The following is a 72,089-nucleotide window of genomic DNA, read 5'->3' on the forward strand; positions in this document are numbered from 1 at the left end:
TGGAGAATTGCCTGAGCATTTGTATCTCTGATAGGAGAGCTGGAGTCACCTGGGTAAGGTCAAGGTGAGTGTTGGAGTCTCTGGAATGTAGATACCTACTTGCTTTTGCCTATGATGCTTGGCAAGGAAGACATTGGGGTTTACTGCTTGAAAACAGCAGCACTTTGATCCTTCCACACTCTATGTTCTATGTTGTGGCTCCAGGCTGGGGCACAGGCTGTGTTCTTGGAGGATGAGTAAGAGACCAAAAAGGATTCTCAAGAAGTTCACACCCTTGCAGCGCTCCTGCTTTACAAAGTCTCTCTGACCTTTCCTGCAGTATGGGAATACCGACTCAGTATTCCCTGTCTCAGTCTCCTTTGACTGAGGCATTCTGGGGTACACATATGCCCTCTGTTTGTTTATAAAGATGAACAGTATCTTAGTATCACATCACCTCACCATTGCCATGGTTGGAGACTTAAAAAGCACAGGCATCAGACCTTTTTCTCTCAAGGGCAGAACCCTATAGTGTCATAGGCAAAGCTGTTTTCTGCTTGCCCATTTCTTTCCTTCTCAACTTTGGCATAATTATGTTAATACAGTAATGTAATTAAACCGTCCTCATGGAAAATGGGCAGATGCCTCATACGGAGATAAAAAGGAAGGCCTCCCTTCTTCTACCTCCCTCAACCGCAGTAGCAAAATAATTGTAGTAGGAAGCTGGCAGCAGGTCTTAGCATTCACGTAACTGAACCAGAACCGGCAAGGCTGGTGACAGGGACCCTTTGGTAACGTGCTGACTTCACAAGCTTGGGGACTAGAGTTTAATCCCCATTACACATGTAAACAGGCAATGTAGTGTCATATGTTAGTAATTCCAGTACTGGGGAGACAAGGATGGGAATTCCTGGGGTTTCCTGGCCAGCCACCCTATGCTAATCGGTGAGCCTCAGGTTCGAGTGAGGGACCCAGACTCACCATTGTTGTCCTCATCATCATAATTAATAATCATCATCATCATCATCATAATCATAATAATCATAATCATAATTTGAAAGGTTCCTGAGGAAAGATACCCAAGTATCCTCTGGTATTCATACACACACACACACACACACACATACACACACACCCCACACACATCACACGCACACACCACACAAACACACACCACACACACACATTCAAACACACACCACACACACACACTCACACACATACACACACACACACACACATACACACACACATGCTCACACGCATACACACACGTGTGCACACACACATGCACGCACGCACACCACATACACACACATACACATTCACACACATACACACACACTCACACACACAAATACACACATGCTCACACACACACACACATACACATACATACACATGCACACACACACTCACTCACTCACACACACACTCACACACACACACACACACACACACGCACAAAAATTCTCTAAAGAAATCTACTGCTAGCTTCCCACTGCAGTATTTGTGTAACACTGGAGGGAAATAAATGTATCTGTCACTTTAACTAGGCGCCAGCCACTCATTGAGCTAAAAGCAGCTATCTATATCTTAACCTTTGAAAGTTTTCTTAGCCGTTGACTCATGTTTAATTCTCTCAGTTGATGGCAACCTGACTTTTAGCCACACAAACAACACACCTCGATATGTAAACAAAATTGGTCTCTCTCATTTTTTTATAGGTGAAGGATATATTTAACAAGATCTATAAATTTCCACGGGCATAACCGCTAAGCTCCACATTTGGGCTGCTTGAAAATCTAATAGCCCTGGAGTGATTTCTCAGGGAGGGCTGTAAAGCCAGGCAGAATTATTTGGGCAGAGCAGACACAGTTTGCAGGGTGATTTAAGCACAATTATGGCTCATAACTGTCAACAAATAACACAGCACCTTACTCCCTTAGCCAGGAAATTTGAATTTCAGGTGTTGAAGTTCACTAGGGAGCCACTCCATCTGCTAGCCTTGCAGAGGTGTAGACAGGCATGTCAGTGCTTCGTCCCTGTGTACTAGAATTTCTGAGTAGGTGCTTCCCACATTTAACTGGGTAGCATGGAAGGCCTGGAAGCTCCACAACCTGGTGGGGGTGGGGGTAGAGGGCATAATTTTGATTGCCTCTGGTCATTCACAGCATCTTTCCCAGCTTGGTGGGAGGGGCTTCGCCCCCCACCCCACCCCACCCAACTCCATCTCATGTGAGTGAACAAGCAATGTGCTTGCTGTGCAAATGAAGAGGCCAAAGTTTCCTTCCCAGCTCTGCAGCTTATCAACTCCGTCCACAGTGGTGTTCTGTAGCCAAAGCCTGGCATATGTGCAGCTCTTGGCAGATGACCCAAACCTTAACCTCCTCTTAGAACTTCCTGATGACATACGGCCACAGGATAAGCCAGACCCAGCCATATCCTATGCATTAGTAGGAGATGAAATCTAATTTTTAAATTATGAATTCACCTTAACTGTGAAGATTGTAGGCAGGATGATGGAAAATGTAGCATTGCCTTTGTACAGGCTCAGTACAATTGATTCCGCAAACGAACTGCGCCTGTGTACAAGCTGTGGGCAGCTGTAGTGAATTCAACACTCCCATACTTACCCTCCAGGAGCTCCCACAGGACTGGGGGAGAAGAAGGAGGGAATTCTAAAGCATTATTACCTATATTAAGGATTTTGCAGACTGATTAAAACTTAGTGACTATGGGAAGCTGGAATGTTGCAGATCAAGAGCCAAGATGACCATAGTCTATCTTTAGTCTCCTAAATAGCTATTTATTACCTACCTAACCACCTGACCTGACATCCTTTGGAACGTGTTAACTTGGGAGACTGTTAGCTTCAACTAACCCAGATCTCAGACTGTTAACAGCTTGCAGCTGAAAACAATAGCAGAGATTTCCCTGCTCTGCTGGATATCTACTCAATGTCCTGACCAACACATTTGTCTAGTGCCTTGATTTCTAATTTCAGTTTGTCCCATGACTGTAAAATTTGCGTAACAGCTTCCCCCGGGGAACCTGTCACTTGGGGCAACCTGAATATGCATTCCCTGTCACGGTTACTCATATTTGTCTCAGAATAAACTCTCTTATTCCCTTTGAACAAGAGTTGTGTTATGTGTCAAAAGCAAATGGAATGAAGTTATAAAGTTAGAGTATCAGACCCAAGGGCCACGCAGTCAGGCGTATCAGGCATACAGAGACAGGGGAGAGAACTTCCAGAGAAACCTCCAGAAGCCAGGTCCCAAAGCCTGTGTGGGTGTTGTCAATGAATTCGGTGTGTGGGAAATATTCCAGATAGAGCAAAGTGTGGGCTGGGAGGTCAATGTCATTCAAGCCACAACTACAAAGGGCATTGGAAAGTCAAGAACACAGGACATGGCCTTCGAGTAATGAGAATTAAGGGCTGTGGAGATTCAGTGACAGATGCCAGGGCGGACCTACTGCCATTATTCTGCAAAATGGAGGTAGTAACACACTGACCTCTTTATCTGTGTTCCTGTGTCCTTGAGGGAATGCAGTTTCTAGACACCATCAGACAAGGTTCTTTGGGCAGTAGATGGCAGTTAAGACAGACCCACAACTGGTCAAAATGCAAAGAGTAAGTGTGAGTGGGGCACTCAGTCCCAAATGGGACATCTGTATCACACCCAGCCTCCAAGGCTCTGGGACCATCTCAGAAGAGACGACAGAGAGATGGTGAGAGCCAGAGGCCCAGGAGGACTGTGGAAAACAGTGTCTTCCAGACATGACAGGACCACTGTACTCATGAACTCACAATAGTTGTGGTCACTTGCACAAGATCAAGCCAATACACATTCCAGCATGGAGTGGGAAGGGGTTCATGAGCCCCCACCCCTAACTGAGGAGCTTATGCTCAGTTGATGCCTTCTGGGGGAGGCAGAGTCAGTTTTCTTTAAGGGTGAGGTTCCCTGAATGATGACCCCAAATCCAGAAGGGTATGAGCAGCACAAATTGAAGCCTGTGGGTTATTAAGGTTTAAAAATGGTGTGTGTGTGTGTGTGTGTGTGTGTGTGTGTGTGTGTGTGTGTGTGTGTGTGTTTTAAGAGAACACAAAGCTGGGGTGGGTAGGGTTAGGGAGGGAAATGGGGTAGATCTAGGAAGAATCAGGGGGAGGAGTTGATGGTAAATATGGTATATGTTCACACATCATAAGACATTCTCAAAGAATTAATAAAAATACTCTTTAAAAATTGAGTGAGTGATTAAGTCTGGATTTCTAAACCATTCTACACTTGGAGCTCATTTCCAAAATACGTGAATTCCCTTCCATTGGCAAAACATGGCCAACGTGAATGGATACATTGCTGTCTTTCTCATTGTAAGAATACTGTAATATTGTTTTTAATATGCCAATCCATACTATCCAATTTTATGTGACTACAACACATACAAAATGATAATGACAATAACAAACACACATGAATGGAGTGCATACTCCTGCATACTCCAGGAACCATCTAAGCTTTGAAAATCCACCTAACTTAACCCCTTTGAAATAGTTCTTACACCACCCCAAAAAGGTGTAAGTCAGTCTCTCCCCAGCCTGTAGGAAGGGAATGGTAGTCTCAAAATTACAGTCTTTGAAACTGTTTTTAATATATGATATATGTTTTAATATATATATTTTTAATATATGTTTTAATGATATAATATATGTTTTAATATATGATCCTTTGTGCTATAGTTCCGCCTCTGAAGAATGTCTTTCTAGACCACCCTACTGTGGAATAACCCTTTTGTACATAATGAAGATGTGTTGATATCATATTTAATAAAAAGTGATTAGCTGATGGCTATGTAATGATAAGTCTTTACTCCAAGCTGCCTGAGTCCTACCGCCATGTGGGCGCTTTCCACCAGCCACCTGAGTTCTGCCTGCAGAGAGTTAGGGCCCCAAAATAATACATAGAGACTTATATTAGGTACAGTGCTGCTGACTAATTGACTAGGATTTCTCATCTGCTAGCTCAGTCTTAATTATCATAAATCTATATATTTTATAAGACTTATCTTATCGAGGACACCTTCTGCTGGCGTCCTCTTCCAGGGATCTCATGGCGGCTCCAGGGCAGAGAGCAGGAGGAAGAGGAAGAAGATAATTTCCTATTTGTCCCTGCTTATATTCTGAGTCTGCCTGCTATGTCACTTCCTGCCTGGATCTCTACTACATTTCCCAGAATCCTCCTTGACTCCTAGTCCAGCCTAACTTGCTTCTTCATTGGCCAACAGTACTTTATTAAAAAACCAATAAGATAAACATATACACAGAAGGACCTCCCTAGTCATGGCTAGACAGAATTTTGGGGGCAGAGAGAATGCTGGGGAGAAGGGTAGAGTCAGAGAGGACACCATGAGATGCAGAGTGAGTAAGATGGGGAATAGGTACATGAGGTAAATGAGCTTTAGGGCAGCACATAGATGAATAGAAATGGGCTAACTGAAGTTATAAAAGCTAGCTTAAAACAAGCTTAACCTATCAGCTGAGCATTTATAATGAATATTAAGTCTCTGTGTGGTTATTCATGGAGCAGCTGGCAGAACAGAGCTGATCAGCAGTCTAAACAAACTAGAAAACTCTGCCTACACCACCCTTCCTTTGCAGTCCCTCTGCCACCTTCAGACAGAAAAAGTGAATGATGGCATCAGAAATATTCCTCAAAATTAGTTGGGGAACATTTTCACCAGCGTTATTAAGTTTTCTAAAACTTTGTCTTCACCAGCCAGGCCATTATAGACCAAGTTTGGTTGTGGACACCGAGAATCAATTTGTGTGAACAAAACAAGTGGACATTAAGTTAGTCAGTCTCTGGTCAAATGGGTCGATGTCATATTTTGGAAATTTCTAGTAAAACACTTAGAAGCAGTGACACTGGAATGCCTTCATCTTAATGAGACTAGAAAAGAGTGGACCAGAGTTGGATGGGAGAGTGTGAAGAATGGGGCATAACCATAATTTTTCAATGCCTTTAGGCTGGGCTGGGCCCTAGACAACTGGACCATGGATATATCTGGCCTGTAAAACAATATCACAAGCAGAAATGGAATTGTATCCTAGTTAAACAACCAGATTTGCTTCTTCAATGCCTACTACCTCCATTGAGTAGATTTTACCACTGCATCTTCTCATTTGGAGAATGACCCGTCTTACCAAGGTTATTCGTCATGGAGATAACACTGAACAATCATTAACTGCATGCTTTTTTCAGGCTGACATTTCTAAGCCCATGCAGAAAGCCCACAACTTTCGGTTTAAGAATATTTCAGCCTGACTCCCTGAGCATGTAACTGTTGACACACTAAATGACAGGGCTGAGTCACTCTTTAGCCTGGAACCAAGGCTGTATTCTTAGTTGGTGTTGCTCTTCAAGGCCTGGGTGTCCATAAAAAGAATATGCCTCTTCCTGAACTCCTGAGAGCATCTCTATCCTGTCCCTCTGGCATCTGGACAACTGCTAAATCGAGACAACTGAAAATGGTGTGTACTGGCATCAGAAGCCCAGGAGGCTAAAGAAAGCAGAGAACCTCCCTGATAATCCTTGGACTGAATGTCTTACTCATGGGGCAGACTTGAGCTGGGGGAGAAAAAGGAAGCTGGCCCATCTGCTGCAGTCAGCAATCCCAGTCTTCAATGGTCCTTCTTTTGTTGGTGGCTTGGATCCTAGGCAGACAGTCTCTATTTCTCCCCTCCTCATCTTGTGTTGGAGCCCAGGTGGCAAAGACATTGCTAACATTTAAGCACATCTGGTGCAAAGAGAGAAGCACAGAGGAAAATGGGGAAATTTCAAGCCAGATTTCAGGATGGAGTTCATAAAAGTGGACCCCATGGGTGGGGTTGTGTTCCTAGGCCTCACTGGGAGGAGGCACCAGAGAGGGGTGTAAGAGGAAAGGGTCATATTGTCAGCCTTTCCAGAGTGAAACCTCTCCATCCCCAGGTCAGTCTGTAGGTGGTGGGTGAGCCAGGCGGGCGCTCAGTCATCTCTCCTCACTTAGAAGAGTCTGTCTGATGAGGCTTTAACTACATGGGTACATATGCTCATGTTTATTAGGCCTAAGAGTTAGGGCTAGGGATGTAACTCATTGGTAGAGCATGTGTCTGACATTCAGGAGGTTCCAGGTTCCATTTCCCAGCAAAGAAAAATGAATGAATGAATGAATGAATGAATGAATGAATGAATGAATGAAATCAGGTAAATAAACATGGCCCGAGCTTCTGTTCATTTGTAAAAATTCATGACTTCCCACCTTCCTTCTAACTGGTTTTGCCACTGCCTGGAGGCTGGGACCATCTTTTTTCTTACCATCCTTCGAGTGCAAAAAAAAAAAAAAAAAAAAAAAAAAGCCCTGTTCCTTTTCTGAGAAGCACTTTACATTTCTATGGCACAGGAAAAGGGATGTTCCTTCAGGATGCCTTTCTAGATGATCACTCTCATTGTTTAACAAGCTTTTCATTGTTTGTGATTTTCATTTCCCTCTATAGTTCAGGGCACTTTGGAAAAATAATTCTATTCAGCACTTTTTCACTCATAATTCAAGCAAAGAGAGTCACGAGGCATAATAAGGATAATTAGCGCGACTGAAAATAATAAGCCTGGCATCGCAGCGGCCCCTCCGTGCGCACAGTATCCATTTATCGTTTTTTTTGTGTACTCTCTGTCAAGGCTAATTACTACTCCTGTAATTAGTAACCTGTTGAAAGGACAAAAGAAAATGCAGTGCTGTCCTTAAATAAATAGTGCTATTTCTTCCCGTATCATCTCAATAAAATCCATCTGGAGCAGAGTCCATCCTCACAGTCACACAGTGAGCTGCTGTGGTTGGTCCTCGGGAACACAAGCTCTCAGAAGAACGATGTTCGGCGTGCTCGCACAGGAGGGAGAAGCTCTCTAACAAAGATAGCTGGGAGAGAGATGATCTCATGTTTAATAAGGCTCAGCGTTCATACGGCACTCCTCCTTTTCATTAATTTGTTAACCTTGGCGCAGTGTGGGAGCAGGCGCTGTGGAATGGCCATATGTTCCCCCTGCTAATGTGTTTTAATCCAGACCAGCAGACATCGTCTTCTTCTCAGAGGAGAGATCTGCTGATTACACACAGCCAGAGTGCAGAAAATAAATATAGTTCCCTTTCTTTGCTACCGGTGACGGGATGCATGCTGGGAAGGATTTCAAACAGGTTCCCTTTGTCACTGTTTCTTCACCTACCTGTGGCCGCTGTGGAGTTTTCTTGCTCTTGGCCTCAGCTGTACCTGATCATTTGGGCCACAAGAACAAGGTGGCAGATTCTGGGTTTTCCTGATCATAAAACTGCTGCCGTAACATCCCTCTAATCTGAATTCTGCTACCTCAACAATAACTGGCTTGCAGGGAGGGAGGATGGTTCATACCAGACATAGATGGCCGGCAGTGGTTCTTGGAAGATGGAATCCAGGGTCTACCACCGAGGTACATCCCTTCCCTGTCTTATTTTGAAACAAAGTCTGGTGGAATACCCAGGCTGGCCTCAAACTAGCATCTTTCTGCCTCAGAGTGACAAATAGTTGGAATTATGTGTGTTGGCCACTAGGCCCAGTGATTTCAGCTTTGTTGGCAGCAGAGGTACAGGCCATAGACACAGTTCCATTCTGCAATCTATAGCAGCCAGAGAAGCTCTTTTATGAGACCTTTGTTGTGATGGTTTGAGTTAAAAATGTCCCCTGTAGTCTCCAACATTTGAACACTCGGTCCTCAGTTACTGGAACTGTTTGGGGAGGTCTGGAAGGCACAGTCTTGCTGGACGTAATATGTCACTGGGGCCAGGAGTTCAGATGTACTTCTACTGCAAACAAAGTATTGTTTGTGAGTTTCCCAGGAAATCACAGGTTTTTAGCCATATATTCTTAGGCTTAAGCATCCATTGCTGTCTTAACATTCTTTTTGTTTGTTTGTTTTCAAGACAGGGTTTCTCTGTGTAACCTTGATTGTCCTGGAACCCACTCTGTAGACCAGGCAGGCCTCACAAAGATCTCTGCCTCTTGAGTGCTGGGATTAAAGGTCTGCACCACTACCTCCTGGTTTAACATTCTTATTTGAATCTCTTTGAGACAAAACAAAACAAAACAAAAGAATATTGTCTCCAGCAAGGCAAATGCCACTGCAAATGTTCTTAATCAGCCTGGAATTCTTGCTGAGAGGCTTCACCTAGGCTCAAGTCCTCTTGATGTCCCATTTCACTTTGACTAGGATGGTTAATCCTTTTATGAAGAGAGGGAAAACAACAACAACAACAACAACAACAACAACAACAACAACAACAACAACAAATCGCTGAGTCACTGTTAGGAATCTGTAGAGAACAAGGAAGGTCCGAATGTTGATTATCAGAAAAGGACTGAAATTGGGTCCTAATCCAGATGCTACGATGGATTATTTCTGTAAAGTAGTCTTTTCTGTCAACAAAGGCTAGCCCACCAAGGGCCAGTTTCTACAAACCCCCCTCACCTTGTGACACTCTGTCTCTTGGCTCTTTGGCCAACCCCTGCATGTCAGGATCCCCGAGACTGGACTCTGTTACACTCTTTCCCCATCACACTGATTATGAATTGGCTAATTGCATCATATTGTGAGGTCAAGGTTCCACCAATGGGGTAAGACATAGTCACTATCCAGTATTAGGATAAAAGTAAATGAACTTACAGCCCTAGTGTGCTTGCTAGGTCAGTTTGGGTCATTTCACAGCCAATTTGCAAAAGTAAAAATTGTCTTGGTGAGATAGCTTCACTTTGTTTATGTATCTTTGTGTGACACCAGTGACGTTCTTTCTCCAACAGTATCACAGAAAGAATGGTACTGTGGCAGGGGTAGCCCTAGTTTGCAAGAAAACATAATTTCCATGACAGTGTCACCGGGGTTATAGACTCGGAAAGAAGCTAGACTTGGGATCTTATTTACTGGGATCCAGTTCGAATTTTGTCTTTGATTTTAGATTCTCACAGGGTGGGTCTGGAGAGATGGCTTAGCAGTTAGGAGTGTTTGTTTTTTCGGCCGAGGACCTGGGTTCAGTTCCCAGCACCCACATGAGGGCCCACAAGCATTCAGTTTCCAGGAGATTCCAGTGCCGCCTTCTGACCTTTACGGGCACTGTATGCTCACAGTATTCATACATATATGCAGGGAAAATGCACATAAAGTAGATAAATCTGAAATTTAAAAGAAAAATAGTTACCTCTAATATCCTTGTGGGAAAGGCCGTAAATCATTTGCTGAGACTGAATACTAGGCACTAGCATTAATTATTAACTAGAAATGTTCAGAGACAGAAAAAGAAAGTGATGAGTTGCTGGACATCAACACTCTATGAGAACTAATAGAAAAGACGGTTTGGCTCAAAATAATATCTTTCAATAGATATGTGGTCATTATGTGGAAGGGGAATTAACTTCTAGATGGAAACAATGGGAGGCATTTGGGTTAGAGAGGGAAAAGTGAGAGGACTTAGCTCTCAGCACTGTCACTGCGATTCCGAGGTGTAATGAGCTCCTTGGAAGACAACTGACCCCCCCCCCACACACACACACTCTGCTGCATAAACTATAAAGGGAATTTAAACACTGGAAGGGTGATTGGCTACTATGACTTGTGTGGGATCTACTTCACAATAGCACAGAATTTTTCCATTGACACAGTCTTCTCATTCTTGCCTTGAATCCTTCCTGACCATCCGAAACCCAGGCTCCAGCTGAAGCTCAAAGGAACTCTTGGGGAAGGGGCTGGGCAAACTGTACACAGATGTGATCTAGGGCTCTGGGGAGGAACCCAAAAGGGAAGTAGATACTATATTTTTGTTTTTGTTTTTGTTTTAAAAATCTTGCGAGTTTCTAAAATTATCTGGAAAAGATTTTGTTGAAAGCGGAAGTGGAGGGACAGCTAGAGCCTTATCAGAGGCACCCTGCAGCTGATCCCGAGTCTTCACACAGAGAGGGCCTCGAGGAGAGCACAGAGGCCTGCCTTATGAGACTATAGGGAGAACACAACACCTTCGTTTTTCAGAAGGGGAACTTGGGGCCCAGAGAGGTGTCCCACTGCTCCCAAATTCACAAAGCAGGTATAGAGCAGAGGCACATGGATGTCTCATCAACCTTCTGTCTCCCAGGGGCATCAATAAGCCTTGGTGTGTATAAAAACACAGACACATAAACAGTTGTCAAGGAAGCATGTACTCTGTATATGATACAGGCAAACTCTGCACTCCCTTCCCATTGCCCTGATTCCCATAATCCTTGAGCTGTTAAGTATTTTGAACCCTATGGGCTTTCCCTTTGACTCATCTGTATACTTCCTATTCACCATGAGTTTGAGACAGAATTAATAATAATACCAATTCTTTTCTTTTTCTTGGATTTTTTTCTCAAAACCATGCTAAACACTCATGAGTATTATTAAGGTCTACCTATCAGAGGGATGAAGAGACTCATAAGGAGAGTTTCACGTTCATTTACTAAGTTCCAGGCTGTGGTAAATGCCTGGAACTTAGTACAAACAGGATACACACACACACACACACACACACACACACACACACACACACACACACATATATATATATATATATATATATATATATATATTTCACAGACGACTTGGGCTCATGCAGTTATGGAAGCCTTCTTCTTAAACACAAGAATTGAATTGAGCCACTGCTAAGAGGTCATACAGAGAAGAGTATACCTGAGTGGCTTGTGAATCCAGCACACTCAAAATACAGCCATTTAGTTGCAATATGGCATAGCCCAGCAGCCATGAGCTTTGTTTACTGGGCACAGTCAACATTCTTTTGTACTCCTCTGTGGCCCACTATGCTGAAATGGACCCATTTTGTATAAATGAGAATTGGCTATCATTGTAGGTGGCTTTCAGTGGGGAAGTCAAAGCTGGGTGAATCGAAGCAATATAGAAACATGGATGAGACAGGAAATGTTGAGGCAGTTTGTCTGGCAACAGTTGAGTTGTTAGGCACACTACAAGTCAGAAATCAAATGGAGAGAATGAGACTCAAATGGAACCTAGTTTGCTTGAGATTCAGCAATACTGTGACTATGAGAAGAGAGGCATCGAGACCCTTTAGAACAGAGTTCATCTTCCACAGATCATGTATGGACTTCATGGTGGAACAGAGCCTAGGAAGAACTGGGTCTACCAAGTTATAAGCTAGAGATCAGCAAGCCACCCTGGAGAGGAAGCAGAGTTGACCCCTGTAGCTGTGCCTCTTGTTTCCATGAGCTTGATAAACTGCAGCTGAAAATATTTGGGGGTTTGGAGAGATGACTCCATGGGTATCAGTGTGTACTGCTGTTGCTAATCACTTGGGTTTGGTTCTCAGCACCACATGAAAGTGCTCAACCATTCGTAACTCCAGTTTCGGGGATTTATTGCCCTCTTGTGGCCTCTGTGTGATCCTGCACACACATGGCACACAAAAACCCACACAAGTGCACATATACACATATAAATTATATATAAAATATATCAAACAAAACAGGTTAAAATATTTGGAAAAATATGTCTACCATGAATATGTCTGGATAATGGTCCTTTATTATTTTCTAAACAATACAGTACAACCACTATTTACATGGAATTTACATTGGAAAGTAAAGGTGATGAGGGAGGGATAGGCTATGTGAAAATTCTAAACCATTTCCTATGAGAAGCTTTCATTTCCTAAGGATTCAGGGACAATTGTAACAAGATTATAATGAAATCCATGGGCGTGCTGCTGATGTGGTCTCTCCACTGTCAAGAGCACTTCCTGCTCTTGCAAAGACTCTGGGTTTGGTTCGAAATAGCCACATGGTGGGTCCCAACAGTCTATAACTCTAGTTCCAGAGGATCCATCCAGTGCACTCTTCTGGGCTCCAAGAGCACTGAATACATGTGGCAATATGCATACATGTATGCATACATGCAGGCGAGCACTATATACACACAACAGGGAAAATGGCTCTATGTATTGAACACTTGCCTTGAAAGTGAGGACCCGAGTTGGAATCTCCATAAAACTGGGTGTGGTGTACTTCATCCATAATCCTAGTATTCCTGCAACCAGATAGGAGACTTCCCCAAACTCTCAAGCTGCTAGCCTAGAACATAGCACTGAGACCTTGTCTCATAGGAGAGACACCTGAAGTTTTTTTTAACCTCTACACATTTCCTGTGCTATGCAGTACTCACACACATGTGCAGACATGAATATGAGCACACACAACATCACGAGCACGCCTGCGCGCGCGCACGCATACACACACACACACACACACACACACACACACACACACTATGTTTTAACAAGAAATAAGTCCAATCTAGTATTTATATGGAACTTGATTTTAAATAGAATATGAAGGTGGGTTTTAGGATCCACAAATACCAGATAAAGAATTAACAGGTATTTATTTGGGGAGCACTTAAACAATGATAGTAAATAATTACCATGGTCTTCCTGCTCCTGGAGATGTAGTCCCTGCCCTTCAAGATGCTCCAACTGCAACGAGAGAGAGAAAGAGAGAGAGAGAGAGAGAGAGAGAGAGAGAGAGAGAGAGAGCGCACCAGCTGCTCCTCTTCTATATAAGGCATCATGTCCGCACACCTGAAGGCATGCCCTAAGATGTGGCCACCTCCCCAAGTTCACTGGCAAAACAAGATACCACTACGAGTATTGTTTCTCTAGTGAAATTTCAGATGACAGAGCAAGAAAACATGATATATTTTGTTTGAAACTTGGCTCGGGTTGGGAGGGCTTGGTCATAGTGGTCCCAAGACAGGTCATCGGGAGCTCACTTGGAGTGCTGGCCCTTGATCTAATTAACACAAAGGCTTACTGGAATTTCCAGGTCAACGTTCCTAGTGTCTCTAATTGTAGCAATACATCCTCTCAGTGCAGAGAAGCTTGTGATTTTCCATGAACATGCTCATATAAGACCTTTAAAAACCAAGACCTGTGCGTTCTTCATGAAAATGCAAGAGCCCCTGACATTTAGGGTAACAGAAGGAGTTGCTCTGATATTCTTCGCTAAATTTACAAGGTTTGGCTGAAACCCCACGCGTCTGTCCTATCACAGTGAGCATTAGTCAGCCTTTACAGCTTTCTTTAGCTTACTGTACTCTGTGTTAAATGCCATGAACTATGTGACTGGCAGGCAGAGAAAATATCCCGATGCAAGTAACTTTTTACAAATTATTTTATCTTGTATGTATGAGTGTTTTGCCTCATGTATGCCTGTGCACCACATATGTGTCTGGTACACATAGAAGCCACAAGAGGGAGTTGGATTTCCTGAATATGAGTTACATACAAATGATTGTGAGCTGCCATAAGCGTGCTGGGAACTGAATCCAGGTCCTCTGTAAGAGCAGCAAGATGGAAGCAAGCCATCTCTTCAGCTCTTCAAGTATCTTTTTATACTTAATTATTGACTATATGAAGTCTTTTAGGCAAGCCACCCTGAGAGCTGGACATTCAGATATTGTTTGTGTGAGGATAGGGAGACTCAGGGGGAGAGAAGAGGAGAAGACCACCATGGCCATTTGAGTTAGAACAGTCTTTAAAGATGCTATATTGTAATGTTCCCAGGTTATTTTCTCGATAGCTCCGAGAGATGCCAATCTATCATTAGGAGAAAGTTTCTGAGATCAAATAACTTGGAAGACAGCAAGTTAAGCAGAGACAAACTCAGCTTTACTGAGATTTCCCTACACTACTTTGGGATAAGAATCAAGGCCATCAGCTTAATTTACCAAGACCTATTTCTTGTTTTATAGACATGGCATTCCAAGAAGGAAGAGAGTCCGGAGCCTTGAAAGGGTTAAGGTAAGGAAACTACCATAGTTAGGTAGGGAATCCTTTTCCAGTAAGAGCGCACCACAATGCTACAACACCATTCAGAAAATCTGAGAAGAGTGGTTGGTGAGTTCCTCAAGCAATTCTCAGATTGAGGTTGTGCTTTGTTTGTTTAGTTGACTTTTGTTTTTGTTTTTTAAAACAGGGTCTCATGTATTCGACTTTGGTCTCAGAATTGCTATGTAACCAAGGCTGACCTTGAATTTATGAACTGCCTGCCTCTATTTCCTGAATGCTGAGATTACAAATGTAACACACCACGTCAAATTTCCTATGTTGTGGAATCTCAAGTTTAGGGCATTGTGCATGGTGGGCAAGCAGTCTACTAACTAAGCTAGTTCTCTACCCCAGATGTGAGGTTTTGAGGTGCATTTACAAGGAGGCATGGGAATACCAGGAAGGGCCATGACCACACTGGATCAGAATGTGGAACCTACCAGGCCATACTGATCCCCCAGCCACCAGAGAATCTTGACATCTTCCCTCTTCCTATAGTGACGATCCTCCCCCAGGCAGGTTGGTTTTCCAAAAGGAAAACTGTGAGGAACTTCAATTAAAGCCTTACCTCCTGCAATGAACATTTCTGTTGGTTTATCAAATTTCTGGGAAATACAGGACATGGTGTGCATGAATAATACATTTTTGTTTGCTTTAGTATTTGGACTTGGATATTTTCTGAGTGCATTTGTAAAAGCTGTTAGAGGGACTTCACTTTCCATTAATAATTTTAGGAAGCAAAGCTTATAGTAGGATTTGTGACCCACAGATCCCTAACTGTTGCATAAATAATCCAGGAAACTGCAAAGTGGTCTTATGTAAAGTCACTCCACAAATACATGTTTAATTAGCACCTACTAATGTAACAGATGCATTGGAAATAAGTTAGGGTGACATGTACTATTCTGAACAATACAATATCCGCTCAGAGGGGCTAAGGGCATGCAACATAACCTGTTTTTAATTGAGCAACTTGTCACCCAACAAAATAAGAGACAGCTTGTGTTTTACATGTTTCTGTAGTGCATCATTATCCAACAATAAATGCAAAAATAAATTACAAAAAAAGCCTCTCAAATTTCTCAACAAGAAACAAAAATTTAAAGGCACAGTTTTCTTTAGATTTAGCTGTTGGGAGATTTTGTATGAAAAGGAGTGGACCTACACCACACTGGTTATTTCAAAAACAAAACTTTAGTGTCTAAAAAAAATTGATATAAGTATTTGTGTGTGTGTGTGTGTGTGTGTGTGTGTGTGTGTGTGTGTGTGTGTGTGTGTGCTGTCTGCATAAGAGTGTACAGTTGTGTATAAGTCTATGCAAGCATGAGGAATCTGGAAGAGGACTTGTGGTGTCTTCCTCTATCATTCTCTTCTTTCTTGTCTTGAATTAGAAACTCCCTGTTTCCAACAGGTTGGGTGATCTGCAAGGTCTTGGGATCCTACCCTCTCTGCCCTGTCCCCATAACCACACTATCTCTGATATAAGAAGTATCTCTGAAGGAAAGCCCAGATAATTGAAAGTTATGCATCTAAACTTTAGAATTTATTTTAATTTTGTAAAGATACAAAATAGATGCTTGCTTTTAGTCCAGATTGGTTATTGACACACACACACACACACACACACACACACACACACACACACACACACACACACACACAGGATTAGCTGTGAAATTATTGAGAAAAATAGCAAGATGACAGAGTAAGAAAGATTGCCAAGGAAAGTTTCTGTGTCTGAAATGCCCTGGGATCTCGCAGCTCAAATCGAGGGGGTGAGTTATTTATCTTTGGTGCCTCTAATACTGGTGATTAAAGGGATGTCAAGGGCAGTCTTGCAAGGGGAATAAACTTTCAAAGGAATATCTCTGCTTGGGAGATAAATATAGAAAGGTCAAACAGTCCTTCTCTTTGTCTGGAGCCCATTCCAGGCCTTGTATGGCTATAGATTTTGGTGCTTGTCTGACTCCCATGCATTTTATTTCAGGACCAACTGTGTCCCCGCCATGTCACCCAGTAATTTGTCTCTTCCTTTTGCCCTGTATCTCTGTCCTCTCAGTTTGACTGCCCACTTCTATACTGCTTGGGGCACCAACCCAAAGCTTCAGTATGGGCCCTGAGGTCACTCTGTTGATTAAATTCCTATGAATTCAGAATCAATAAGGAATTTGTTCATTTGGAATCAATAAGAAATTTGTTCAATCAATAAGGGATTTATTCAGTAAGGAAGGTGTTCGTTTCTTTCTGCGAGCAAGATTCAGGACATGCAATCCATCAAACCGACCTGTAGCTTTGAAACTCGTTGAATTCTGGCCTGATTGGAGAATATTCTGACTCTCTTCTCCAATTGGATCTAAATCTTTTCTCATGTTGTGTATGTGCTTGTCCACACATGCATACATGCATGTAGGGGCCGGAAGATAGCCTTGTGCATCATTCTTCAGGCAACAACCACTAAGTAGACTAGGCTGGCTGGCTGGTATGCCCCAGGGATCTTTACTTGCTGCTACTTCTCCAGTGCTTCAATTGTAAGCATGCAACAGCATGCCCATCCTTCCTACATGGGTTCTGGGGAATTGAACTCAGGCCCTTGTGCTTGGGAAACAAACACTTTTCTAAAACTGAACTAGCTCCTGGGACCCTCTATGTCTCTGACAGACTCTCTGGAGTAGAGTCGTTGATGTCATATCCTGACATGGAAATCACACACCTACATATCACACAACAGAATATATTTATTTATGCTTCTCTTATAGCTGAAAGTGCCCTATATAGCAAATAGGAATCTGGAGCTTATCTATGACAGCATGCGTGTACTCTAAATTCAAGAGTCCCACCACTTAAAGGAATATAATGATGAATTGTTTTGTAAACTGAAAAATACATTTGAAATGTAAATGTCAGCCTCATAAGTTCTCTGCTTTCAAAGTCCAGATTTGTGTGTGTTTGGTTCTATAAAATATGATATACACATGCATATTTCATAGAGGAAACATCCTAGGACTGGCTTATGACTTTGCTTACGTCTTCAATTCCACAGAATCTTGAGATATGTACTCATTTTCCTTTGCCTTCAGCTTTTTCACTTACTTCAATTGTTTTTCTTCTTACACTCCAAGTCTCGACATAAGTCCTTTCTTTAAGTAGATATGGGGTACCAATCACTACATAAAACAAATGCTGAACGTCATATCTCTGGGATGCCACCTTCACGCTGGTATACTAGTCTAGATGCCAAAGAACCCTGTTTGGTTCCATTAAAACACTTATACCATAAAATGTTTGTACTATTGGAAACATTCACTAGCTGTGTGCCAGCTGGGATTTGTTTGCTGTATAACTCATTAGGAACACTTTCTGTTAAAGGCCAAAGCTATTTTGTGACCCTAAGAAACAGACACAGGAGATGGCAAGATGACTTGCCAGTTAAGAGTACTCATTGCTCTTGCCCAGGACTGGGTTTGGTTCCCAGCCCCTACATGAGGCTCACGACATCTGCAACTCCAGTTCCAGGGCAGCTGATGGGCACCAGATGACACACATACATACGACACATGGTACAAGAAATACATACATGTAAAGCAAAAATAATCTCTTTTTTAAAGATCAGGTATTGTTATACTTGAAGGCTCAATTAGCATGTTCTACTGGAAGAGTGTCTCTGTTGTAAGGTTTGCATTTGAATACGAAAAGAAGGACAATCTAAGCAGACAGTTCTGTAGCCTCCTAGAACATCAGAGGCCGGGAAAACAGCATTGTCAAGCCTTACACATATCAACAGAATAAAATATTTTGAAGATACACTAGTCACATATGGTTATCCCAGAATATCACCATCCACGGATATGGGTGTTATTGTTTTTCTGTTCTGCATGAGAGCTTCACACACTTTCACAGATATGCCAAGTATAGCTTGACTCATGATGCATTCATAATAGATACTGTGAGCTGAACACACGAACTGCCTGCAAAGTAGTGAACCATGTTTTCTTTGCCGTTGACAAAATCAGAAGCGTTTTCTTGCCTTGAAGTGGAAATCAGGACATTTAGCTCGTAGCCTGAGGAGTTTACAGAAATTTGGAACTGGTGTAGTCACGTAAAAAGAAACTTAGCTATGTTTTTATCTCAGTGACCCTTCAGTTAAAAAGCTCAGTCACCCTCAGTATACATATTTCATGGCCTTCAGGGTGCCCATGGCTGGGAAATGGAAGGATGCTTGAGTCTGTTATGTAAAATGGCATAGCATTTGTGTAGATGGAATGTGGAATAGTTAGACTGTCTAATATAATGTAAATGTCATATAATACTATGTAAATAGTCATCATAGTGCATTGTTTGGGAAAACATTATAAAGAAAAGTTTGTAGATTTTTTAGCTCAGACACCATCTTTTCCCTAAATACTTTCCAATCATAGTTGGTTGACTCCACTAATGTGGAACTGCAGATACAGAGGGCTTTTGCAACCATTTTTTTTAACAGTCTCTCCTCCATTGAAATGTGAATGATGAAGGAGAGAAAAGTAATCTAAAAACAAAAAAACGACAAAACCATTTTATAGACTACATGTAATTTAAAACACATATCTATATCTAGCTATTGTCTATCATCTATGCCTCTATCTGTATCCATCCATCAATCTATCATCCATCTTCTCTCTATAACCTATCATCTTTATATCATTTAATTAACAACTCTATCATTTATGTTATTTACAACTGTACCTATAGCTATCTATATCTGCCATCTATCTCTATTATCTATTTCTATTTATCTATCATCTTTTTATCTGTTCACCATCTGTATCTATTGTCCATCATGTTTATCTACATATATATCATCTATCTATCTATCTATCTATCTATCTATCTATCTATCTATCCATCTATCATCCATATATCTATCTCTATCTGTCATAATTCAGAAAACTCGAAAATCTGATTGCCAGTCTCCATTCTGCCATCACTCAGCTGTTGGTCATTGCTTATCTGGACTTCATATGACCTTTGATTTGAGCCTGACCCTCTATCTCATTTATCCCAAAGTTTAGTAGAATGTTCAAGACAGTGTTTCCAAGTAGAGGACCCACTTGTTAGAACTCCAGTTACTTTGAACTTATAATCACTAAATTATAAGAAGACACAGATATAATAGAAGAGCATTTAGAATTCTGAACAAAGTTATTTTGTAAGATCTCTCCTTACTTGGAGATTGTATTTAAACTTTATCCTATTGAGATGGTTGTTTTACTCTTTTTCACTGGGTTGTCTTTAGAAACAATGAGTAGATTGATCCTATTAGGAACGGAGTGTGTCAATGAATCTTACAAACTGATAGAGCTGAGAGGAGGGTAGAAGGACATAGCATTAGGTTTCCAAATGGGGAAGGGAGCAGGGCTAGAAATTGCTCCTCACCATCAAGGTAAATATTAGAATATGGATCTGACAGCAAAACACCCAGGTGTTGGCTATGGCTGGAAAATTCCAAGCAGAAAAGACAAAGAATTGACATAGGTAAAGGTCATCCAAAAGAGTCAGGTTTGTAGATTCAGAGAAGGGAGAGATGACAGGATTTGTGGCCATGGCTTTTGCACTGGGAAAGGAAGATGTGGAGACCCATAATCCTGGCATTTGGCGTGCCACCATATCCAGGAGTTCCACATCTGTAGATTCAATCAACCTCAGATCAAAGATATTTGGAAAAATTACATCTGTATTGAGCAGGTATATTCTCATCATTATTCTCCAACCAATTCGGGATAACAGTTGTTCACACAGCCTTTAACATTAATTAGATATTGGCAGCCATCTAGAGATTAGAGTGTACAGAAGGACATATGTAGGTTATATGCAAATCACTTACTATTCTGTTTTGTAGAATAGACTTGAGTATCTTCGGGTTTTGGTATAGGTAGACACCAGAAGAAACCAAGGGCAGACAGTGCATCCCATTAGGAAGTTAGGAGCTAGAATAAGAGGCAAATCTTGGCTGTGAAAACTGAAACAGACACATAATGAGAGCAAAAGCAAAGTGATGTGAGGTTAGCCATCAGGCTGTTCTCAGGATGGGCTCAAGTCTCTCTGTGGAGACAGTGGTGGTGTTTGGGAGGTGAAGACAGAGTCTGAGGAAAGAGTGAGGGTGTGATGGAGTAAGAAAGGGGGCTGAAGCTGTGTCAGGAGGAGAAACAGGAGACAAGAAACCAGCTGAAGGCAACTGCTAATAAACTGTTCTCTCAGGTATAATAGAGTTTCTCTTCATGGATAGATGACTATCCTAAATATGGCAAGAGGAAACCATTCATCACGTGGGAGCTGGAGCTCTGAAGTTTTTCCCAACACTGGTGTCCTGTGTTTCCATGTACTATATTTCTGCTTCGTTAACACTTGTGCTGATAAAGTAAACTTTGGCCCTACATATACTTTGGCTTTTGAGATCACCTCTTTAACATTTATAGCATCCTTCTGTTGTCATGTATCCTGATTCTCACCCCCCAGGTATGCACCCTAATGGGTCTGAGACAATCATTGTAATTCCATTCATGTACAGCATTCATTAAGATGGGGGCATTGAAGGCATTCATGATCCAGTTAAGCTCATGAGACCAAAGGGAATGCCTCTTGGGATTCCAGATGTTTCCTTGTCTTCAATAGAGAATAGAAGAATAGAAGATAGGCTTCTCTTGCTTTGGGCCTTTAGAGTGCAGATGGAGGGCCCAGGACCACAGTTACTTTTCGCCAGCAGCTTAAGCAAAAAGAACAGGGAAGAGGGTGGAGCCATGGACTCACATGAGACAGACCAGAGACTTGTGATAGTTAATCTCAGTTGTCAACTTGAGATTAAGAATTTACCTGGGAAATGGGTATGTCCATGGGATGTTATCTTGGTTACATTAATTTAGGTGGGTAGACTTGCACACCATCAGTAGTACCGTGCCCTAGGTTGGGTCCTAAACTGCACAAAAGAGGAAAGCTGGACAAGTAGAAGCATGTGTTTCTTGTTCTCTGTTTTGTGATTGTGAATGCAATGTGAGCAACTGCTTTAAGCCCCTGCTGCCTTGACTTCCCCTCCATGAGGAACTGTACCCTTGAACTGCAAGCCAGAATAAGCCCTTTCTCCCTGAAGTCGCTTTTGTCAGTGTATCTTATCACAGCCATGAGAGAAGTAACAAAGGCAGAGACACATGCCATGTGTAGCACCTCACCAGCTGTTCTGCTTTAGTCTAGAAGGTCATCCATGGGTTCATGATTTGCACACTTGTCCCTCAGGTGGTGCACAAACATGGGGGACTATAAAACCTTCATTAGCCGGGTGCTGGTTGGAGGAAGTAGGTCACAGAGATGGCTTTGAAGGTGACATCCTGAACTTGGTCTCAGTCCTGTTCCCTGCTTTTTTGCCTGACACCATATGAGCATTCAGTACCCCATAGAAAAGTACCTCTGGACTTCCATTTATGGGAGCTAATGGCATTCCCTATCCAAGCCACTTGGCATAGGCTCTCTGTCGCTTGAAGTTAAAAGCCTCTTGTCTATACATTTCCTTAATTCTTGCAGAGTGCTGCTCTTGGGGCTTGTATTAGTTACCTGTGTGTAGCTGGGACCAAATAGCTGACTAGACAACTAAAAAGGAAGAATGGGCTTATTTTGGTCTACAGTTTCAGAGGGTTTGGCTTGTCATGGATAGAGGTCATGAGTCTGTCAGAATGTGCAGAAAAGGGAGACATAGAAAGAGATGAGGAAAGCCATGACCCCAAGGACATGCCTCTAGTGACCTACTGCCTTCAAATAGACCCCACCTCCCTGTTTTTCAGCACCTCCCAATAATGGCAATGAGTAATTGTTCATTATATCATAGTCCTCACAGTCTAATTGTCTCTGGAAACACCATCATAGACATCCCCAGAGGTGCTCCACTAATCTCATCATGACTTAGTCACTAGCAAGCCAGAGTACAAGTCACAGACACAATTCTCAATGACACTGAGCCCACTTCTATTTTAAGACAGTATGGAAAAGTGATGGGCCACACTTGGCTTTTAGCCTTGTCTGTGCTATTCATTTTCTACCTATCCCTGGGAAATCTGCATGGCTCCTTTCCAATTACAAACTGCTGTTAGAAATCAAGTGAAATTCAACAAGACTGGAGATAGCACTTATGCGCCAGGCATTGTCCTAGTCACCACTGATGGAACATTAAGGCATGGTTCCTGATGCCTTGAGGCTACTCTGTCCAGAGCAGCTACAATGACTGATGGATGAGCATGGGGACTGAGTATAATGGCTGGTCTGGATGCTGTGTGCATGAGGCCTGACTAAAATTATTAGGGTTTCTTGGTTTGAGTAGAAGAAATGTGAAGGTGATTCACCTGAAGAACTAAACTAATTCAGGTATAGACCTCCCTCATCCCCATCCCCATTCCCAAATTTTAAAGCTCCAAATAGCAAAGTGCAGAATATGTCATTAATTCACCCACCACATGGTTTAGTCACAACAAGGGGACTGCAGTTACTGACTTTCCTTCCCGTATCCCTAAATGGTGCAGAGTGTAGGGAGATCTCTGTGAAATAGAGCATCCAGAGCTCTTAAAGGACCTCTCAGGGTCTATGGGGGTCTCATATCTTAGCCCACAGGAATGTCCATCACTGCGTACTCTGGTTTGATTCAGTGGCTACGTGTGGGCAGCTTCCAGATGCAAGACTACTTGCAATGTTTTCCCTTGAATTCTATGGCTCTTTACTCTGCTGGCCATACCAAAGGTTTCCTGTGAGACAAACTCAGATGTGTTAGAAATAACACAAACCATGGAACACAACTAGACTGAATTCCTTGTGCATTATATGATCGAGGGCATTTTTTTCAGCCTTGGGACCTCAATTTTATACCAATGGTCCTGGTCCTATGTCTACATCCTTGGATTTTGCACCCATGAGTCCAAACACTCATAAAACAATGGTCCATTGTCTATATCCTTGGATTTTACACCCATGAATCTGAACACTCATAGACTAAAAATAACTGAGAAGATTGTTTATATACTGAATATGTATGTATTTTCTTCTCATTTTCATCATTCTCCCCCCAAAGCAGATGACAGCTATTTGTGCTGTATTGGATGTGGCAAGTCTTCTAGAGATGGTTTAAAGAAAACAGGGTGATGGGGGCAGTTGATTAGCAGGCTCTCAGCAATTTATCATGGGGCCTTGGACATCCAGGGATTTTGGTATTTGATGGAGAGGCCCTAGAACTAACACCCATGGAAACCAAGGGATAACTACATAGTATATGTAAATAGTCAGAAAGTGTGCCCAGAACGAAGAAAATGCCCAAGAAATTCTGTCTCTTTTCTTCCTTCCCTTAACCCTTCTTCATACCTGCTCAGTTGGAAATCATTGAGCCCCAACTTGGTCACTGACTGCCATATTTCTCAGAAAAAGTCTCTGATGTGTATTATTGTGGAAAATTGACCTTCTAAATGAGGCCAGGCGTTGGTGGTGCACGCCTTTGATCCCATCACTCGGGAGGCAGAGGCAGGCGGATCTCTGTGAGTTCGGGGCCAGCCTGGTCTCCAGAGCAAGTGCCAGGATAGGCTCTAAAGCTACACAGAGAAACCCTGTCTTGAAAAACCAAAAAAAAAATCCATGAAATGGTTTCTGAAAACTCTATTTGGAAAGTAAACCTGGGGGACAATTTATGGTGTTCCCTCTTTTTCTATATCTGCTGCGTCCTCCTGTTTCTTCACCTTCTTCCACCTTCTCTCCATCCTCCACTTACTCCTCCTCCTTCTTCACCTTCATCTTTTTCATAGTATCTTTCCCCCTAAGGAGTCTGAAAGATTGATAAAAGACATTTCTTAACATCTACTCGTTTCTCCAGAGACATAAATCAAAACTCCAGTTTAATGGTGGGATATCTTGACTTCAGTTACAATTATGCAAGGCATACTAAGTTTATGTCAGAGTTGCATTCAAGGAATGACACGGGATAAAATATGACTATAAAATATTCTTTCAACGTACAAAATCACTAAGAGACTGTAGGATGTTTTAAGGAATTTCTTAACCTTGGAGATTGAAAATAGAGAGCAGCCCTTTTATTCCCTTAATTAAACCAGAAATAGCATAAATAGTGTTCCATACCAATATGGCAAAGCTAATGTTTTCATGTATTGATTTTATTCTAGCATTTGTCAGAATTATATTACATGACCCAGCGTATTATAGTATCCATCTTCTGTTACAAAGCCACAGAAATGGATACTATTGTCAAGGAATTACAAAGCAAATGGTGTTTCAAATGAAGCAGGCTTTCCTGGAACATTGGTATTCTGTCAGGCTTTTTGGAAGTCTTTTCTAGTAATAACATTTTGGACTGGTAATGGCGTTGTTCTGCTCCCTACAATTCTACAACCTGCAGGTGCTTCTGTTTTGCCACATTTAAAGTAAGAACAAAATAGTGAGGTATTGAGTGCTAGAACTTAAGTGTGTGTGTGTGGGGGGGGAGCTGATGTGATCCCACTGAGAAATACAAAGCATTATTTGATGACACAAAGGAACATATTTCCCAGGCAGACACATTATCCCCAGCACCTGTGACTACACAGAGAAAGCCCTTTATGGTGCATTCTAGAGAAGAAATAGCCTGAAACACGGGGCTAAGCGTTGACAGGCTGGCAGATATTAAGATAAAAATACTGGAAGGAAAATCAAATTGAAAGGGAAATGGAAATGATGGATGAAATACTGAATTTATCCTGCCCTTAGCTGTGGAACTATTGGGAGTGTCAGTGTTCTTCAGGGCTGTGACTCCTGGTAGGTTGTCTGTGTTCCAGTGAGTGGCCCCATGCTCACACATACACAAGCAGTGTGGATTGGACTCAGTGGGTTAAAAATAAAGGACATGAAGCTGGCAAGGGATTACGTGGGGGCGGTGGGGGCTTGAGAGGAGTTAGATGATGGAATGGGAGGCAGATATGATCGTATACATGTATGAAATCCTCAAAGAAATAAAAATACATTAAAAAAGTCATTAGATGTGACAGATCTGCCACTGCCCCACCAAGTTGAGATGGAGATTCTTCTTGAGCTGAGACATCCTCGCCTGGAACAATCAAGAGTGTTACAATCAGATGATGTCTTCAGTTAATGCACATTCTCCATAAGGTAGAGTAAAAAATAATGAATTTATCTATAGAAAGACTTATCAGTAGGTTACACATTCTGTAATTGCAAGCACTCAATGGAACATAAAAAAAAAAATCCCTAAATAGTGGGTAGGGATTATCTAAACTGCAAACACGTAGGACCTATACAGAAGCTACTATACAGTAGCTTCCTGTTAGGAAAAGAGACTTCGGTGGGGGATGGAGAAATATCTTCACAGGACTCTGAGCTGACTTCACCTGGAGGAGAACCATGTTGATCTGTTAGTCAACTGTTTAAATGATTTAGTTAACTGTTTAGCATAGGTGCTAGCCAATTAAGACATTAGGCCCTCTAGGCCCCGCCTAGGTGTTCTCTGTCATTCTCTCATCACATGCCCCCTTTTCTCTTTTAACCTCACCTCTCTCCTCTCCTTTTCTGGCTAATATGGAAGAGAAGAAAGCACCAGCCCCATCTTCCTGGCCTCGAACTGCTTCCTTAGTGTCAGCCCTACTAGGTAACCCTAAGGTTAGCATTTGCTAACTGCATCAGGAAGACAGTAGGAATATTGGTTCACTCATAATTTTTTACAATGAAAATGACAATTTTCTAGAGCAACAGAAAAACAAATTCACATTTGGTTTGGGGGAAAAGAAAACCCAAAGCTACAATTATTCTCTGGTTTCTCACACCAAGGAATTTCAGGAGAGAGTTAGTCACTTCTCATCTGGAGTGCAGAGGGTAAAAAGAAGGATAGCATAAATGGATGGGGCTCACTGGAAGCTGGAGACCATTGGGTAAAGATTTACTGTGACACTCTGCCAGTCTTTTCTAATGTGCTGCCATCATCCCTTACCTACCCTTCGGTCTCAAGGAAATAAGCCATAATAACTCTGTGAATTTCTGCTTAACCCCCAATAGCCACAGCCCATGGCACCATCTTAAATACTTTGCTTGCTCTTCTCCAGCATTTTTGACAGCCTTGTATGATCGACCAGGACTGACAAACAGGTGTCTATGAACCTATGTTTCTGCTGTCTCGCCCATGCTCATGGCAGGTGGCCTTCACACTATAATAAGTGCTTGTTGTGAATTTGTAGAAAAACATGCTTCTACCTCAGAGACACAATTGCTCTTTAGGGTAAGTTATTTTCCTGGAGAGCCCAAGATGAGCATGATGTTGTTTGTCTTGACAGTGTTGCTCAGGCATTTGGAAGACACATTGTTTTTGTTCTAATGTAAATATAGAGTCCTCAGTATGATAGAAAAATGCAAGAATTTAAAGATGAAATAAGAAACTTTAGGAAAAAATGAATGCTTGCCTCTGCCTGCTTTAAGCTCTGGCTTCATACCTTGTATTGCCTATAGTTTGGGTCTTAAAAGTCCAACCCAGGGCCATATGCTGAAGGTTTGGTCATCAACTTGGTGGGTTTAGGAGAGGTGAACCATTTTTACGAAGTGAGGTTTAGCAGAAAGAAGCTGGGTTATAGGGTACCTACTTTGAACGGGGTGATGACTCTTCTGGCTTCTCTGCATCTTGTCTATCTTAAATAAATAGATCGCCTCTGCCACATACTCTAGTCATGGAGTACTTACTACCACAGACCCAAAGTATCAGGGACAAGCAATAATGGCCTGAAACTATGAGCCAGAATAAATCTTTATTCTTTTAAGTTAATTGCCTCAGGTATTTGTAGGTGGAATTTTCTGTCTTGCCAGCTAGTTCCCAAATAACCACACAGAGACTTATTATTAATTATAAATGCTCAGCCCATAGTTTAGGCTTGTTAGTAACTAGCACTTACAACTTAAATTAACCCATGTTACTTATCCACATTCTACCACATGGCTTGGTACCATTGTCCTGCCTAACCTCTTCCTGCCTAGCTATCGGCCATTTAGCTCTTTTTTAAACCAATGAGGGCAACATGTTTTCACAGTGTACAAAAAGATTATTCCACAATGGGTACTTTGTCACAGTGACAGAAAGTTAACAGTTGTTCTTTATTCTCTTTAGTCATTAGTGGATAAGTCAGAAGAATTTGAAATAGAGCAACCAAACCAGACCAAACCAAACCAGACCAAACAAACACTCCACTGAAAAGCATTTTTTCTTTTGCCACTACATCCATCTTTCTTAGAGGTGCAACACCTAACTCATCCCCAGATTAGTAGATGGAGAATCACTTCGGAGTTGTGTTTACAACAGCAGCAGACATGGCTGATTTTCTCCCATGAATGGTAGAGAGGGATGTGATGAACTGGGGAAACCTCTCTTCAATAGCTAGGAAGAAAACTCACATCATTAGTCTGACTCAAATCACACCTGACTTCTTTGGGAAGACCCTTGTGGTAGAGCCTGACATTATCCAATTCTGCAGAGTGAAATTAGATAGTCATATTTAAAACTTTATAGACGCCTCCATTACCTGCAGACACTGGAAGGAGGGGTGGTGGGGGGCCATGTATTCCCCTGGTTTATCTGTTCTTTGTTTTGGTTCTTAACTGGGTCATCCTATTGGCAGGGGGCCTTCGATTCAAACTGTGTCTTTTCACAGTTTCTAGTCATTTCCATTGAGGGAGAAACTTCCCTCCTTAATGAAGGCTCCTCACAACCTGTTATCAGGAAGAAATCTTAGTTAGAAATGGGTCATCCTTAGAAAGACTCTGGGGGGGGGGGAGGTGGGTTCAGGGAGTGAAGGAGTCTCTGAAAGGAGGTCACTTTATACTGGTAACAATCAAAAGTCCCAGTGATTTAGGGAGATGGACTGTCTCCAAGAATCCTTCTTTGCTCCCTGACACTATTATCATCATGCCAGTCCCAGCCACCTTGACACAGAGACTTGCAATGTCACCATCGACACCAGAAACATCTAGACATTTGCACACATGCTGAAATAGTTTTTGAAACCAGAAACACCATTGTGTAGAGGGCACCTGTATGAGTTGCTTTTCTTGTTATTGTGGCCGAGTACCCCCAAAAAGCCTGCTCACATTCCCTTAGTTTGAAGAGTCATGTGTGGAGGCAGAAAGAGGTGGAGAAATGTAGCATATCCACATGCTCCGGAAAAAAGAAGGGATGGACATGTGAGGGCCTATGGTGAACTTGGGGGGGCCTGTCTCATAAGCCTTCTCTACTAACCATTTGACGTGTGTGTGTAATGAGTTCAGTGTTTTCCCTAGTTGTATGTCTGCACATCATGTGCATGCAGTACCTGTGCTGGACAGAAGAGGGCATCAGATCTCTTGGAACTAGAGTTACAGATATTTACCCTGTGAGGGCTGAGAACTAAATCCCAGTCCTTTGCAAGAACTACTGAGTCCTCTCTCCACCCTTGACTTAACCTTTTAATGCCATTTATTACAGGCTAGCCATTGCCTTGTTAATTGATTGCCTTTCTTGTAATTATTTCCTTTTTGTTTTGTTAGCTACTTCTACCAGAATGTTAGTTTTGTGAAGAGAGTGATCTGCTGTTTTCCCACTTTTAGTAGGGTAACTAATGTCCTGAAGACAGTGGGAAAAAATGGAATGAATTAAGAGATTAATGAATGAGCAAAAGTCTTAGCAGGTAAGAAAGGAAAGTGGGAGATGTGTTGTGCACCTGTTCATGCAAATGCCCACGTCCATATATGTACAGCAGCATGTGGACATCTGCATATTGTCACGTGCCGGTGTGTGTACAAGTGAAAAAAAAGACTCCCAAACACATGAGTATGAGTACTCAGGTGCATATTCAGTGTGTGTGCGTGCGTGTGTGTGTGTGTGTGTGTGTGTGTGTGTGTGTGTGTGTGTGTATGTGTGTGTGTGCGCATGTATCCAGAGGCCACACATCGACATCAGATGTCTTCCTCAGTTGCCCTCCAGTTATTTACTAAGGCAGGGTTTCTCCCTGAACCCAGAGTTCACAGAGTCTCTAGTCTAGCTAGCCAGCTTACTGTAGCATCTCTGTCTCTGCCTCCCACGTACAGAGTTGAGGGCTGAGATTCCATAGGGATGCCATACCTGTCTGGCTCGTACATGGCTGCTGTAGACCTGAATTCTCATCCTCACATCTACCCAGTTAGAGCTTTATCCACTGAACTACCTTCCTAGCCCAAAGAGGGGAAATTTTTCTCAATGACATGGTGGTAGAGAATACCACAGTGTGTGAACAAAATTGTCAACACTGGCTAGCAATCTTCGAGTGAGGGAGTAGCTGTTAACAGCATTACACAAACAGAGGGATTAAACCTTTGTCTCTCCCAGTCTTCCAAAAATTTCATATTTAGTTTTAGTTCTATAATGTCTATGCATTTTTAAAAAATGATCTCTCTCTGGTGTGTGTGTGTGTGTGTGTGTGTGTGTGTGTGTGTGTGTGTGTGTGTGTGTGTGAATGTGCAGGTGCAGGTGCCTATGAAGGCCAGAAGAGGGCATTGGATCCCACAGAGCAGGAGTTACAGTCAGGCAAGATCTGCTGTGTGTGTGCTGGGAACTGAAAGGTCCTATGTAAGACCAGTGCATTCTCTTAACCCCTGAGTCCTCTCTATCCCTAATTCTCTTGCCTTAAAGGCCTGGAGAGGTTCTTCGCTTTCACAGTGTGCTCTGAGGACCTTCTGTGGCTGTGGCTCTATTTACACTCACACTCCTGTTTCCATTACTTTCTTTTTTTATTGGGCTATACATTTTCCCTCACTTCACTTCCCTCCTCCCTTCTCCCCTCCCACTGTCCCCCTGACCCCATGCTCCCAATTTACTCAGGAGATCTCGTCTTTCCCTCCTTCCTAGGCAGATCCATGGATGTCTATCTTGGGGTCCTCTTTCTTACCTAGGTTCTCTGCGGTTGTGGCGTGTTGTCCTTGGTTTTATGTCTGATACCCACTTATGAGTGAGTACATATTATATTTGTCTTTCTGGATCTGGGTTAGCTCACACAGGATGGCCTTTTCTAGTTATGTTCTTTTGCCTGCAAATTTCAAGATGTTGTTGTCTTTTACTCTTATGACAGCTTGTGCTGGAGAGGGTGTGGAGTAAGGGGGGCACTCCTCCATTGCTGGTGGCTGGTGGGAGTTTCCATGAATTCTATCTTCCAACGTTCCTCATGGGAATTCCCTCACTTCCTCCTTCTCCTTCTCCCATTATCTACGTTTTAGCTGCATCTCCCATGACCTGAACTCCAGGCCTTTCTTTGATCACTCCATCCCCAGTTACCTCTTTTCCCTTGGAATTTCTTTTACATATTTAATGTTGATTAAATAAGTAAGGCACATATGTATAGTCTCTCCTACAGCTTTCTTATTTCCCTGGCAATTCGATCTCACTGACAACTTTTACTTCCCTGAAGGGAGTGTAGAATATGTCTTAGACTTCTGCTCTGACATCAGACATCCATTTAACAAAATGTACCATGTATCCAGCAGCACAGGACAGTGGGTATAGTCTGTTAAGTCCTTCATTTCCCAGCTCTGCTGCCAACAGGGACAGATGTGGCTGATGTAAGGTCGTGTAAGACAGAGTCTTTATTCTCAACACACACACAGCCTGATGGCAGGCACAGGTAATTGCAGAAATAGTTACAGCAGAATGGAGAGCTATTTCCTTCCAATTGAGGTCTAGGAAGTATGTATCCCCACTGTAGAAAGAGTCTAGTGGGCTACACTCCCACTTGTCATCCCTGACAGTTTTAATTCTATGGGTAGAAAGAGAATTGTTGTAGAGTCTAGGTAATGACCCCATTTATATTGCCAAAGCGTGGTTTTAAGGCTTTCATAGGAAACTCAAATTTCACTTAAGTTCTAGGGAACAGGCATTAAGACCCAATGCAATGTCTGTTGATTTATGCTCATATAACACAAACAAACAACAGGCCACTTAGAAGCAGTCATCAATAATCACTACTCAGCCACAATAGCAGCACAATTATACGACAGTATCTGCAAACAGGTGCACAGTCATCCCACTTTTTAAGTGCCCTTCTCTATAGCTCTTGTTCAGAAAGATTGTTTTTGTTGTTGTGCTGTTTTGCTTGCTTGTTATTTTGTTTTAATTTTTGGTCTGGATAAAACTTGCTTTAGACTTACAGAGAACATATTGTGCCATCCAATAAGCAACAGCTTAGTCAACTTGATCAGATTTTAGTTGTTTTAGAAGAGAGTAATGACCAAAGCTCCTTAAACAATGGACCAGAAATGATGTTGTATTGGTTTTTACGTTATAATCAGGTGTTGTGTTTTTGTCAAATGCTTTTGATTTATCTGTTGATGTGCACGTGATTTAAGTTTTCTATTATTTTGAATCATTATCATTGACTTCATTATCATCATTGGTTTGGGGTAATATAACCTGTCATAGTTACTGTTCTATTGCTGCGAAGAGGAACCATGAATAAGGCCCGTTATAAAAAAACAGCATTTAATTCTAGGCTTGGTTCCAGTTTCAGAGGGCTAGTCTATGACCATTATGGTGGGGAGCAAAGCAGCAGACGTGCATGGCACTGAAGCAGTAACTGAGAGATTATATTCATATCTGCAGACAAGAGGCAGAGAGAGAGCTAGTCTTGCCTGGTGTGGGCTTTTGAAACCTCAAAGCTTACCCCCAGTGAAGCATCTCCAACAAGGTCATGCCTCCCAATCCTTCCTAAACAGTCCAACAATTTGGAAGCATGAGCCTAATGGGAGCCATTCTCATTCAAACCACCACATAACTCATCTTGTACTTCTGGTATAAATACTACTGGGTTGTGGTGTATAGATTTTTTTTTTTATATCCTGTTGGATTTGGTTTGCTAGAATTCGGGTGAGGATTATTGAGTCCTGAGTCATTTACATATTATATGCAGTTGGCTTTCCTTGTGCTATCTTTGTCTGGCATTGGTAATTTTATCTCATAGGAAATTGGGAAGTGTTGATTCTCTTTTAGTTTGGGGAATCATACCTAGTGGATTGGTGTCGACTATTATTAAACACTGGGAAAACGAACCCATGAAGATTTCTTGGTGTAGACTTCTTTGGGGATAGATTTTCATTGTGAGTTACCATTTTGCTTGTTGTAAGTACTTTCACAGTCTTTTTCCACTTAAGTTTCAAAAGCCCACACCAGGCAAGTCTAGCTCTCTCTCTGCCTCTTACCTGCAGATATGAATATCAATGGTATCATTTTGGAATTTTTCTATTTGACATAAATTATTAGATTTTACTATATAATTGTTCATAATATTGTTTTATAACATTTTTATTGTTATATTAGTAGTCATGGTTCCTCTTTCATTTCTGATTCTGTTCATTTTGTCTTTTATCCTTCTTCTTTGTCAAGTATCTTTTCTTTTCAAAGACCCAACTCCACTTTTTATTCATACTCACTATAGAATTTCAATTTTCATTATAGTTTTTCTATCAGACTACATCAATTTTTTCCTAATCCCTATTATTTAATGTTTCTGGTCACTTTTGATTTAACTTGTTATTCTCTCCTTTTTGGTCTTAAGGTAGAAAGTTAGGTTGTTGATCTGAGAAAGTATAGAGCTTTTAAGTACAGGATTTTATGGCTGGAAGCTATTAATAGTCTTCATTTCTATTTTGTTTACCTCCAGACATTCTCTAATTTTCTTTTTTTCAGAACTTTTCCTTCTGATAATGACATCTACTTTCATTCTGTGGCAATTGAAGTGACTGACACTGTATTATTTTAACCTTTAAAGTTTACTGAGATTGTTTTGTGGCTGTAAATATAGACTATATCATCCAATATCAATGTGCATTTGAGAAAAACATATATTCTGATGACTAGATCAGAATGTACATTAGAATGTTGATCAAGCCTTTTATTTTCCTTATTGATATGTATAGGGTTCTACCCAATGGTCTGGTATTGAAATGCCCCTTATCATAGCAGAATTGTACACTTCTTTATATATTTCATGTTAGTTTTAATTATCAAGTTGATATACCCTAGAGTCATCTAGAAAGGGAATCTATTATGGAGTTACACAGAGTAGGATGGCTGGTGAGTATGTCTATGGGGATTGTCTTTATTACTAATTTTAATTGATGTGGGAAGACCCAGCCTATTTTGGGTGGCAACATTCCCTAGGCAGGGCTTCCCAGACTATATAAGTATAGACAGGGGGCTGAGCATAAATAAACATGCCTGCATTTATTCTTTCTCTGCTCTTGACTGTGGCTGCCACTAGCTGCTTCAATTCCCTACCTTGATTTTCTCACAAAGATGGACTGTATCTTGGATGTTAAGATGAATAAAAATTTTCTCCCCTAAAGTTGCTACTGTTAGGGTATTTTATCACAGCAACAAAAATGAAACAGGGATAATTTTTCTTAATAATTTCCCTATATTTGGATGGTTCTGTTGCGAAGTACATATGTGTTCATCATCTTACTAATAGATTGGCCCCTTTACTAATGTTTTTCTTTGTGTCTTGTAAGAGGGTTTTTTTTAAACTTCATCTTGTCTCACACTATTATATTTCATCCATTTCTCTTAATAATTAATTATAAATATAGTTATAATTAATTTTTCTTTGAATTTAAATTATGCTTCCAGTAAACTACATGCTGTTAAATTTTGTAGTTTCTATCCTTTGTAACAACCTCTGTTTTTAAGAAGATTATTTAATTAATTTGTATTACATTAATGTCCCCATAAGTCCCTTTATTTTATACTTTTTATAGTTCTCATACTACTTTCCACATCTCTACTCTCTTTAGCTGGGGCCTTTTGTTCTAAGTAAATATTTTGTAATATAACATTTCAATCTCACTAGTAGTTCTTCCACTCTGAGTTCGTTCCTTCTGGTTGCTTCAAGGCTTACTGTTTGAACCTACACTTGCCAAAATCAGCTTGAGATTCATATTAACTTAATCCAACTAGGCTATAAAGATACGATGCCTATATAATTCTATTCCCTTTCCTCACTTTTATGTATTACTATTGTACATGTTGCGTCCATAAATGCTGAAGAGTGAGACACACATTGTTAAAATGATTGCTTTGCATAGTTTTATATCTTTTAAAGAAGTTAAGAAACTAAAAGATAAAAAATTACATAGCTGTAGCCTCTTCAATATTAAACTTCTTATTTATAATTTCTGATTCTTTTCATTTGTTCCTGTGGATTCAAGTTACCATCTGGCATCATTTCCTTAGCCCAATGTAGTTTTGTTCCCACCCACATCTTTTTTTGCTCTTATTGGCAAAGCTAATACATTCCAGTAAGTTGAAGGTCCAACAAAGCATTATATACTGTTATATGCAATTGCTTTTAAATCAGGGGAGAAAAGAAAGGAGACCTTTGCAATTATTGTGTTTGTTTTTACAAATACCCTGTTGCCTTTACTGAGGTTTTTTGTTTATTGGTAAGAACTTGAGTTATTTTCTGGGGTCACCTGTTTTTAACCTGCAGCAATTTCTTTAGTACTTTCACCAAGTGAACACTTAACTGTTCTTACTATTTTGTCCCCTGGAAAGGCTATTTCCATGTTTATTCATTTCAGGATTCCTTTGCTTCCCATTTAATTTTTGGAATGAGAATTTTGCTGGTTATAGAATTTTTTATTCTCTCTCACACACATATTTATGTATATATGCGTGTATTTTGAGACAGAGCCTTCCTGTGCACCTGGATTGGCCTTGAACTCTGAGTTTCCATCCTTGGCTTTCTATCTCTTGGGAATACAGATGTGCACCCCCACACCCATCAACAAACTTTTCTTTAGGACATTTTGGCTCTCTCATGCATCTCACTGGATCATCCATTGATCTCATTGAGGTTTCTTTTTTTTTCTTTTCTTTTTCTTTTTGGTTTTTTTGAGACAGGGTTTCTCTGTGTAGCTTTGGAGCCTATCCTGGCACTCGCTCTGGAGACCAGGCTGGCCTCGACCTCACATAGATCTGCCTGCCATTGCCTCCAGAGTGCTGGGATTAAAGGTGTGCGCCACCAACACCCGGCTTGGGGTTTCTTTATAAAAAAAATTAACCCATTTTGCTCTTGTGGCTTTGGGGAGTCCATCCACAATTGGCTTTCAGCATTTTCAGTGTAACTTGTGTTTGTGGATTGCATGGCATTTGTGCTACTTGGAGCCCATCAATTTCCCTGAGTGTACAGAAAATGGTTTTCAACACATTTGCGAGATGTTGGGTCATTTTTTTCAGGTCCACATTTTTTATTTGACTCTTAATATTTTCCATCTCTTACTAATATTCTACATTCCATGTGATTTTTGCATTTATGTGCTTCTCTAATTTCTTTTACGATGACTATTTGAAGTCTTTTTTAAACCCAACAATTCATTGCTCTTAAAGCATTTTTATGTTGCTCATGTATTTGTCTAATCTATGGTTCACGAGTTACTATTTCTTTCTATGTCTAATGACTTTTTATTGTTGAACTGGATATTTTAGGTAATATATCTTACCAGTGAAGTTGTGATATTGTCTTATTGCTCCCAGATTTTGTTTTTTAATTGTGCCTATTTTTTCTAGTGACAGTCCATCATTCTAGTAATATTTATTTTCCCCCCCTAAAGTAAAAGCTGCTGTGTCTTATTTTGTGGGGTGCAGCCTTGGGTAATCAGAGGTTGCTCTAAGATGGCATTTTTTTAAAAAAACAGAGTAGCATGGCTCTTTTTGGCTATTTCTTTCTTTAATCATAGCTTTGTTAAGCTTTATAGTCATCAGCAGACATCCCAAGCTTACCCATTACTATCTCTCTCTGGTTCTCTCCTGCAGGTTAGCCAGCATGTGATCGCATCTTTACCGCAGATGAACCTGATGACCTCTTCCTTGATGTCTTCTATCACCAGCCTCTTGCTACTGTCCTTAGGTTTGAGCTTCACAGTTGCTCCTTAATGACATCAATTCCTTTAGAAGGTGTTTGGCTTGGGCTCTTGGAACTGAGTATAAAGAAAGGCTCTCTCTGCTGCATGACTGTGGATGCAATATGAGCAGCCGCTGCAGGCTTCTGTCACCATCACTGAACCTCAAATGGTGGGCCTTAATAAACTCTGTCTTCTTTAAGTGCCATTCATCAGGTATTTCATGGGAGTGGATGAAGTCCTGAGTGAATGTGTATTGTTGACAAAGGTACAGCCATGTTAAGGACCCTAATGCCCCAGATTCTATAGAAACGACAATGCCTTCCCAGGGTGGTGAGGATCAGAGAAACAGCAAACCCTTTCTCTGCTTCCAATATTGGTGTTTATATGAATGGTCATCCTTCCACTGAACTCAGTGAGTTCAGAAACTATCACCTGCAGCTTCCACCTCCTGGATGTGACTGCTCTCCGACAGAGACCTCCCACAGAGACGGGCTAACCCCTCCTTCATATGCTGTACCTATGGAACACACAGAGTTTCCAGGCTGCAGAGTAGGTGCCCTCTCTGAGGGTAAGCATGGCCCACCTGGTCCCAGCTTCTGGGTGTGTGGCTTCTTCAGTGTGCCATTTCTTCATCCCTTGGTTGCCCCAGTAGGGTTTCTCGAACATTGCCATCCATGACACAAGGCATCTTGTTGTAGAAGAGTAGTTATGCAGTGGTACCCACTGCCATAACTGGTGAGTGGGAGCACTATGAAAGAGGGCATGGTGTCTTGACTCTACTTGCCTGGAGTATAGTTTTCATCTCACTGCATTTGGAAGGGAGAAGAAAGAATGGCTGTTAGTTCAAGTACCACAGGTTCTCATTGTCCTAACCCAGTTTTGTAGCTCTTCTGGAATCCTTTACTTTCAAAATGCATTTAGAACCACTTTTTGAAAAAAAAAAGACATAAAAGTAGTTTTGTTTTGTTTTTGCTTTTAAAACCATTTTTAACTAGTTTTATAGAGAGGCAGTTGTGCAGGGCTCTGGTCTCATGGTTTCTTGACAGAGTAGAGTTCACTTGTTTGTTTGTCTGCTTTTGGTGTTTCTAATACCTAGTCTAAAATTTAGCACATCATAGGCACTCATCATATAGATTGATGGAAGAGTCTTTGCAAGGCTGTGTAACAGAAAGTGCAATAGCTAATTCCATATATCAGTTTGTCTGTTCTCAGGCACTTGTGAAAGCGTTGCCTGTGTCTATGAAGGTATCAATAGCTGTACTGAAGTCCTTCCTGATATGGGTTGACATCGGCCAACCAATTAACAATATAAAAGGTTGACCCTGTTGTGAATATGTAGGAACAACTTCAGCCATCCACTGTGGAGCTGAGATATCATTCTTTATCTTCCTGTCTTCAGACTCAAACTGGAACTATGGGCCTTCTGGTTCAGCCAGCCCACTGACAGTGGAGCTTGGGTTTTATCAGCCTCAGATACACACACACACACACACACACACACACACACACACACACACACACACACACGCACATCTACCTCTGATTAATAAGGGAAAGAACACGTAGAATCAACATTGTGACATATATGGGATTTCATGATGCAGCAGCCTCGTTCTATCATCCCGTAGACACTGAGAACAGCATCTTCCTGTGGCTGTTAAGTTGATATCTAGGCAGTGTCCAGTCTTCTTTTTTTATATGGGTGCATCCATGTCCATGTGTGGAGAAGTGGATATGGAGTTTAGAGGCCAACCTTGGCTGTTTCTCAGGAGCTGCCACTTTGTTTTATAAGACAAAGTCTCTCAGTGGTCTGGGGCTGCCTGGTAGGCTTGGCTGGGTGGTCAGTAAGCCCCAGGGTTCTTCCTGTCCCTGCTACCTCAATGCTGGGATTATAAAAATGTGCCGCCACATTTGTTTTATTTATATGGGCTCTGGGGTTTGAACTTAGGTCCTTCTGAGCTCTCTCCGCCACTCAATTTTTCATTTTTAAGGAGACTCCTTTTCAAGTGAGGCCTTCCTTGATTACCCAAATAAAATCAGCCTTAATCATATCCCCATTCTTCACCTCAATGCTGCATTCAAACAAGTTCAGATTTTGTGGGAGAGACACATTAAGGTCTGTGTCTAGACATGACTTCTTGAGAATTATGTCAGTTTTGGCTTAAATCTTTGGAGAAAATGGCAGTTGAGAGTGGCGTTTTATTATTATGAGCCTCTGTCAATACGAGTCTCTGTTGAATAATTTCCCATCAGCATTAGCATGCTGGCTCGATGCTCCCTTCCCACTTTGCATTGCATTCACGCAGACCCTATTATCTGATCCTACAGAGATCTTGTTTATAGTACACAAAACTCCCCTGGAGGGCTTTCCATTTAAAGGGGAGAGAGGAGAGCAGACCAACAGTACGCCAGTGCAAAGCTATAGCAACATGTGGAGCTGAGCATGGAGCGTGTGTGCACGTGTGCACGCGTGTGCGTGCGCATGTGTATGTGAGAGAGAGAGAGAGAGAGAGAGAGAGTGTGGTGTCTGTGAATGTGTGAGTGAGTGTGTGTGTGTGTGTGTGTGTGTGTGTGTGTGTGGTGTCTGTGAATGTGTGTGTGTGTCTGTGTGTGTGAGTGTGGTGTCTGTGAATGTGTGTGAGAGTGTGTGTCTCTGTGAGTGTGTGTGTGTGTCTGTGAGTGTATACGTGTGATTGTGAGTGTGTGTGTCATGTGCTGTTTGTCTGCTTGCCAGCCTCAGTTCAGAACCAGCAGCAAGGCAAAGCCAAGAGCAGCAAACTGCCTTCTGAGAACACCAGAGAAACAACAGCCTTTGCCCGACCATCTATTTTCTGCCCGTTTTTTTTTTTTTTTCTACACTGAAGGCTTAGGCAGAGAACTGACAACATTTTCAATTCGAAGCTTATTCAACATTTTTGTGTTGCCACAATTAGGTATCTCAGAAGCATGTGCTGCCTTCCATTCAAACCCCAGCGTCCGCTCTGACAGGTCACAGACTAAAAAACCAGGATAATGACATTCTATCTTGATCGCAGGATCCAGACGCACCAGTCTGGTGTAGATCAAAAAAGAAAACAACAACTCAAGTGCTGATTTAATTTCCTTTGCCTCAGATATTGAGTTCATATTGAAATGGCATACCCAGCGTGAGTTTTGTTAAGAATATAGCTTCTTAGCAGTCTGTGAAATCTACAAAAGTTTAAAGAAATGTAAAGTCCTAATGCATGATGATTCATATTCATTTGTTTTGCTAATGGTTTATATACCTGTGTGGATACTTTCATTAAACAGGATAGGTAAGGAGATCTGAATGATTTAGAATTTTAAATGGTTTGTATGTATCCAGAACATTGAGGAGAGAATGATGTAAAATTTAAAAACTGAATGTATGGGTGCATACAGATGCCTGTGGGGCCAGAAGAGGGCATCAGATCCCCTGGATCTGGAATTAGGCAGTTGGGAGTGGCCCAATATGGGTGCTTGGAACTCTTCAGAAGTACGGCCCTTGTCAGGAGAACTATACCACCTTAAGCACTGAGCCATCTCTCCAGCCCTGGATATACTTTGGTTGGAAGACAGGCTCCATTTGCTTGAGCATCTCTTTAATCTTACCAATTCCATCCCTGTTACCATTTGAAGTTGTCAATTACCCAGTCTTAACAGTTATATTGTAGATACAGTGAGCCCACTTGGACTTTCCCTCTGGGGTTGAAAGAGTTACTCTCTTCTCAAATGCAGAGACACACTTTCTTACCTTTGCCAACTCCATCTCTTCTCAAGCACAGAGGCACACTTTCTTACCTTTGCCAACACTTGCCTCACATTCAACTACTCTTCTGTAGACAGAGAAGTTTGGAAGATGTGTCTAGAATGTTTTCTTTTCATCAGTCACCAGCTCACAAATAACCACAAGAAGATTTCTTATGAATTATAAAAGCTTGGCCATTAGCTTAGGCTGGTGCCACCAGCTCTTATGACTTAAATTAACCCATTTACATAAATCTACCTCCTGCCATACGGCATTATCTCTTTTCCATCTTGCACTTCCTGCTTCCCCTCCATGTCTGGCTAGCAACTCCACTTTTCTTCTTCTTCCCAGAAGCCTCTCTGTCCCCAGAAGCCCCACCTAACCTCTTCCGGCCTAGCCATTCAGCTCTTTATCAAGCCAGTCACAGTGACACATCTTCACACAGTGTAAAGAAATATTCTGCAACAAATGTGTCAATCATGGGGCCACTCCCATTATTTCAGTCAGCTTCTCTGCTTTGAAGTCTTGTCTCTTCTCTGGATTAGGCACATTACACTGGTAAATAACCATATGCTGTTTGAGCTCGTTGAAAGTGGATTTGAGGAGTAAAGAGGCCCTCCCTTGCCTCTGCCTAAAGGCAGGCTGTCCCCCTAACTTGGTAATAAGAAGAAGGGAAAACAGCAAACCCCTAAGAGTATTAAAATTATGTGGCCCTGAGAACAATTAGAAGGTGAACGATTTCCAATCTAGATGATGATTTTTATTCCATAATGTAAGAATTCGTGTGGTGGAGTGGAAACCGGGAATTTCAGCCGGGGACTCTCATTCATGGAAATAAATCTCAACTGGGAACCTTAGCTGATGGACTAGACTACTCTGGTTGGTTTCTGCTGCATGTCGTGAGGGCCTGATTTGATGATGTCATCTATCTATTGCCCTTTGTTCTTTCCCTTGAAAGCATCACTGGGGGTGAAGGGGGAAGGTGGCAGTAGGCACTCTATTGATGCCTCAGTGAAGCTTCCCCAGGGGATTTCTGCTGGACATTTGTACCCCTGTCCTGGTTAGATGGTACCTTTGCCTGCTCACTCAGTTGGGCCACTCCAGTCACCTCTGCTGCATGTGTGAGCACCTGGTTTGAGATGTTCTCTGTCTCGTGGTTTCTATCTGCTACTCACTCTTTACCCACCCTGTAACCTGATCTGACTATATGATTACTTAATGAATGCAATCATCCAAAACAGAAAGCACACAACTCTAGATTATTCTCCAGAACATATGGAACATAATTGGCACAGTCTGTAGGATCTATTAGATTCCATTCCTAAATAAACCAATCTAATAAATCCTCTTTAACAATTCATAATCATTATGCCAGTTCTTTTCCTTCAGAGAGCTCTGAGCAATAACAGACACTCTCTTCTTATTCTCAAACAAAGTGAACATGGTGACTTACAGGACCAAAGGAACTTGCAGAGGTGGGTAGTAAGGAGTCTGAGATCTTGGACCATCCATGTGTGTACAGTGTCATTTCTGGAGTCCTTATCCAAGGGAAACAAGGGGGTCAGAGAAAGACAAGGAGGAGGCGTGATGAAGGTGGAGATGAGAATGATTAAAGAACATGAGAAGCTTCTAAAAGCTGAAGAGACAAAGGAAAAAATTCTTCCCTATACCCTCCAGAAAGAAGACAGCCCCACTGAACCATATCAGGTTCCAACTCCCAGCATTATAAAATCATTAATGCGTGTTGTTCAAGGCACAACAATCTTATATCATCATCAAGAAACTGGATACACCCCACTTTCTCATTTTAGTCTTGCAGAAAGAACATGGCTAATCAGTAACCCCTCCTTGATTTATTTCTCTTCATTCTTCCAGAAAGACTCTTCAATCGGATTAGAGTGTTGCCTTGGGGTTACTATTGCTCTAATGAAACACCATGACTAAGTCCAAGTTGGGGAGGGAAGGGCTTATTTGGCTTACACTTCCACATCACTGTCCATTACTGAAGGAAGTCAGGACAGGAACTCAAGCAGGACAGGAATCTGGAGGCAGGGGCTGATGCAGAGGCCATGAAGGGAGGCTGCTTACTGGCTTGCTCCTCAGGATTTGCTCATCCTGCTTTCTTACACAGCTCAGGACCACAAGCAAAGGGATGGCACTACCCACCATGGGCTGGGCCCTCTCCCATCAATATTAATTAAGAAAATGCCTTACAGCCAGATCCTATGGAGATATTTTCTTAATTGGGGTTCCCTCCTCTCAGATGACTCTAGCTTGTGTCAAGTTGACATAAAACTGTCCAGCACAAGTGCCAGTCAGCTTCCTAAAACTGTATTTACAGTTTTTTGTCATATGCATTTTTTTCTGGGAAATGATCCACTGAAAGTGATCTATGTTTCAGCATTGGAAATGTCAGTCTTGCCTGGGCACTCTCAACTTCCTGCATTATCCCAAGAAGAGTGTGATGGAGATAAAAGAAGAAAAGGGTGAGAAAGAGCATTGTCACTGTCCTTTGTTGGTGGTCCTTCCTCCAGGCAAACGAGGAGGCTGGGTGAGGTTTCCTACAAAATGGCATGCCTCTATTCCCTTTAGGCACTGTTCTTTCTTACTTAGGCCAAAACCAGTCCATAGTTGCCAATAAGTTTGCTGAGAGGCATTTTGTTGTACTCTCTGCTGTACTGGACATGGTGGCATTGAGACTGGCAGTGTACACAGGTGGTGTCCCTGAGGACCTGGCTTCCCTCCGTTCTTGTCCATGACCACAGATTATGTCTTGACCACTACATAGAGTTTAAGGGCATCTCTGTGAGTTGGAACTTCTTTTCGCGCCTGTAAGGATGTGGGCAGAAGAGGGAGTGTTTCCTGTCTGATTCTCACAGGAGCTGTTAGCAGTATCCTCACATGAGCAAAGAGGGAAAGGTTATTCAGAGTGAACCATGGGCACAGAACTGTGTGGAGACTGTTGTTGCTGTCAGTGTGTGTGTGCACATATGCATGCATGTGTGCATACGTGTGTGTGTGTGTGTGTGTGTGTGTGTGTGTGTGTGTGTGTGTGTAGTTGCTAGTAAAGGCCACAAGACAGAAGATCCTCAGGAACTAGAGTTCCAGGCATTTGTGAGCATGGAGCTAGGACCTGAATTCAGGGCCTCTGAAAGAACAGTGCATGCTAAGCCATCTCTCCAGCCCCTGGCTGGCTTCCGTCTGAAACAGTGTCAACAGCAACCCAGCTGTAGCTTGCTTTCAAGAAAGCTGTAAGTGTAAAAGAAACTGAATGTATTTTGTTTGCTGAACAAACTCGAAAAGAAACCATAACAATGACTTGAAAGTACATATAAAGACAACACAGTTGCCAAGGACTCTTCTCTCAGCTCTGTGTCATGCCTTTGTGTCGTATTTTAGATATTCAGAACTGATAGCCCATACCCTCCCTGTCCTCTGACAGATTGGGGGACTATAATGAGAGCCGATCCACAGTCTGTAAGGTTAAGATATCTTTATTCAGATAAACACCAACCAAATGCAAGCCAGAGCGTGCCAGGGACAGCAAGGCAGGCAGGCAGAGAGAAGGGCCCCCATGTGCCTTGCAGCCCCTTAAAAACCTATCATGAGTCATCCTGACCTCACCTTGACCACGCCTTCACAGGCGTGGTCAGGCACACCTGTAGCCAGCCCTTAGGAGGCATTGTTACGGTGTCTCCCTACAGGGGACTATGGAAATGGCAGATCCAGACACAAAATCCAACTGTTCGGAATCTGAGTTCAGCCATACCCTTTACTTCCAGCACCTACAAGGTCTCTTTCCCCAGCAAAGAGATTTCAAGCAGCAGGCATGCTGCCTGGCATTAATATCTTATTTGCTTTCATGGGGATGAGACAGTCCCTGCATTATCTTTTCCATCTATGAATCGTTTACTCAATACAATCTCTGTATAGATGAGTCATAATTGACAGTGTTGAAATACTCAAGTCATCTAGGTAAGTGCTCAATTGAAGCAAACTACTTTTTTCTTTGCCTGCTAATGCCTCAGGATAAAAGGGCAATGTTTTCTAAAGCAGTTTTGCTTTTAGGTATTAATCTAAACATTAGAACCATGTGTCTTGTATGTTTATACATCTCAAATTGTATATATGTACAATTATTTACACAATTATATCTATAATTACATAATTAATATGTGGTTATATGTACTTGTACAATATCAATTGTGTATCTACCCAAACACATTATATGTAATGTATGCACAATTATACACGGAGGGAGAATGAAATGATAAAGTTCCCTAGAGCTCCATGGAACACGAATAAGCATATGGACTGTTCCCTTACACCTACTCCACAAGTTTGAGTATTGAAGATTTATATAGTTAGAGACTATGTGGTGTAAATATGTATAAATTTATATTGTGCTAATTTATGGCATGTGGTACAGAAGGCTGCTTGCAAGTTGCAGCGTATTTCTTCCCACGTTTCTGCTGAAATATTCATCTCTGGGTCCCTTCCTCATGCTTGCCTTTGTCTCCCCGCAGATGTTTGGAGCAGCTTGTTTTCAGAGGAGTGGAAGTATGCTTCCTGAATGCGATTCAGGTAAAGAATGCACTATCTCAGCTAGGAGGCAACTGAAAGGGACCCCCTCACCTCCAGGTCTACCAGTTTCTCTTTGGAAGACAATTGCTTCCATGTAACAACATTCTTTGTATCTGCTATCCCCTGTCCTACATGCATGACAGCATCTTGTAATCTATGTGTTAGAACTCCAGTGGAGAGGGGAAACCTCAGATTGTACACACACATACTCCCTCACACATACTCACCTGCACACACACACACACACACACACACACACACACACACACACACACACCTGCACACACCCTGACATACACACATTTCTACACGCACACACATATACATATATATGTTGTTTTTTAAATAAACATACCCTGGTGTGCAGTTTCATTTGTATATTAGACACAGAAAGAGACTAAAAATGATAACCAAAAAATATAGCAATAATTACAGCACACCATGACACAAATTATTAAAACCAATGAAGTGTTAATTCCTGAAATGTTCCATTTAATATTTTTTGACCAGAGGTAACCTAAACCACAGAAATAGGCAAGACAGGAGTAAAAAAAGAAGTGTATACATAAAATCTGCTTTATGGGCCAATACATACACACACACACACACACACACACACACACACACACACACACACACACACAGAGAGAGAGAGAGAGAGAGAGAGAGAGAGAGAGAGAGAGAGAGAGAGAGAGAGAGACTGACTTACTTTAGAAGCACTCTGTCTAGTCCACCCCTAGTTATTTGTGGCTGTACCAAAGGGGGAAAAAATGGCTGGAGATTCACAGAGGGCTCACGGACTGCATTCCACTTAGCCCACTCTTGCATCCCTGTAGGTTGCTGAATGTCATCCAGTTGACCTGCTTGAGTTAATCAATGTGTGTTTTCCTGGTCCCTCCACCTTGAGGCGTGTTCGTGGGAAGTGGAATGACTGAGAAGGAGGCAGTGGGCAGGAAGAGGAAGAAGACCGGAGCCCCAAATTGATTAAACAGACCCCAGATGATCACCAGCTCACAGGGGACGGCGAGAGGTTTTAACCACCCACAGCTCTCCGTAGCCCAGAGAGTCCCTTCACAGGTCAGATCCCTCTCTTGGCCATCTATTTTTAGATTGCTCACTTTTCATCTCCTGTTAGAACTGTGCTGCTAGAGCAGTTTCAGAAGAGACATACTTGTGGTAGTAATGGAAGCATCTATCGATCGTACCAAGATTGGAGAATCAGATCTACTTTGCAGGTCTTTTAAGTACCACTCATTCACTAGCCCTCTCCCAGTGTTCCACCGCGGCAAGCTAACATTTGCACACATCTTCAACATTTTGGAACCTTTTTAAAAATGCATGTTACCACACGAGCATTTCTCAATTGCCCTGTCAGCTTTAAGGTTTTTGCAGTGGAAGAAAAATTGTTAAGTGTTTATGAGGGAAGGTCTTAGAGTCATTTAGCTGCTAAATGTCACAGACCTAACACAACCATAGCCTGCCTTTCCAAGAGGGATTAGGATGTCCTCTTGGACACCCTGGGTTGAGTAAAGCAAACAAACACAAAGAGTCCTGCATCTGGAATAATTGCTGACATGCAAGGTTTGCTAATCTTTCTGGTGCTCCTGTCTGATCTCCTCAGTGCCAGGAGCTGTTCCGGGTGCTTGCCTTCCATGCTCACCACAGTCAGTGAGACCACACTCAGCTAGAAAAGAGTGTCCACGCTGAGGGGAAATCAACAGAAAAATGTGTCTGTATAGATTGTAGGGCCCTGGTAGAGGGTGAACTTTAGGAAGTTGGGGGGCCATATGAATCCTGTGGCAGGTAAAGGGGTGCTGCTGAGAGTTTCCGGCATGAAGGCACGACTTCCTTCCTGGGCCATCTCTCACCTTCCCTATAATCTCTCGAGGGAGGTGAAATGTTGGGACTACTCCATTGCTATTTTTCAAGTTTGGGGAAGGTGTGATTTTGCTAGAATGGATATTGTCAATGACAAAACTGAGTCCCTGAGCCAAATGGCTTCGATGGTTAGTGTTGATTTCCAACTTGGCAGGATCTGAAATCACCCTGGAGACAGGTTTCCAGGCACACTTGTGAGGGATGATTTAGATCCATATAGTCCCTGGGCAGGCCTATGAGGGACTTCCTTGGTTAAGCTAACGGAGATGAGAAGAGCCATCCTCTAATTGTACTTGTGTTCTGGACAGCATTCCAAAGAGAAGGAAGGAAGCCTCCCAAGGGGATTCACCACCCTGGTCCCCGTCTGTAGATGCAGCACAACCAACTGTCTCATGTTCCTACCAGCAGCGTTTCTCCACCCTGATGGACTTTGAACTGTGAACCAAATAAAGCCCTTTCTCCCATAAACTACTTTTGTCAGGATATTTTATCACAGTGATGGGAAAAGAAACTAGTTCAGTGGTGTTTGCAGAAATTTGATAAGGAAATGGCTTGAAGAATCTTGAATGCATTCAAAGGGGGGAATCCTTTAGCATCGACCGAAGAAACCCATGCAGTGGATTTTAAAGTTAGACAACTGAAAATATCAACTCGAAGGGCAACAATTTGATTGGTTATGATTCTCAGTGGGATAGGAGGGAGGAGATGACCCCTGGATCTAAAAACAGGTGCCATGCCTCTATGAGTCTTTCTCTTCCTCTGACAGATCCATGAGTAATTGACTTCATTTACCAAACAGGCTGAGCACACGTAAAATTAGGCTACTCATCTGAACGAGGGGAAAAAAAACTCCTGTTTCCCGGCGTAGTCTCAGAGCACCATGTGTGAGAGAACACGACAGAATAGAACTGATTATGCAAAATGAGCGAAAAGAGAACTGCATCTCTTGGTGGCATGTGGCAGCCTTGCAGGGAAGGCAGAGCCCAGGGACACTGGGTGCTATCTCTGACAGCCATGTGTCACAAAACTGAATGGCAGGATGGGGCTAAGATATGGGCTTGTATGTCCTTGTACACAGCCCTCCGAGATATGCCTGCAGTACACACAAACTACTCACACATTCAAAAGATGCCCTGAGGGGCCACTAGTGACAACATCCACATGGAGGAAAAAGGAAAACACTATTCATCCCCCCCCCAGCCCTGTTTTTTGGGTTATCCCATAGTCTCCACTCTGGTCTTTAAGGATCCCTCTAGAGATTTGAATAGCCTTTGAGAACCCTGCCCACTCAGCACAGTGACTGCAAAAGCTTTGAAGAGGCTGGAAATGATTGCCTGCTTACATAGAGAGGTAGTAAGGAGGTGAGGATGGAGAGAGGCTTTTTAGTTCTCCAAGAACATAGACAGACAGGGAATCCAAGTGGTGTTCTGAAGATGAGGATGCTTGCTCAGTGTGTCTACTGTGAGCCTAGTAGCTATCTAGGGTCCTGGGTCCCTACTGCAAAAATAAATAGATAATGCCTTACTTTAAGATCCCTCTCCAAAGTGTGTCTATAGATATGTATATACTTACGACTGAATCCAGACATTAATGACATTCGGTGCATAAAAGCACGTGTCCTCCACGAAGGTTTGAAGACCTACGTAATGAACTCTGTATACTGATGCCTAGTTGCAATCATGGCAGTATAGACTCACCAGGAGAAAATGACATGACTGCAAGACTGGGTGCTTTGACAACAGACATTTGATTCTCTGTCCCTTCATCATCTTGGGAACGGACAATAGGATTCTAAGGACAGTGTCTCAGAGCAGAAGGACTTGCTCTGTTCAAAACTTGGAAAATCTGAATGATAAGATAATTAAATCGATCACAGATCACAAACCACTGGGGGAGGGGGGTTACAAAAAATGTGCATCCATGCTGATCCTGAAAGTAATTCAAGGAGAAGAAGGCATTCTTGCTTAGAGCTAAGTCTTCAAGACCAGTTGGTAAACTTCGGAAAACCATGATTTTTGTAAGCATTATGGTGCAGACTAGAAGTGTCGCTTTGATGCTAAGTCTCATAGGGAACTTTGAAAAAAGCAGGATATCTTCATGGTTTAAAAGTATGCGTGTGTGGGAAGGAGAGTTTTCTGAAATATAGAATGTTGGCTGACAGTACCGGGGAACAGGTTGGCCATACTGGGCCTGAGGGAAAACTGGGTCGGCCCCAGACTCCTTCTTCATGGTCTTAAAATACAGGAGATACTGGAAGCAACAGCCAACGGCTGTAAAGAGGATGGTGATTCATGAATTCTATATGAAGCCAGATCATTGTTCTGTGAAGGGAACAGAATGTTATTTTAAGCTATGCGATGACTTAAAAAATATACAACTCATTTACTCTTTTTGACAACTACTCTAGGTACCTGAGTGACTAACTAAAGACAAGACATTCTTGGCACAAAAGTCCTCAAACCATCTAAATAAGAGTTTCTCTAACACTTTGAAGTATTTTTGAGGGAATTGAATACAAGATGTCATCAATACTTCCTAAAATAATTCTCAGCATGAAGTAATATTGGTAGCACCAACACCGATTTAAAACTATGAAATAAAACAAAAAAAATCCATATTAACTCACAAGAAGATGGGTTCAAGGGGAAGGGGTGAGAAAGTTTATATTAATCTCACTGTTTGCTGGGAAGGTGATGTGAATCCCAGATTTGACAGGAAGGAGATATAGTTCACTCCAGTGCTGTAACTGGTGAGTTTGTGATGACGCTTAGACTCACATGGAATCTGGTAAAAGATGCTGAAGCATCCTTGCCATGATCACAATAGGTGACTACAGTTAACCCCTAGGCCTTAAAGCAGTGGTTCTCAACCATCCTAATGCTGCAGCCCTTTAAAAACAGTTCCTCATGTTGTGGCGAACCCAACCATAAAATCGTTTTCATTGCTACTTCTTAGCTATAATTTTGCTACTGTTATGAATCATAATGTAAATATCTGATAAGCAGGATCCCTGATATGTGAACCCTGCAAAAGGGTCTTTCAAACCAAAGGGGGTCACGACCCACAGGTTGAGAACCACCCCAGGAAGGAGGGATTGCTGTAACTATGTGAGCAATGGCTATAGCCATGGCTGCAGGAGAGCAACCCCATTTGGAGCCATCTTCAGTAGAAGAATATGGTCCTACACACTTGGAATCCTTCTGGAAGCAAGTTTGAAGTCATTACACTCGGCTTCCATTCCCCACATCCCCCATACTCTGCCACAGCCAGCCAGTGGCTAGATGCCAGGGTAATCTGTGATTGAAGAAGCCTTGTTGATATGCCAAGATATCAGTCTCTGAGCCTCCAGGACCTCAGGAGAAACCACAGGACATTCAGCAGTAACAGTGGATACCGTCATTTAGGGTATTTGTCTCACTAAAGATACAGAGGAAACGAGTCAAATCAATTTGACACGTGGTGTGTTTTCTGCTCTAGGAGCCTAAAATTCATCCATACTCTACAAACAGTAAGAACTAGAGTGAAAGGCCCATTCACCCTGAGTGTCTAAAATGTATTTCATGGTAGAATTTGTCAAGAATGACAACTCTTGATACCCATGGAATTGGGAAATACAATACTAACACGTTCAAGAATGTGCTTTCTACTTTACAAACCACAACTAATGAAAACTCATAAAGCAAAAAAAGAGAGAGAAAATAATACCAAAGGGCCCTCTAAAACTAGAAAGCTCCATAAGTTAGTTAAGCCAAAACATAAAGGACACAGATCCCTTACAGAAAGACAGAAGCTGCTCAAATTAACTTTGAAATAATAAGTTAACAAGAACCTTATTTCATTTTTTAAAAACAAAGTTTTAGAAATTACATATAAATGATTACTATTTGGAAGTATCCCAAATGCCCCTTGCTTTGGAATTTGCCTTTGCCTGAGCTTGAAGATGATCAAGGAGATAAGAAAAGACAGTTGTTAAAATGGAAGAGGGAAATTAATGCTGAATTTCTAACATCTGCATCTAGAATCTTAGTTGCAATGCTAGGGAAAAGTATTTCAGGGTCTTTATAGATCTCCCTCCTAAACCCAGCAAGGGTTAGAGCTGATGGGTCATTTTCATACTGTGCATAAGACCCAAAGAGGAAACACTTAAAACAGAGGGATTGAAAGACAAAAAAGTTACTCCTCTCATTTTCCCAAAATGGAAGGGCAGTTGAGAAGGGAGAGATGGGTGGAACATGGTGTCCTGTTTCCCAAGCTGGGCACTGATCTGGAGAGGGCATGGTGAGGGCTAAGGGGTTGAGACTGTGTCTCTACAGCAAGCTCAGGGAGACCCATGAAACTAAACTCAGACATGTCGAGTGGGTAAGCAAATGAAGGGATTTAGTTTAGCTGTATAAGAGTTCCTTTGTTATGGACAGAATAAAGAACTTCCAACATTCCCTAGGGAGAGATGTCATAGGTAGCTAAGGGTATTGTCTAGGCAACCTGCCTCACTGGGCCTTTCTTTGTCCAGTGACATGCTCTTGAGGGGTCAGAGGCAGAGGCTAATGGCTAATCCTGAAGGAAGAATGCAAGTCCCCATCAAAACCATTAGTCTTCTTGGGCCAATGGTAGCTAAAGCCCCATCATCAAGGGAAGAGGGGTGCATTGCTTCAGTTATAACACAGTACCCAGGAGACATCATAGGGGTCGCTGTTGCCCATCTCTAACCAGTGATAATTCACACCTGATTCTTATTCAGCCTTTACATTCGAGAGGCTGTGAAAGATGAAGGATGGACTGAGACACTGTCTTAGAGTGGATTTGGAAGGATATTGTGACCTGCTGTCCCCATTGGCCTGGTCAGGATGTGGGAATTTTAGTGCCCATACCGAGACCATATGAGCAAACCAGTATAAGCCTATCACTACATGGGTAGCCAAACGGAAAGGTTGGAAGCTACTTTATCATCCAGGCTCAGCTTGAGCTGCTTGGAGACCACTTAAACTAATATTCTGGAGTGAGTCATCCAAATTGGGCTCAAATTTACTTACCGATCTTCTCCCTTTCCCTCAGTTCTTCAGTACTAGGAGATCATAGCAATTTCAGAACGATGTCATCACACAACTGAGAGTAATAAGATAGAGCGTGCCAAAGAGAGCAGTCCCCACAACAGCAAAACTAAATAAGCAGCATGACACAAAGTGGAGGAACCGCTTCTGAAGGAGGAATTCGTATAGAATTCATCATCCACCATGACGAATAGAAAATCCACAGCCATGGGGGATGGAAGAAGCAGTGTTACATACTGAGCTACAGGGAGTGTCAGAGTGTGGGCTCCCTAGAGCATGGGTGTCAGTAAGTCCTGTGACTTCTGAAGTTTATAACCTAGGCAGGGATTCACTGACTGAATACAGGAGGGGAAATGCTGTACAATACAGCAGTTCTCTTGAGAAAGCCAACTGCTGGAAACCAGGGAGGGATGATAAGGCAAATATAATTTATTGGACAGAAGAGAGGTGTTCTGATTTTGTGTGTGTGTGTGTGTGTGTGTTCATAAGACAAAGTACTCAGACCAAAATCAACTTGAGGAAGAAAGGGTTTAATTCATCTTACACTTCCAGAGTACAGCCTATCGCTGAGGGAAGTTGGGATAGGAACACTGCTTGCCCCTCACTCTACGTGCTGAGCCCTGTAACCAGGACTACCCACCTAGGTATGGTACCTCCCATGGTCCTTTTACATGAATTAGCAATCATGAAGATGCCCCACAGTCATGTTCATGGGCCAATCTGATCTAGGCAATTCTCTGATTGAGATTCTTCTTCCCAAGTGACTCTAACATGAATCAGAAAACCCAACCAGGACAGGAGAGAAAGACAGATATCCAGATAAGTCCCCTTAATTCAATGGTTCTCAACCTTCCTAATACTGTGACCCTTTAATACACATCCTCATGCTGTGGTGACCCCCAATCATAAAATTATTTTCATTGCTGTTTCATAACTAAATTTGATACTGCTATGAATTGTAATATAAATATCTGCTATTCAATCCATGTGAAAGGGTCATTAGTTGTCCCCAAGGGGTAGCAACCTATTGCTTTAATATATCAGCAGGAAGAAAACTAGGAAGAAATATAAGAAAGAAAGATAAAAATTTTCTAAGCTCATATAATACTGGAAACTGAACACAGTTTCGGCTATAAGATGGGAGCAATGCTGTAAGGATGAGCATGCAACCAGAAGGGACTAACCCTGGTATGGGAATAACAGCATCTCTGGGCTTGTCCTAGCAAGGTTAAAACCAAGGTGACAAGAGGATTAAACTGAACTGAAATCAGTTAACCACACTCTACAACAAAGTCCCACATGGAAAGAATACAACCTGGTACCTGGAAATATAAAGTTCACAATGCCCAGTATCTCATAAAAATATCAACAAGGATTCAAAGTTACAGGGAACCGTGACTCTTAACAAGAAGAATACGTCATAAGTAGAAAGAGATACAGAAATAACAGGTGATGTGATTACTGGAAAAAGACTTAAAGCCACTATTAATGTGCAAGTTTTATAAATATGGTCAAGCATTTAAGGACATTATGTACATGAAAAAGAGAAAACAGAAGAGTTTAAGAGTAGGCAGATAAACCCTAATGGGAAACCCTATTAAAAACTACCTGTAATAAAAATCATAGTGAATAGGACTAGTGGCAGAGTAAACATGGCAGTGAGTTGGTATCACAGCAAGAGAAACTCCTCCAGATAACATATAGGTGTTTTTGCAAATTCAAAGAAAGTGGACAGAGAACTGACGACCTGGGGGAAAGTATCAGGAAGTTTGACATACATGCGATTGAGTTCCAAGGAAGAGAGAAGAAAGAACAATATAGTTTCTTCTGAATTTACAGGAGATTTCTATCACAATAAATGCCTCTAGAAGTGGAAACTATCATTAGGTCCGAAGTGTATTTTATCCATTCCTACTGAATATCATATCCGCTCCCACAGTGCAGTGTGGTAAGAGCTTTTTTCCCTGGTGTTGACATGTCTGATTGGAGCTGTGGGTCACAGCAGCTGTCAGTCCTGAGATGGGATTGCTCTGCATATCATTAGCATTGAAAGACTCTAAATTCAAAACTTGAAGCATAGTTTCTACCTAATGACAATCATTTTTGCAGTATTCGACTATGAGCAGAGGTAGAAACAGTAAATGGGGTCTGTGACTAGGCACCTTCAGATAAAACAATACACAGCTCTCTGAAAAGGAACGGTGGAAAATCCCCAATATATATATATATATATATATATATATATATATATATATATATTATATCCCTCTATTTGTGGGGTTACATACCAATAATTTATCATAAATTAAAATATGTAAGTCAAAAAATGCATATAGATAGCTAGCTCACTGAACACAGTAGCTTAGCAATACAGCATACTGTAGAGTGTCATTTTTTTCCTCTTGTGATCACATGGTTGACTGGAAACTATGACTTGCTACATCATCCGTTTAGCATCGAGAAGAGGATTGGAAGATATGTTGCTAGCCCAAGCAAAGGTCCAAATTCAAAGTCTGAACCACAGTTTCTGCTTAATATGTGTGGACTTGATGGTGGTAAAGCCCAATCTGTAAGTAAAATCCTAAGTTAGTTCTGGGCATAAGCCCACAATTGTAGAGATAGAACCTCTTGGTTCTCTTCATAAAATGAGTGTTAATACCACAAGTGCAAGAGCTTACCCAAGCTGGGGTACTAGAAGCTGATGGGACCTCTTATCTTACACTCCAAAGTTTGATGTGTGCCTCTTTTCTTATTCATCATCACAGAAGGATTCTATCTGCAGTCCTATGTGACTAAACTTCCCTGGCTGAGTCAGCTAGCTGCTCTCAGAAACACTCTGTGTTCTCTTACACTGTTTAACTGTTACTGGGGAGTTGTCTGTCTACTTACCCAGGGCCCACATGTTCCATACTCTTTGGATTTCATTGTTGAGTTAAAATATTTGAGTTCTTCATAGTAAGATGTGAGAAAGCCAGGTCAACTGGAATCTCTCATGTGGTACCCTCCACGCCTGCCTCCAGTTTGCTGGATGCTCTCTAGGGAGTCTGATGCCATGAGAGAGCCATGATATGGAAGTAGCCTGTGTCTCTGGATTGTCTTGGTATGAAATCTTCACGTCTTCTAGAAAAGCCATTATTGGGCTGGTCAGTGAATAATAACTGCTCCTGCTGAGTTACTCCACTGTCACTTTACAGTTTGCTTATGGTTCCACAGTACTTTCATCCCAACAAAGAACAGCTGCAGAAAGCTGATAGGATTCTGTTTCCACCTGACATTAGAAACAATGCCCACATCTACCAAATGCCACAAACTACATGGTAGTAAGTGCATATCATGTCCAACCTGCTGAGGCTTAGTTCCTCTCATACTGCTGCTTAGAAACACAGAAAAAGAAACAGGAAAATTCCTCTATTTCCCCACACATAGGAAGTATGCTATTGCGAGTGAGGTCATGGTTCTTAGAGGAGAAGCTACTCTCCTCGACTTTCCTGAACCAGTGCAATCCTCCCCACATTCTAAATATTTATCCTTACTCCCATAGGCTAAGTATGGCTCTCACACCTCATCAAAGAGGCCTCTTTTGCAGCAGACAAGACAGAGACCAGAACAGAAAACCATGACTGGTCAAATGCAAAGAAAAAGTGACTGTGGAGGGGAGTGCTTGGGTCCACTTGATGCATCTACCACACAACCTCTTCATCATGGAGGGGACCACACAGAGGAGAGGATGGAAACACTGAAAGAGCCAGAGGACCTCAGCTGTAAGACTGTCTTCTAGAAATGATGGGAAGACCACACTCCAACAATACGGCTGAATAAGACCTGAACAAAGACATCAGTTGACATGCCAACGTGGATAGGGGGAATCTCACAGGGCCCCACCCCTAGATGAAGAGCTACAGGCAATTAATGACTACAGAGAGCAGAAGAATTCGTTTTCCCCAGGAATGAGCTCCCTAAATGCTTACACAATACAAAGTGGTCAGCCCTAAAAACAGATCATACAAGTAACACTGAACAGACTCAGCGGGGTACCAAATCACATACATGTAATAATAGAAGAAAAAGAGGCCATGAACGTGAGAGGGAGTCACGAGGGGAATGATAGTGGATGGAGAGGGGGAGCTTGGGAAAATGATGTAATTATATTCTATTAAAAATACAATAAGAAAGCTGGGTGGTGGTGCACACCTTTAATCCCAGCACTCAGGAGAGGCAGAGGCAGGCGGATCTCTGTGAGTTCGAGGCCAGCCTGGTCTACAGAGCAACTGCCAGGACAGGTTACAAAGCTACAGAGAGAAAACCTGTCTAGACCCCCCACAAAAAATAACTGAAATAAGCTTTCAAAAAGAAAAGGAAAGATTACACTATCAGTAGACCTGGAGAGAAGGGGATGAGGAGGGCCATTTTGAACATATCCTTAAGGGCTTCAAATCTCTTAGTTTGTAACCAAGTCTTCAGTTTGCTGTAGCTTCAATAAACTGTGTGAGGCAAAGTATGAATAGGAATATTTCTTGGTGATTCTGGACAGACCTGCTAGTTTTCTTGTGAGAATATGCAAGTTGAAAAACAGAATATGCTGAGTGTTAAAAACTTTTACTTTTTTACTTTTATTAAAATAGATTTTTTCTCATATAACATATACTTATTGCAATTCAACTATGTTCATAGCAGCATTATTTGTAATAGCCAGAACCTGGAAGCAACCTAAATGTCCCTCAATGAAGAATGGATAAAGAAAATGTGGTGCATTTACACAATGGAGTACTACTCAGCAGGAAAAAAAAAAAAACACAATGGAATCTTGAAATTCGCAGGCAAATGGATAGAACTAGAAGAAACCATCCTGAGTGAGGTAACCTGGTCACAAAAGGAGTACATACTCATATATAAATATTAGACATAGAACAAAGGATTACCAGCCTATAATCCACACCACCAGAGAAGCTAGGAAGCAAGGAGGACCCTAAGAGAGACATACATGGTCCCCCAGAGAAGGGGGAAAGGACAAGATCTCCTGAGCAAATTGAGAGCACGAGGCAGGGGAGGGGGAGGGAATTAAGAGAAGGAGAAGGGGAGAAGAGGAGGGAAGAGGATATGAAGGACAGGGAGATTGAGTCAGAGGAAAAAATACAGGAGAGCAAGAAAAGAGGTACTATAATAGAGGGAGCCATTATAGGTCTAAAGAGAATCTAAGCAATAGTCAAGAGGCTACTTAAATGCCCTTCCCCTATAATGAGATTGATGACTACCTTATATGCCATTCTAGAGTTTTCATGCAGTAGCTGATGGAAGAAACAGACACCCATAGCTAAACACTGAGCTGAACTCATGGAATCCAGGTGCAGAGAGGGAGGAGTGATGAGCAAAGATGTCAAGACCAGGCTGGAGAAACCCACAGAAACAGCTGACCTGAACAAGGGGGAGCCCATGGACCCCAAACTGATAGCTGGGAAACCAACATAGGACCAACCCAGACCCCCTGAAAGTGGGTGTCAGTTAGGAGAACAGGGCAGTCTATGGCACCTCTAGTAATGGATCAGTATTTATCCCTAGTGTACAAATGGACTTTGGGAGCCCATTCCATATAGAGGGATACTCTCTCAGTTTAGACACTCCGGGGGAGGGCCTAGGCCCGGCTTCAAATGATGTGACAGACTTTAAAGTTCCCCATGGAAGGCCTCACCCTCCCTGGGAAGAAGAAAGGGGATAGGATAGGGGGTCAGTGGGGGGCAGGGGAGGAGAGGAGGGAGAGGGACCTGGGATTGACATGTAAAAAAAGATTCTTTAAATTAAAAAAATGTATAAAAAATAAAATCACAGGTGAAAAGTTAAAAAAAATTGTACAATGAAAATTTGGTATCCCTAAAAAAGAGAAGGAAAGGGAAGAATTAAAATATGATCAAAAATAAAAATCAGATTGTTTTCTCAAGTAATATATACTGATTAGAGTTCCCCCTCCTTCTGTTCCTCCCAGCTCCTCTTCCATCCTGATTCACTCCCTTTCTGAATCTCATAAGAAAAGAACAGGCTTCTAAGAGACAATAATCAAATATAACAAAATAAAATATAGTAAGATAAAACAAAACTATCACATCGAATTTGTATAAGACAAACCAATAGAAGGAAAAGAGGTCGGGAAGGCAGAAGAATCACACCCACTTGTTCACACACTCAGGAGTCCCATAAAAACACTAGACTGGAAGCTATGCTATATATGCAAATGGCCTGGAGCAGACCTGTTCTGGCCCTGTGCACGGTGCTTCAGTCTGTGAGCTCGTGTGAGCTTTGCCCATGGTGATTTAGAGGGTCTTGTTTTCTTAGTGTCCTTCATTCTCTCTGGCTCTTACACTCTTTTAATCTCTTCATCCGCAGGACTCCCTGAGCTCTAAGCGGAGAGATTTGATGGAGACAACCCATTTGGGATTGAGTGTTCCAAGGTTTCTCACTCTCTTCATATTGTCTGATTGTGGATCTCTGTGTTGTTCCCATCTTCTGCAGGAAGAAGCTTCTCTGATGATGGCTAAACAAAGCACTGATGTATAAGTATAACAGAATTTCATTAGGAGTCATTTTGTCACTACATTTTTGTTGTTGTTGTTGTTGTTGTTGTAGTTGTTGTTGTTGTTGTTGTTTTCGAGGTAGGGTTTCTCTGTGTAGCTTTGGAGCCTATCCTGGCACTCACTCTGGAGACCAGGCTGACCTTGAACTCACAGCGATCCCCCTGCCTCTGCCTCCCGAGTGCAGGGATTAAAGGTGTGCGTCACCAACACCCAGCTTGTCATTACATTTTTTGTTGTTTGTTTTTTAGAGCAGTAGTATTTGGTTTTACCCTAGGTCCCTGGGCTGGCCAGTCCCTGATTCATGGTCACCCAAGCAGGGCCAGGTACGGGTCCCATCTCGTAGAATGGCCCTTAAGTAAAATCAATTATTGGTTGGTCAGTCCCACAAGCTTTGTGCCACCATTGGCCTAGCATATCTTGCAGGCAGAACACCATTGTAAATCAAAGAAAGGGTTTATGGCTGGCTTGGCATTTGCATTTCTCTTTTGGTAGCGTGAAGAGTACCTTCCAATACCGAAGACACTAGGGCGTAGGGGTGAAGGCTCTACGTGGACACCAGCTTGACATCTCCGTGTTAAATGAGTTGTGTGGGTGTTGTCTTCAGCAACAGGGCCTTGCTGTCAGTTTGTGGGGAACAAGCTATTGTCTTGGCAACAGCCTTGGTTGTTTGGAGATTCCCATGGGACTCCTGTAGCCCAATCCCAGTACCGGAAGCTTCATTGGGTGACTCTGTCTCCCTCCTCATTTAGATCACCTCCTTCATATAAGTACATATTTCAGGAGGTTTCTGCTGTATTAGGCTTCCATTCTAAACCTCAAATGGCCCATGATTTTGGCTGTCTCTCTCCATATTCCCTCAATCCTCTTCCTCCTCCTCACTTGATGCCCCCATTCCAAACCCCCATCCATCCATCCATTCATAATTATAGAGCAGATAACAGAAAACTTTTACTTGTAAAGGTCAAAGGTAAATTGCCAAGCAGAGTGTGGGAATGAGCATCGCCCCCGCATTTCTGAATAATTTCACAGACTGATACCCAATTTAAAAGGAATTTACCATATAACTGACAACAAATGGCCTGGAAAGAAAAGAGGGCCAGAGCTTCCCAGTGAAGAGGGAAGAACCAGGTGGCCTCTCCTTCTGTGCCACCCAAGGGTCTTAGGTTTTCTCGGTGTAAATGGTTGCATTCTAAGCTTCATTGCCATTTATTTATTCTTTCATCCATGTAATAAGTGTTCATAGTGCCTGAGGTACAAGCAAAGTCAGAGTCTTAGATATAAAATAATGAGGGTAAAGGCATTGCCCTACCGGGCCAAGTATCCTACTCTCTCTAAATAAACAGTTGTGACCTAAGAAAAAACGCAGTCAAAGTGTGAAAGCCGGTTGTTTGCAACTTAAAATACATTTACATTAAAAATAACACTATTGAATTGGCTGGAATGTAAAGTATTTTTAATCCATGTTGCACCTAAAACTGAAAACGGATTTTCCACTTATGTCTTGTTGTTTTATATCTTACTATCTTACTGAAGTCCACAAAAGATTAAACTATGGCTTTTCAGGCTGGAGTAATCTGTCTTCTGGCTGTATTTATTTATTTTGATTTTTAAATCGCCTTCATTTATTTATTTATTTTTAAAAGAGTTTCTTACTTTCTAACCCAGGCTGGCCTAATCACTCTGAAGTCCCAGCTGGCTTCAAATTCATGACAGTCCTCCTACCTCATGGTCCCAAGTGATGGGATTTTAAGTTTCCATGTTCACCTCACTCACCATTTAAGTAAGATAAATATGTGTCTTTAGGTGCCTTTAAGGTCAAGTGTCTGAAGTCCTGTGTCCTCCCAGCTGGCTCAGTGAAGATGGCAGTGAACAACTGTGTCCTTGAGGCTTCCAGCAGATGGCTCACTTCAGAAGGTCTGGAGAAGCTTTACTAAGGGACTATGTATGACTGTGTTGATGAAGCCGCAAGAATCAACAAGGGATCAACTTGCAGGCTGACAACAGTGGGAAGCTGTTGTCACCTCAGTGTCTGAAAGGCTGAAAGGATGCGGTAACCACATTCGTACAAACACAATATAAACACATGCACACGTATGAGTGTGCAAGTGTGTCTGTGTATGTCAGACGCATTGGTATTTCTTTTGTGTTTCTCCAACTTGTCCTCTGTCCTTGACATTCGTTCTTCTGCCTGGCTATATCACTGGTGATGTTTTCTATTTTGTGTTCCATTTCTATTGTTTTTCCAAACTCAAATGCTGTTGCTGTAACTGTCTTCTCTCTTGTTAACATTTTCTTCCATTTTGCTGACATCCTCCCCCTTGCCATGTTGCTGACTTTCTTCACCAGGGTCTGGAATGAAATGATCCTTCTGTGTCCTCTTTGAGGTCATCTATTATTTTTACTAGTAAGCCTTTGAACTCTTCGTCTGGGGTTTTACTTATGTTGAATTCAGTAGTGCTAGAGTTTTGCTTGCTTGCAGGACTCACCCTGCCTTGCCTTTTCAGAGCTTGTGTGTTTCTGTGATGCAATGTGCAGATCTGCTGTTTGAATGTCTCTTCTGGTTTTATTTGGGGATCTTTTATTTAGCAACCTATTCTTGAGGCTTCATTGCCAAGTACCACTTAGTGAGGAGGAAACAAATGCTGTAACAGCAGGCCCTTCAAACCACAGAAGATGTAGAAATCCACTCAGAATTGATTAAAGCTACCAATGGCCATAAACTAGACACTGGGAAACTAGTGCAGAATGTGGCATGAAATTAAAAATTATGTCGAGTAAATGTGGAAATAAAAAAAAAGAGGCAGAGAAAAGGGAAATGGAGAGGAGGAGAGTTAAACAGAGTAATGGAATGGAGAACCATGCTAGGGGAAAAGAACGATGAGAGATTAGAAAAGATATTTTTAAAATTAAAAATAGATTTCTCAGTAATAATAAAGTCCCAAAGCAAAATTCAATAAACATAAAAAGGGAAATTAAAAAAACAAAGAAATTGTTTTTTGTGAGCAACAAATTTATAAATTCATTCCAATAAGATAAATCAAAATACCACCAAGCACGTGGGAGAAATAGAGAAGGACAGAAGGGGACAACCCAGAGGCAAAAATAAAGAAAATAAATAAATAAAAATTACTCAATAATGAAAGGTGAAAATAAAATTAGGAGGATGTATGAAAGTGAAATAAAAATTAAAACATGATTTTTAAACAAGATATACTAAAATGCGCTGCTAAAATTTTCTAAGGGTGGGTAAGCATAAGAGGTAAACATAAATGAAACTCTGGAGAAGGTTCTTTCTTAGCACAAAAAAGCATAAACCTTCAATATACGCATTGGAGTGTAGCAGGTGGCAGTTCAACCTCCCGGCTTTCATAAACTTTCCTATGGCTTAACTGGTGTTGACCTTGTGCGGGACCTGTGTGTGGCATCCATCTGAGCTTTACTTCAGTCATCTCCCTTCTTTTCATATCAGGGGCCTCTGCTGGCTAAGTTTAGCTGGGTAGCTGGGCATGTTTATCCTCCTGCATCTCCCTGATGGTACACACGGGGATGGCTAATCCCTACCTGGGGCTGGGTGTTTTACAAGTGCCTTGGTAGCATGGGAAGTAGTCATAGCACTGAGTTGTCTGCAGGTGGCAAGCCTGTCTTCTTTCTTTCAAGATGGACGTATTTGCCATCTTGCTGACAGATACAGCCACAGGGGTCAAGTTGGCAATTAGGGATGCAGAGTTTACAACCTCCACAGCAGTGATGGCAAATGTGTGGATTCAGAGGTGGGTTTCTTCCTCCATCATCTCTCAGAGCAGTCAGACTCCAGGGTATGTCTCTGTTGATGAGATCTGCACCAGCAACTGAGCATGTCACTGCCTAAGCAGAAACTTGCCACCTCTGCCTTTTGACTTGTCAGCATCTGCTCCCCACCCCTGCTTCCCCCCCCAAACAAAAACCTCCCTGTGCTATCCCTCACCCTGGGGCTGCAGCAGGATAAATTCAGGTTCCCTGTCTTGAGATTGTTTCCCAAGTAGCTCACTTCCAGACAACAGGTTCTCTCTAAAGATGGTCCCCAGATGGTGCTCTCCATATCCGATGGGGTGACTAATGGTTTCCTGTGCACTGCAGACCTCACCCAAGGTCCCCTGGAGGAATAAGCCTCTTATCAAAACTTGAAACTGGTTTGAGGTTTCTGAGATCTGTAAGATGGCCCCTGGGCTAAGATTGCCTATCCCTTATCACCAGGGGTACCTGCTTGCTTTTGGGAGGTGTCCCCTGTAACCTGTTTTCCTGTTGAGGAACCACACAGCTGTACTGTCATCCATCCCAGTTTCTTTTCTATGTATGGATCATCTTTTTCTATCTAGCAGAGTCTATCACTGCTTTTGTGAATTTCTGAATCAGTCTCTCTGTCTCCCGCCTCTGTCTCTGTTCCCCCCACTCCTGTGTGTGTGTGGTATGTGCACATGCATGCACATGTGTAACAGACTATTTTTCTGTTCTGAACCTCCTCCTCTCCCCTATCTTCTGAAGGCCTGCCTCTACTCTCGGGCTTACCCAGAAGTCACTAACTGAAATGTTAACCTCACTAAGGAAAGCACACATGCTGGGAGCCTGTGATGAGTGGTTGAAATTGAATCTAAGTAAACACATAAAATTAGCCAAGCCTCATGTAACCCAAGTGGTGGAACTTGGTGAAGAATCTGTAGTTAAGAGTTAAAAGCTGTACATTGTGATTGAGATCTACAATCACAGCGCTAGTGAGGTAGAGACAGGAGGACCACTGTAAGTCTAAGGCTAGCCTGGGCTACAGAGCTACAGGTATACCCAGTGAGAGTATCTGAAAAAAAATAAGGTAGAATATAAGCCATTTACCGTGGTGCAAACCACTTGGGAAGCTGAGGCAGAGGGATTCCTATTAGTTTGAAGGCTACAGAACTAGACTAGGATACAGGGGGAGACCATGTGTTTAGTAGGGCGAGATAGAGATTCAGGGACTGTTAGAACCACTTGGGGCAAGCAAGTAGAGGAGAAAATCAATAAACACTCTCCTTCATCCTTCACCTCTGCACTCTTTGACCACCTCCTGGCCTTGCCTGCCATTGACCTAACATAACCTTAGTTTGATTGACACGGATGCAGAATGGTGTTCTCACTGAACAAAAAGGAGTTAACTTCCTAGGGTTTGAACAGGTGTGTAAAAGAGAAAAATGTACTGGAGAAAGGACAATGAAGGCATCTTATGGCAATTCCCTGAGATTTGCTGGAAAAATACTTAGGAAGTATTTTTGGGGAAAATCTGTCACTTAGGGCCATTGAGGAGTGAGGAGGGGAAAGGTCACTTTAGTCTTAGCATTAAACAACATTAAGCACTGTTCCACTTCATAAAGACTTGGGACATGTCAGATGCATGTGGATACCTTGTTAGAGATGAGTAATTCTGAAGAATATATATCGTCTTACAGGTCAGGGGAGCATGGGCATGGTAGATGCTGCCTAAGTATTTGCTGGAAAACCATTTCAATCTCTTTCCTTTGAACCCAGTAGGAATGGATAAAATGAAATATAAAAAATAAAAAATGTCTCATAGGGGTCAAGTAGAATCATACAAGGAGATTTTTAGCATAGCAGGTAAAGGATGTAACTAAAAGCTTATTCATTCAACAAATAGCTGTGAGGTCTACATTTTGACACTGCGCTAAGAGACTCTTAAAATGAAAGTTATCTTTTCATTACTTTTTAGGGGAAATATGTTACACATAGGAAGCATAACTACTCAGTTTTATGGCATCCAACCAGCCAGCTAACACACAACTGGAAATAATAGAGAAAGACATAGCCTTATATAGCCCAGGCTAGGAAAGAACTCACTATACATTCAAAGATCTTGAACCCCTGATCTCCCTCCTTCTATATCCCAAGTGCTGGGATTATAGGTGTGAGGCACCAAGTCCAATAGCGTATAAAGATCTGAGTCAGTTATATCAATCATGTATTTCTATAACCCATTATATAAAGATGCCCTTGATTTTGTGACTGGTACACCCCACTAATGTAGAACACACTCCTTGGTGAAATGTGACCTTTCAAGCCATGCAGCCTGTTAAGCTGAGTGCCACAACTCATTCTCAGAACCACTGAGCACAGGGCTCGGTGTGCAGCGAAACTTTAGATGGAAGCTTCCAGAAAAGCAGCAAACTACAGGGCACTTATATGGTGATATCTTTCTTGCACAAATAAAGCCTGTCTGGGGATCAGAGAATGAAGCTTGCCAATAGCTAACCATAGAGGTTTGTAGGTCTGTACAGACAAACAGGAAGAAAGGTAGCTGGGGAGAAACAGGATATAAGCAGAGAGAAACAGGAAATCATTCTCCTCTTCTCTGTTAAGATGCTTAGGAGGTAAGGTGTGCTGTGGAGTGTTCCTTCTCTCTGATCTCTCAGCATTTCCCTCTATATCTGACTCTGGCCTTTTATTATCTGGACCAATTAAGAACTCCTTTTACACACTTAAGACTTTTCTTCAGCAGTGTTACATGTCTGTATGCCTTTAGTGGAAACATTGTTCATATATGCAGACAATGTCCCAGCCCTCCTAATGCCTTCTGCCAACTTTTCTTCTGTACTTTGTCTTTCCATCATCAAACTGGCTATTGACTTGAGTTGGATTATTTTAAAGAACAAACACAGCAGCCTTTTGTCTTTTGACTTTTCTAGAACCCTACATTGCCTACTCTACAATGCAAGGAAAAGTGGATCTAGGCTCCTGCTGTTTGTGTCAAACAGTTCTTTTATGTTGCTCCATTATAAATGTTCCCTATACATTTTGAGTCAAAACTGTGAAATATCCATTCTTGCCCTGACATTTTCCATTATATAACCAGATTTAAGATGTGAATAATCTTCTAAGTGACCTTGGTTAGAAAATTATTTTTCAAAGCCAGGGTGAAAGGCAAGTGTGTGATTTCCTCACAGAGGATATGCCAGTAGTTAAACATGTACTTTTTAAGATCAGCTTTATTTGGTCTCAAAATTGTAATGAGATGAAATATATATTTTCCAAAACTAAACTTTATGTCCCATCCATCATAGGCTCTGAGATATAGTAGAATCATTTGGCCAATGTCAACCAAAGATTTGTATGAGTTGAGTCAATGTGGGTAAGAAATTTGTTGATTTTGAGTATATAGTCACCAGCAATATTTTAAAATTAACTTGCTGATCTCATTAAATGAATTTCTGGTTTAAAAATTAAAATAATAGTGATAAAGGCTTTTTCTTATCTACTTTTAAGATCTGTTGACTTGAATAGCATTGGTTTTGTTTTATATACATTTATTCATAAATTGGCAAGTTATTAGCTTTTGAATTGGCAAATATATTTGTTTCTCATCCCATGAGCAGCCAACATATAGTAAGTAACTTTGAAAAATGCTTCATAAACATTTGTGGATTTGAATTGAATACTTCTTGAAATGATGTTAATAGAACTAAAACTAAGGAATAAAAGATAAACTTGGAAAAGTAAATCTGAGTAAACCTCTCAGAGAGGATCATAAAGAGCATAAATGAAACATGATTCTAATTAGTCTTATCAATAAAGGAGTCAGATATCGGGGTAAAGACTTGAAAGATCAAAGAACCAGGAGGAAACACCAGTTGCTTTCTACCTGTCTGAATCCTCCATTCAAAAACAGCCAAGATCCTGTCTATACTCCAACTTACCATTACCTGTCTCCACCACCTGAGTGCTGGGATTAAAGGCAGGAGTGTGCCACCACTGCCCAGCCTTTATGGTTAACTAGTAGCTAACTCCATCCTCTAATCTCCAAGCAAGCTTTATTTGTCAGAAAACAAAACATCACACAACATTAATATATAAATAAAGAAAAAAACCACATTTAAAGAGAGTAAAAACATTCTAATAATAAAGGGAAAAAAGAAATGGGATGCATTGCCAATCAAATGTACAAGAAAAATGCTAAATATCAAAGAATATGCATTTGTAGGCTAAAATGACTCCAGGGTGTGGGGACACACATCAAATCAAATTACTTTGAAATTTCAGAATTTGAATAGGGAGTGAAATTCTAGAGAGATAAGGGTTTTGAAGACTGATGGTGTCTGTACTCATATGTGTTATGCCTATGTCATGAATCGTCCCAGAGATCACCAGGAGTCTGAGTCTGTATGCATAAGCAAAGAGCCTTTATTGCAAGCTCAAGCTTGGCCCCTCTGTCTTCTCTGACACAGCAGTTGGATTATGGAGACCTGAGCTCAGTTATGGCAGGGTTTTTAAGGAGTAAAGGAAGCAGGGTAGGGGAATTCTAGGTTCAGATGGGGGTTGAACTCCTGATTAGGCAGAGTGGGGCAACAGAAGTATTGTGAAACAGGGATTGGTGCAGGTGTTGCTGCAAGAAGATTGGCAACCTATATACAAGTTAGGTAAGCTTTTCTTAATGTTCTGGAACATCTAGTACTTGTTTGTCTCAATCCTGATTGCCCCCTCCCCCTGCAGTGTACAGTTTGTGGTTTTTTCCTGGTTATTGTAAGGGTGATGTCTGGTCCCAATACCGTTAGTCTGCAGCCTGTCATAGCTGCACTAATGTTAAGTTAGGCCTCTTCAACTCACTCAGGCTTGGTTTTAAAGGTAAAATTAAAAGCTATAATACAACAGGATGATAGCTAATAGGTTTGAAGAGGGATTGGTTCAACCCAGAATTCCAGAGAATGAAGCTATTACTGATCAAGTGGCAAAAGAACTAAAGACAGTTAAGATTATATAAATTCTCAAGTTCTACTTTTGAGTATTTGCTATAATAGTGCAACAAGAAGATATGCTTGCTCCAGGCAAGAAAGGAAACCAGTGTAGAAGAGTTCAGTCATCCAGGCCAGGACTGCAGTAGGCTCTAGGCCAAGAAGGTCACTACATAACAATAAAGATAGTATCAGTATCATAGTGTAGAGACAATCCCAGATGGAAGAGAAGTTGATGATGCCAGTGTCAAAGTGTAGAGACAACCCCAGATGGAAGTAGAGCAATAGGCTTAAGAGGCCTGGAGTTTAGATCCAACCAGGAAGAAAGGGAGTTTCAAGAGCAATAGCTCCAAGAAATAAAACAATGGATTGGTTGCAATTCATTATAGTTTATTAATGCAAAGATTTATTTTATGGTTTATGTAGGAGTGTTAAGGGGTAAAATGTGGTGCCACTATTATAAAATATATTGATGAAATTCTCAAAAAATAAAACCATTTAAGAAAGTAATTAAAGCAACTATAAACTTTAATAGAAACAAAAAAGTTACTCAAAAGAATAAGTGTCAAATTCTATTTGAGCAATTTTAGCATAATCATGTGCCTGTGTTTCCTCTTTTTTGTATTGTAGCAAAATATCAGAGACTGAGTAATTTATCATAATGTAAGTTTCTTAACCTCACCAGGCAGTAGTGGCACAGGCCTTTAATACCAGCACTTAAGAGGCAGAGGCAAGTGGATCTCTGTGAGTTTGAGGCCAGACTGGTCTACAGAGTGAGTTCCAGGACAGGCTTCAAAGATACAGAGAAACTCTGTCTCAAAAATAAAAAAAATTTATTAACCTCAAGGTTCTAAATAACAGGAAATTCAAAGTCGAGGGCTTGACTCTGGTGAGAATACTCTGAGTGTGCGGAGTCTGGCAGAGGCAAACTGGCTTTTACTATAGATCTGATTTCATGAAAATCAATAGCCATGAAATTATTTATTTACGAAGATGAAGATGATGACCTCATGTTTTAAATTCTCCAACTGGCCTCATCTTTAGTATTTCACAAGGAGGACCAAATATCATGGTATCAAAGCACAAATCCTGAAGATGATGGAGAAGGGAGCATTGCATGTATGTGTCTATAAGACACAGGGTTAAGAGAGCCAACTGCTACCTTCTCAAGAGAAAGGACAGAATAGTTAAACAAAATCATGAAAAGCATTGTGAGCCTATTCCTTAAAAGTACTCTAGTAAAATCAGCAGTCCATTGCCTTAACCACTCAGCTACCTCGTCCCAACTCTAGTAAAATCAAGACATTGAATGTGCTCATTTACCCACGTGGGCAGAATTCTCAGGAGGGTAGTTGTAGAACTGGGCTAAAATGAAAATCACAACCTGGTTCCTTCAGATTCATGCATCTATTTTACATAATGTATATTGTGTTTGAACAAGTCACTAAAATGTGCCACCTAAAACTGAATATTTAAAACGCATGTTTGAATTATGCCAACAGGCCAATCTCAAAACTTATTATTTGCAACTTTTCACATTTGTTTTAAAAAATAATTCAGAATGTTTAAACATTAAAAGTTATATGAAACATTAACTTAAAAATTACATAAACCCTACTAATTTAGGAACATAACATTGTCAATTAAAATACAAAAATGGAGCTAAACTTGGCATTTAGCATTCATTTGTGCTCAACTTACCCAGAGAAAGGACAAATTATTTTTTTTAACTTGGGGAAAAGAAGAACAAAAATTAAAGTAAGGAGTTAAACTCTTCTTGGCATTAAATTCTCAGAAGTATTTAAGGCTTATATTATTATAATAGAAACACTTATCTCCCAAATTTCATATGAACCCAGAGGTCTAAGCTAATCCTTTTTACCTCTTAGAGTTTTCTTGTCATCCCACACATGCCATCACTGTCTTTGTCCAAGGTCTTGTCATTTTTTTACTTAAGGATTTACTAATTTTAGATGTATTTATGTATACTTGCATTAGTTTATGTGTACTATGTATGTGCAGGTGACCAAGGAAGCCAGAGGCTGTTGAATCCCCTGAAGCTGGAGTTCAGGTTGGCTGTGATCTGCCCAGTCTGGGTGCTGGGAACCAAACCTGGGTCTTCTGCAAGAGCAGTCAGGGCTCTTAACCACCAAGTCATCTTTCCAGTTACAGGTCTTGTCACCTTTAGCTTGGGTTAATTTTAGATTGATCTATGACCAACAAATTGCATTCTATTTAGCTGTTCGGGAAATACTTCAAGACATTAAAAAAATCAATGAAAAGAAGGGTAAAACTTTAGATCAAGACCACAAGAAGGCAAAAATGCAGAGACACAGGGAAGTAAACGTAACAGCAAAACACACTTCATCTCTAGAGTCTTTGCTGATCTACAAAAAATTGTTGGGAGCTTTGCTTTGCGGAAGCTGCTCAGAGGATCACCATAGACATAAAATTAACTCTGGAGTGAAGTAACACATGTTCAGGGGAGACAGGTGAAGCTGGAGTGTCTGCATTCTTGAGCTTCTTCAAGAGAAGTGTGTTCATTATGTAACATTTGACCTTTGTATACAGTAAGGTCTTACTGTGATTTCTAGGGAAATAATTAAAACCATAGGAACTAATCTAGTAAAAAGGAGTATTAAAGTGGAGACATTGATCAATCAAAATGTAATAGGGAAGAGAAAATATAGCATAGAAGAGTTGAGACAAACAGGAAGGACATAATCCAAACATAAACTTCAACACAAACCCCAGTCCATGAATAGTAACACTACATGTAAAAGGCCTAGAGATTTCTATAAAGAAAACAAGTTGTCAAGAGGGGTATGGAAGAAAGGAATACAATGATGAACAAGCATTGGTCTGTCAGCAAGAAAAAAAGTGTATGTTTAGGAATGGGGAACAAACTGTTATTTGTTCACAAATGTCATAATTAATTTTACATGCAAAAAGACCTGTGGATAATTATTGGATTTATAAATTAGATTAAGAAAGCAACTGTATTTAGCTAAACAGGCTATGAACAAATAATGAAATTTTAAATAACATGACCCATTATGATGTCAGGAGAATGTTATATTTGGATTTAGAAATGTGTTTTAAAATACATTAAAAAATTTAAAATTTTATTCTTAAATAGAGTTTTAAAATCTGAAATTTTTACACGGATGATGTAGTTATATATTATAAAATGTCGGTTTCCAAGGTGGAGAGATGTCTCAATTGCTAAGAACAGGTACTGTTCTTGCAGAGGACCTAGGTTCAGTTTCCGGCACCATGTCAGGCTGCTACTAAATCATCTGTAACTCTAGACCCAGGGGAATCTGTGAGCATCTACAGGCATGTGCTATCATACACACACACACACACACACACACCTAAAATAAGTCTTAGAAAACATCAATTTTCTTCAAAATGATCTAGAAAACAATCACAATGCCAGCTAAAAATCTGAAAACTGGGCTGGCAAGGAGGAAATAGTGATTCCTGTACAAGTCTCCTGACCTGAGTTTGATGTCCAGAGACCACATAGATGGAAGGAGAGAAGTGATAAAGAGTTGTTCTCTGAATTCTACACACACTGTGGCATGTATACATCCACTGTTCTGGATAATTTCATATCAGCTCGAACTCCATTGAGAAAGCCTCCGTAAGATTGGGCTGTAGGGCATTTCATCAAATAACTGATGCAGGAGGGCCCAGCCCATTGCAGGTGGTGTTATACCTGGCCTGGTGGTCCTAGGTTCTATAAAAAAGCAAACTGGGCAAGCGATGAGGAGCAAGCCAGTAAAGAGGACCACTCCATGCCCTCTGAATTGGCTCCTGCCTCCAGGTTCCAGCCCTGCTTGTGTTCCTGTCCTGACTTCCTTCAGTGACGGACTATGACGTGGAAGTGAAAGTACAAGCCAAATAAACCCTTTCCTCCCCAACTTGCTTTAAGTCATGGTGTTTCATCAGAGCAATAGTAACCCTAAGACATCCACAATGTTCATCATCACCACCACCATCATCATCATAGTTTTAAAAGTTTAGACTTTTCCCACTCTCTTCTGCTATCTTTTTCAGGGAAAAAATAAGCTAACTTTATATAGACACGACAGAGGTCAAGAAAAATGAATCTTTTGGAGAAGAAAGTATTGAGAATCCTGTTTCTACCAAATATCTTAGTGTAAGAAACTGTTAAGTAATCCCTGTGATGCTATGCTAGAGCAATGGATCAAACACAGAACTAGAAACAATAAATATAAGGACACTCAGGCTGTTAGAAATGGCTGGGGGGGCGGGCAGTGAGGAAGGACGAGCATCTAAAAAGCTGCCCTGACACCCTGCTAAACTATACAGAACTGGGCCGATTTTACAGTTTGCACAGAAACCAACAGCAGGTGAATTTCAGATCTAAAGAGAAAAGGCAAATGACACTGGAAGTGGTTTGGAGAGCTTGGCTCACATTTTTCTATATAATGGAGAAAGTAAAATATACCTAAATAAGCTTACCTATTGCCATTGATTTTTGTTAACTGTGGCTACTGTACAATTAAGAATGGCATATGCTGCTTGCATTTTTTTCAAATCAATTCCTTTTTCTTTGAGAACAGGAGTCATATAAATTATTCCTCTGTGTTTAGTACAATGTTAGGCATGTAGTGGGTGATACAGATTATTTCATAAATCAAGCAAG

The 72,089-nt window shown here is 41.5% G+C and overlaps 1 long non-coding RNA gene across 7 annotated transcripts; it reads right to left on the reverse strand.

The window, feature by feature from the left end:
- Positions 1 to 7,063: 7,063 nt before the first annotated feature.
- On the reverse strand, positions 7,064 to 39,392 carry LOC113835066. 7 transcript variants are annotated; one of them, XR_003484236.2, is made up of 3 exons: positions 36,725 to 39,392; positions 28,470 to 28,656; positions 7,064 to 8,853 (listed from the first exon to the last, which is right to left on the reverse strand). It is a non-coding gene; the product is annotated as an uncharacterized LOC113835066 (long non-coding RNA). The 7 variants fall into 7 exon arrangements; XR_003484235.2 differs by lacking the exon at positions 7,064 to 8,853 and adding an exon at positions 12,591 to 20,870; XR_003484234.2 differs by lacking the exon at positions 7,064 to 8,853 and adding an exon at positions 24,547 to 24,727.
- Positions 39,393 to 72,089: the final 32,697 nt, after the last annotated feature.

Source organism: Cricetulus griseus, chromosome 3 (assembly GCF_003668045.3).
Source record: "Cricetulus griseus strain 17A/GY chromosome 3, alternate assembly CriGri-PICRH-1.0, whole genome shotgun sequence".
NCBI classification, from domain to species: Eukaryota; Metazoa; Chordata; class Mammalia; order Rodentia; family Cricetidae; genus Cricetulus; species Cricetulus griseus.